A 72,089-nucleotide genomic window follows, 5' to 3' on the forward strand; every position below is an offset into this window, starting at 1 on the left:
ATTTCACCCCTCAAGTTAGGGGTGAAATATATCCAGGATATGTTTTATAGTTTGATTGTGTAGCATAGGGAGATTTATATACATTGAAGAGGGACATTGGACAGATTTAATTACTATAGCCAAGCAAGATTCATGGTGTTTGTAGCAGAAGTTTACATAGGAAATTGGAGATTGGGAATTCATTTGGCTGTAATGATTCAGGAAGTAATTATTTTCAAACAGGATTTTTATGCAAAAAGGTCATGTGGAAATAACTCTGGAGAGTGAGCTCTGGTATAAAAAATTGAAATGGAAATGAGAGTTTGTAGCATTGAGAAAGTCATAAAAATTTAAATATTTCTGGAGGTATTCAGAGTAATAACTGTCACCTGGTTTTCAACTATATATATATATATATATATATATATATATATATGTATGTATAAAGAGAGAGAGAGAGAGGGAGAGAGAGAGAGAAAGAGAGATCGAGAGAGAGAGAGAGACTAAAGATTCCTTATGCTTTTCTTATATAGTCAAGCCATGGCAAAGGTACAGGAATTTTTCACCCCCACATCACTCATTTATATAATTTTTGTTATTTATTTATTTATTTATTCCATTCACACTATGTGTGAGTGCTGTAATTTATTGAATTCATAGGAAGTTTTATACAAAGATCAATGAGACAAAAGAAAAACTACTAGTAGTGTAGAAGAAAAAGAAGTCATTTCCTTGGAGTACTGTACAAATAAAATGTATTAATAACATCAACTCATAGTCAACATAGTCTTCCAGTAAGAAAACAAGATTTGAATAGGGTTTGTTCCTTTTTAGAGTTGTGAGAATAATCATTTTTATGTCTCTGTCTTCTATTTATGTCAGCAACTGATGGTTTCCTGCCATTGCTAGATATTCTCTGAGACGAGTTCATTATCTCAGTCCCTTCCATCATCTTCATGTGGCAAACTACCTTTGTATATGTGTTACATGATTTTGAAATAGGAATACTCAGTACTCCTCTATGACATTCTTGTTATTATTTATACTCAATTGTTCTATTTTTTCCCCTCTGTCGTGGGGCCTGAACTCTGGGCCTGGTCTCTTCAACTCAAGGCAAGCACTCTACTGCTTGAGCCATAGCACCACTTCTGGTTTTCTAGTGGTTTATTGGAGATAAGAGTCTCACAGACTTTCCTGCCCAGGCTGGCTTTGAATCGTGACCCTCAGATCTCAGCCTCCTGAATAGGTAGGATTACAGGCCTGAGCCACTGGCGCCCAGCTCAATTATTCTATTTCTGAATGAAAGTCATATTCTCTAAAAATAAATATTAGTATGCTAGTATGTGGTGTGTGTGTGTGTGTGTGTGTGTGTGTGTGTGTGTGTGTGTGTGTGTGTTGTTACTAGGACTTAAACTCAGGACCAGGCAGAGCTCCTTAGTAAAAAAAATCACTTAAGGGTATTATTCTATCACTTAAGCCATACTTCCACTTCTATCTTTTTGGTCGATATATATATATATATATATATATATATATATATATATATATATATACATATATGTATATATATATATATATATATATATATATATATATATATATATATATATATATATATATGAGTCTCAAGGACTATGCCACCCAGACTGGCTTTGAACTATGATTCTCAAATATCAGCCTCTTGAATAACTACAATTAGAGGAATGAGTCGCTGGTGACCACTCAATATATAAATTTTTGAGAGATAATTCAGTCCATGATAAAAGCTGATAATATCACATTATTATCATAATAACAACAAAATTTCTATGTTTTGGTAGCACAGGAAAAGGATAAAATAACTGTTAAGCAAAATAAGAAAGGCCACCCAGAAAAGAAATAATTAAGGAGGCACCAAAGCATGAATGTGCAATTGCCAAGCTGCTGAGAAAGATCACAAGAATTCCAGGTGGTAGGAACAGCATGTGAACTTATATAGAGGTGTTAAAAAGACACCTCTTCATGAATCAATGACAAATTTAGAACCCTTGGGAACAAAACTGGGTGAACACAGAATGGAAAAGAAAAACAGGTAAATCACAATGAGTGTAATTATGGGGTACAATAGTGGCTATATTTGGAAGCATGCAGATTGGCACTAAAATGAAAATGTTGATTGAGAACTCTTGGATGTCCCTCTTCGTTTATTTATTCATTCACATATCATATATATGTTTTTTTGGACTCTAAAACAAATTCAAGATTCTTCACTGAAATAAGTGCAGAAAATACTGATTTCAGTTGAATAGTGCTAAAATAAACAAAATAAACACAAGAAACTATGAATTGATATTATACGATCAGGTTTATTGAACTGTTTATAGCTACATCAAGAGGTGGAAAAGATAAATATGGTACATATTGCATTTCTGTGTGTTGTATTTATTTTTATTTTACTATTAAGTGTTTGTACAAAGAGCTTATAATTCTGTATGTCAGGATTCTGTAAGTCAAGTTATGAGTTCAGTACATCTTGATTAATATCACTTTTTTCACTAGATAAATTTAGAATCCTTAATACAAGATGGAATTTTCAAAACAATATGAATATGAAACAGTCTGTAGCTGTTTACCACACAAAGGAAAAACCAATGCAAAGGCTTGCACATTTTTGCATGGTAAACAAGAAAGCAAATAAGCTTATGGTAGACTTTTATGGACATTTAGGCAGTAAACTGGAAACTATAGGAATAATCCAGATTACAAAGTCTTTGGCCAGTTATTCCAATGGGGTCGCACCAATGCGATCAAATTCTCTACTGTAGTGGATATGCGTTAAGTAGATAGAGACATTCGTGGATGGAGCAAGCATTTGATGTGGAAAACAAATAAATCAGGACCTGGTATCCATTGGGATTCATTTCTCTAAAGGCTGTTGGTCATACCAGGCTACAGATTTTGTCTCACAAGGTCTTTTTAGTTACATGGGTGAGTTCTAAGGAACCCTGCAATGGTCTCTGTGGTGCCAGCAGTGATAAATACTACCACATTTTCTACTTCACCAATCCCAGGAGCACTGGCTCTTACAAGTTCTTCATTCAAATGAAACAACCCAAGAAAATATAAGGACTCTATTGCTAGGCTTCTTTCTCAAAATCTAGCTCGTTTATATTCAACAAATAAGGGCAATAAATAATTCATGAAAAGAAAGGTAGCAAGGAGGAGAAATAATTGGCAGAAGTTTTTCTTCCTTTCCCCCTAAAAAGGGAACCCCCTCCAGCATTTTTCATGTGTATGGCCTGTTCAGAATGTCTTACATGATTACAACACTAGATGCCTTTTCAAGTTAGCTAATACATCTTCTGTGTTTTTTCCATTATTTTACTCTGATCACTCTTAATTGCCTTCCATGGTTCCTGAGGATTATAACTTCAATTAAAGCATCAGCATGTGAATTATTCAACAGATTATTTTTTTTCTTGAGGAATCAAAATTAAGACATGAATTATCACATCCTTTCCATTAGCATTGACAGTTTACATGTAAGAGTATTACTATAATATATTATATATTGCTTAAATATTATTATAATACACCATATATTGCAAGCATATTAAATGTCTGATAATATAAATTATTTTAACCATATGTTGCCATATGTTGGTATTTGCTTCCATCTTAGAAGTAAATTAGGTAACATTTCATAGAAGAACAAAAGCAAAATCATTTACCCAATTTGATCGTAAAATATATGTAAATCTTGAAAAGTTATACTTTACTGGAGAATGCATACAAATATTAGATTATTTCCTTCTAAGAAAAAGCTATTTCCCTTTTGGATAATTTTCTTGCCTTTATAATCAACACAAAAGGACATTACTTATAATATATTCCGTAATTGGTTTCTAATTTATAAGAACTCTAATCCAAGCTTTCACTTGGCTGAAATAACTGGTGAAACTCTTTGAAATCATCCTCAAAATTTTGGGTCATTTTCCAAACGTTGAATAAAAATGTAAAGCAATACAGTGTTCTGCAGGCATGAAAACAGCTTTGCTCTAGAAGGTGGAACAAGCCTTCAAGGCTCAGAAACCAGGCATTTCTACTATGATTTAGGATATGAACTAATTCATAAAATGTAGCAAACTGTAAAGTAATAAACATTAATCTGCAGAAAGAACACACAAAGTACAGCAAAGTAAGAAGAAATATGTAATAGGATGATGTCTAAAAATTTTTAAACACAAACCATAGAGGTATATGGGCTTTTATATATTATTTTATGCAATTTCATCTTCAGAAATTCTAGTACAATAAATGTTAGCAATGAGTAATAAATATAACACATTTCTTAAAATACAAATTTCAAAAGGCATTAGATACATATTAAACATATAGTTCCTCTCAAAATGAAGGCTATAATGCCAGTATTTAGCAATATGATTCCTTTACTGCAGTTGTTTTATGTATGTATGAATTATAGATATTCCAGTGACTGAATGACATTAATCATTAAAGGACCTGTTGACAAGTTGATTGTATTCAATTTTCTAATATGAATATTATTAAGGCACAATATATTACTCTTAAAAACTCCAAATTCTTAGCTGAATCAGGCGACTTGTGCCTGTAATCCTACCTACTCAGTAGTCTGAGATCTGAAGATAGAAGTTTGAAATTAGCCCAAGAGCCAGAAACGGAGCTTTGGCTAAGTGATAAGACTGCTAGCCTTGAGCAAAAATGTAAATCAGCCATACAAATTTAGGGACCTGGAGGTCAGAAAGGAAAAACTGGGAGACTGTGAGGAAAGGAGTAAAAACCATTCAAAAAGAAATGTACTAATTACCAGAGTTACGTATCTATAACCCCTCTGTACATCACTTTTACAATAGTAACAATTAAAAAATAAGGAGAGTTAATATAGTATTTAAAAAGTGCTAATTTCAAGCTCCAGGACTAGCACACAAAAAAGGAAAAACTCCAAATTCTTTTTTTATGTAATAAAAATTACTTTATTCTTCAGTTTTTTTATTGTGAAAATACTGTACAGAGGGGTTACAATTACATGGTCAAGATAATGAGTACATTTCTTATCAAGCATTGTAGCCTCCTCCTTTGTTTCCCCTTTCCATCCCTTCCCATCCTCCCCCTGGCCCCCCACCCAATCCTCCTGGCTCCCCCTCCCCTGTTCTCCACCCCCCACCAAAGTTGTAAAGTTCATTTTCGACATAAAGACTGTCTAGTTGGATTGCAACAATGAAAAACTCCAAATTCTTAATATTTGACCATGAACTATATTTTTACTTCTATATTTCTAGGTAGCTGAGGTATACTGTCATGATTAGTAGTATATTTAGGTATTACTAAAAATTATGTATGATCAAAATTCCTCGTCATATTTGATTTACTAAAACCAGGGCTTTGGTTTTGCTTTTGAACTAGCATCTGTAACTTTCATGATGTGTGAGGATTTGTATTACTGAGGAAATTTATTCCATAGCATTTCAATAGGTAAACTTATTTATTTCTTTTTAAATTGCACAAGGACCACTTGGAATAAGGAATGCTATTACAAATTCTGATGGCTGGCTCAAGGAATGACAGCATATGATTGGCTGAAGAAAGCTCACACATTCTAAGCCAGTCCTGTTACAAAATAAAAACCTTGACTCAAAAATGAGGAAAACAAACAACAACATAAACATCTCTTCAAAACACAGCAATCAGCTATAAAATATAAGGTGTTAAAATATCATCTATGCCTCTTTCTTTATATCTATTTTGTCTATGAGTTTCTCTAACTCTGTCTTACACACACACACAATTGAAATTCTCCCAGCTCTTCACTTCTCTGCTTAAAGGTAACAAAACATACATTGATTTGTCCTTTCAGTCTCAGCTTCCATCCACCTGGAATAAGCAGTATGCTACAATTTCCTCAAACTTACTTTTTAGTAGTAAGAGCCATGTGACTCTCTTGAAACCCTCAGAAGCTAAATTCAGCATTTTTTTTAGTTGTTTGTACTTTATTATTTATTTTGAAAATGCTGTACAGAGGGGTTACAATTACATGAGCAAGGTAAATGAGTACATTTCTTATCAAGCATTGTTGCCTCCTCCTTTGTTTCCCCTTACCATTCCTTCCCATCTGCCCCTCACCCTGTGACCCGGTCCTCCCTGTCCCCTTCCCTCCCAGTCTCCTCCCCCCCCTTGCCCCCACCAAAGTTGAAAAGTTCGTTTTTCAACATAACATCTTGAACATCTCATTGTTGCAATGGGTCCTCCTGTATCCCTATTTAAACAAATATAGCATTTTTAATAAAAGACCTAATCATCTTCTTTTTTGAATAAGTAATTTTATTGTGAAAATACTGTACAGAGGGGTTACAGTTACAAGAGCAAGGTAATGAGTGCATTTCTTTTTGTTGTTGTTGTCGGTTGTGGGGCTTGCTTGAGTACATTTCTTATCAAGCATTTTTGCCTCCTCCTTTGTTTTTCCCCTACCATCCCTTCCCTCCCACCTCCACAACTACACTTCCCCCACACCCCCTACTCCCAATTTGTAAAGAGGGACACAAGTGTTTTTCTTCTTTCTTGCTATTGTTTCTAATGTATTTATAATGTACCATGTGATTTTTTGTTGCTTTGTATGTCCCTCCCCCAAGGTATAACTCCTGTTTTCACTCTATTTAATATTGGTATAATTTAAGGAGGGGAAGGGAAAAAACAAAATGTTTAAATAATGATACTGGTTGGCCCATTGCAGCAATGAGATGTAGAAGACACTATGTTGAAAAAATCATCATTTTATATCATCGTTTTATATTTGTGTAATCTCCAATTTGCTTATAAATGATATTTAAGTATAAGAATAGTGAAGCAAACTATTATTCCAGTTATAACAATGTAGTACTACTAGACAGGGACAATAGTTTTGTTCAGGCAAGAAACAGCCTTACTTACTTAAACGGGTTTATTTTGTGCCAAAATGTTTAATGACTGATATTCAGAATAGGTGAAATTTTAATCTACTCTCTTACATCTGCCTTCTCAAAAGTAAGATAAGGAGCTCATTCTTTTTACTTTTACATCTATCAAAAAGATAATCAGCATATTAAAATAATTTTAAAATCACGTGAAAATATCAGAAATAGGATAGAGAGAAAATGGTCAAACCTCCATAAAATTCTTCCTCCTTTGATCATAAGTTGAATTCTGTAAGAGTTAGTTTTGGTGTTTACATTTTAACTTTTAAAATACTACTCACACACAATAAACTGAATCTAATGTCTGTTTTTCATAAAGACACTCCCTTCCTACTTGCTGTTGTGGCATTGCTGGCTTTGCAAGATAATATAAAGTCAAATAGAGAGAATAAGCTGATGTGTGTGACTGTAGCCGCCATCAGAATACTTCTGCAACCTCAGAGAGAAAATTTGTCAGGAAATCCTACTGATTATACTATACTTACTATATTACTGATCTAAACAAAGGAGTTTCTCAGTCTAAAATATTCAGTTAGTTAACTAAAGTTATAAAGTCTGTGAATCATCACTAATGGCTATATCCAATGACACCCTTCTCTTATCTTTTTGGGGGGCTCCCAAATTTTAAATTACTGCACTCTTTTCTAGTGAACACTGACATTGCTTTCTGTAAGGCATCACAATTACCTAATTTTCTCTTTTTATCTGTTTCATTTATTTCAATGAGCCTTTCTCCACTGTCAAACAGGTAAATATTGTAGTATTCTTTCTTGGTGATTTGCAGATGACCAAGTTGGAATTAATACGTGAGTTCCAGCGTAACATAGCTGATAGTCAATTTATGCCAGTGGGTTGCTAAACAATCAGCTCAAATATTTTAGTTATAAAGTGGGCCTTTTCCCAGATTAATACCACTAGTTAAGTTCTCATTACTTCTTAATATTACAGTAAAAAGTCTGGGGCTGGGAAGGTTCAGAGTGCTTGCCTTGTAAGCACCACATAAGCAGAAAAAGCTGGAAGTGGGGCTGTGGCTCAAGTGGTAGAGAACTAGCCTTGAACTGAAGATCTTAGGGACAATGCCCAGGTCCAGAGTTCAGGCCCCATGACTGCCCCCCCCAAAAAAAGTAGCAACAAATGCCGCTCATTCTTTTTCCAATACATCTATCCAGTATGTAAATTCTGTTGTCTCAATCATCTAAAGCATATCTTGAATAATTAAAATTCTTACTCTTCTCAATATTGGTACCTTATTCAAGCAACCATTAATAGTCACCTCGACATAACGACTTGTACGTCTCATTGTTGCAATGGGTCCACCCGTATCCCTATGTGAACGATTTGTTTTTTCCCTTCCCCTCTACAAATTATAAACAACATCAAATACAGTGAGCAGGGGTTATACCATGGGGGAGAGACATACAAAGCAACAAAGAAATAATCTTACAACTTTGGTGGTGGGGGGAGGAGGGTTGGGTGGGGGGAGGCAGGGGAAGGATAGAATGGGAAGGGGAAACAAAGGAGGAGGCTACAATGCTTGATAAGAAATGTACTCACTATCTTGCCCATGTAATAGTAACCCCTCTGTACAGTATTTTCACAAAAAAAAGAATAGAAGAAAAAAAAGTCACCTCGACAAAGGATTGCAGGATGCTGTATAAATTCATTGTCACTTATGCCATGTACCTCAACTTTGCAAAATTACAGAAAACATTTATTTCACAGCTCAACTTTTAAAATCCTGTTTTTGCCTAATAGTATGAGTATTATTGGAGTGATCGTTTCCTGTATTATCCTATGTTAACTCAGTGACCCATTCTAAGGTTCACCCTATGTGAAGGATTTCTTTACTTCACAAATGACCAGAGACATTCTCCACCTTTCCAATTTCCATGTTGCTTATCGAAATTTTACCACACACCTGCCAGGTCTTTGCAGAGATGCTATCTTCTTGCTCCTAACTCAATTTTCAAGGAACCTTTCCTTGACCATCAAGCTAAACCAGACTTCAAACATTTTTCATCATATCAATCTATTTCAGTGAATTCAGAGGAATTATGACAAGTTTAAGGCATATTTTTAGGGCAATCTTAGATTCACAGTCACATTGATTAGACATTTCTTCTTTGCATCTCTGAATAAACTTAACCATTATCAATCTCCTTTTTCAGAGTTGTATGTCTATCACTTGATTAAAGAATTTGGACACATTACAAGACACCATTGTCCATAGTTTATGCAGGGTCTTTTTTTGGTGTTGTGCATTTTATAGTTGTGCCAAAAATACATTGACATATATAAATATAATATTATAAGGAATATTTTCACAGCTGTAAAAACCAGCTTTTGTTTTCCTATTGCAAATTTTTCCCTTATTGAAATGGAAAATATGGAGTGTTTTACCACTATTTTCTGGAAGAATAATGTATCTGCTGACTGAATGAATAGGAAAACCTTACTAGTATTAGAGTATTACAAATATGGTACTGTGTTTTCAGATGATTCTCACTATTTTTAACTTATTTAGTATACTTAAACCATGCATTGCTTATACTCTGTAGTCAAAATATTCCTAAACATCTGGTCCATAAGTCACTATGATCTCAGGATAGCAGTTGACCAATAAAAAGGAACATCTGGGGAAGACAATTTTTAGAACTCTCAAGACAAATCTGTGTACATTAAATTAACCTCAACCCAAATACATCTCTGATTCACAGGTTAGTCACAGGAAATTTCTGTTCAATGGTATTAAATTCTGAAAGAATAGCTACAAGTACATGATATCTTATTGCAAGTGTAAAATCTAGAATTGGACTTATTACTTTGATTAAAACACTAAAATAATTTTAGCCTAAAGACAAACAGAATGGCTGATTAACAATTGTGCTTTGTCCTGAAATTCATACAATCTGTAAAGTAGCAAGACTATAAATTTGTTTGGAATCTAGTAATCACTTTTTGCTCAATAAGTATTGAGCATTAAGTAATCATAAACATTGGGCATTATTAATCATCATAATTTGGACCAATCTTTAATGCTTAAGATGGAAAAGACAGTAAAATACAAGATCATAAAATTAGCCAACTATTTAAACATTTCACCTTTGACTTACTTTAATTTTTAGGTATCATAAAAGTGAATATTATAGTAAAAATAAATATGAGATAAAATTTACTTTATACACACACCCATATATTTAAAGGATTGCTAAATAGGTAGTCTTGAGTGAAAACTGAATATTTAAGGAAGATGTATATTCAAAGATCAATCATGACAAAAGAAGAGTAGTAATTAGAGCTGGTTTATACAAGTAGCAGCATATTGTATTTGAAATGAGATAATTTTCAATAACATTTGATTCTAGTAAAACATGTAACCTCTAGAATACTATAGGATATGGTCTTATAGTCTTAGAGCTTGATAGCCTGTACTTTCACTCTTGCATTCTTATAGCCTTATGCTTTTCAGTATTATCCTATTATTGACTTATAACCTAGGCTTGGAAACTTCAGTGATTAAATACACTAAATACACTTTAATCTCTTGGTTGCTCTATGATAACCTCACACAAAGTCTACAACCTCTTCTCCTCCAACACACTTGGTGGCAAAACCATAAGGCATATAATTCTGATTTTATTTTTAATTTGAACTCTGAACTTTATTGAAGTTTTTTAGACTTAGTTCTTATTCTTCTAAAGTGTTATATAACAAGGAATGGGAAATCTTTAAAATATGGCTCATATTCTTCAAAGACTGTTCAAAGTGTCTTAATATCTGAAATGTGTCCTAGGAAACATGGTCACTATTTGACATCAGAACTTAATCTTTGGATATGTTCTTGAAGGGGTGCAATGAGTATAACCCATGTGACTACATTTGAAAACACACGAAATGATATTCATTCAATGAACTGAGTTCTGATGAGTCCAAAAAAGACATAAAAAAAGAAAGAAAGAAAGAAAACCTTCTTGTGTGAAGCTGACTTCTGATTTCTATATAACTTCCATTTTTACTGGTTCTTAATAAGATTAGCAGCAGGATTTACTAGTAAAGGGCAAAGAAGGTTCAATAATATCCAACTGTTCACAGTGAATGTGAAATGGGCTAAGATTGAAAGATCTATTCTCATTTCTTACAAATACTTCTTCAGTGCAACAATGTTTATTCTTTCAGCTTTTAAAAAGATGGTGCTGAGTTAAAATAGCATAAGTTCTTAGGATATTTCTTGTTACATCTCTTTTCTCCTTTGATTTCTTTTTTAAAATGCCATAGTATTAAAAATAAAAAATGATACTAATTTTAACATTATATGAATTTTTTCTTCTCCCTACTTTCTATAAGCCCTCTAGGGTAAACCAGATTCAAGAAGGTAACTCAAGGAGAAAATTAATATCTGGAAATTTTTAACTCATTCTTTAGAACTATGTAAATGTTCAGTCAGCACTGAAAGTACTGCTTGCAGAAATCGTATTTTAATACTGACAGGCTGTGCTGGTAGAAATGGCTTTTTTTAAATCCAGATTTAAAATATTACTACTCAAGTGAGATAAATAAAGACATGTAAATTTAGCCTTTAGGCCATTAATTGATTTGGTACTGGAGAAATTAAGATAGTTCAAAGTGTATTTGTGTGTGTGTGTGTGTGTGTGTGTGTGTGTGTGTGTGTGTGTGTGTGTGTGTGTGTGTGTGTGTGTGTGTAAAGGCATACTTTTCAGAAGAAAAAATCATAGTTTTCCATGGATGAAGAGTTTTGAGAAAGTATCAGATTTCATTAAAAAGCTATCCTACTAATTAATACAAAGCACAATAATTACAAGGGAAGGTATCCATATTACTTGATTGTATCACAGTTAGAGAAATGAAGAGGACTATGAGGAACCTTGCAGAAAAATTTATAGTTCATAGAAAGTTAATGTTTTTAATCATTTTTCACTTCCTGTAGAAGTTCTGTATGTTATATTTTGGTAGCAAAGACCAAGTACGTTTTGTAACATATATAGTAGATGGAGTTAAGAAGAGAAATGAAAGAAAATGACAAACTATTTATTAGTACATCTAGGAAAGGTATATTTTACAATGTTAATATTTAATTATCTCAAAGAGTACACAAAAATATATTCGTTGTGAATTTTAACCAATCTTAACTCTACTAACCCAATAATAATTGACTCTGAAACTCCACTAGACTCTTGAGATTTGGAGATGATTTAGATAAGGATGGGTTCTCTCCTCTGGTAGCACCACATTTATGGGCAAGACAAATATTAAATAAACACAACTTAGCCAGGGGCCCATGGATCACACCTGTAATCTTAGTTATTTTGGAGGCTGAACCTGAAGATCATAGTTCGAAGCTGGCCCAGGCATGAAAGTCCATGAGACTCATCTCCAATTAACCACCAGAAATCCAGAAGTGGTGCTGTGGCATTGTGTTAGAGTGCTAGTTTGAGGGGTGGGTAGGGAAGGGATAGGAGGGGAAAAACAAAGGAGGGGGTAACAATGTATGATAGGAAATGTACTCGTTACCTTACTTATGTAACTGTAACCCCTCTGTATAGTATCTTTACAATAAAAAGAATTAAAAATAATTCAAGAACAATACCCAGGCCCTGAGTTAAAGCCTTGCTACCAATAAAAATAAAATAAAATAATTAACCCAATGTGTGGACGAAAGTGTAGTAAGTGGAGAGTGATATGAAAATACGGAATGAAATAAAATTTAGTTATGGCAGATTGCTAGTGAGAAGGTTTTGAGAAAAAGACATGAGGATGTAGTATTTAGAATGGGTGGAATTAATTTAAGTACTCTTGGGCTTGGGAAAATGCATTACAGAAAGATCTCCATTTAAGAAAACACACTGATATGGGGGAGTTATCCAAAGTTATCAGCAGAGCTCTTATCTGCTTGGGGTAGATCACTGAGAATCTAACAAGCGAGCTCTGGCAGGTTCACTTTGATTAGTCATGATAAACTCTTTGAGATCAGAAAGCAAAAACAGATAATATTGAGTTAAATATACCCAATAATGTCCAAAGCAACCAAGAACAAAAGGTAACAGTCAAGAAATATTCTGAAAATGAACAAAGTGGCCTATTGTTTTTATTTTACTCATAATCTAAAACAATAAAGAGTTGAACAATTGAAGCACTTTTTCACTGTACCCTGCCTAGAATTATTTGAATGTGACAATTATAACAATCACCAGAAATATAAACAGATCTATGTGTCAGCAGAATATTCCAGAATCTAATTAATATTAAATAAGTTAAATTCATATGTATATATAGGCCTGGGAGGTATAATAAACTGAAAAAATATTTTAGAACTGTATATACATAAAAACCTGGACCAGTATGCTATTTGACCTGAGAATCAAAATCAAATGAATAAAATTTATAGATGGTATAGTTGTTTCTATCAGTTTAATTAAGAAGTAGGTATCAATATTCTTCAAACTCAAACCTAATATTACAGTTTAGAGAATGAAAGAAATTTAAATTAGCAATGTATATATTAGAAAAAATTAAAACTCATGGCTATATATATAATTTTAAAACATGTATATTTTTGCCTATGAATTGTTTTCGTTACTGTAATTATACGGGTTTAGCACATAAAGATTTCTATATTTACTATTCTTTCTGAGCCACCTGAAGTTTTCTCAGTGTTATTTTTTTCCTTCTTAGTGAGAAAAGAACCTAGATATGCACTACTAAGATGCAGTTTTAAGTCTACCAAATGATAGTGCTATTTCTATCACAGTCTATCAGTAAACATACTTATGTATTATTTTGCTAATAATGATCTTCAAAATGGTATGGAAAAACAAGACTGGAAAAACAAAAATAAGACACAAGTCAAAATAAACACTAATATTGTATACATATATCCATCTATTAATAGTAAATCTTGCAGTACAATCTCATCTATGTTGAAATATCTCAAAAATATAAAGCTCTCAGCCAAGTGAGATTCTACAAGCGATTTACACTTGTAGTCTTATCTACTCAGAAGGGTGAAATCTGAGGATCACAGTTCAAAGCCAGCCTTGGCAGGAACATCTGTGAGATTCTTATGTCCAATTACCACCTGAAAATTAGATACGGAATTGTGACTTAAAGTATAGAGCACTATTCTTAACCAAAACACTCAGGAACAGTGCCAAGGCCTTGAGCTCAAACCCCACAATCAACAAAAAATAAAATATAAAATATAATGGTTTCTAAAACATAAAAATGCCCTAAATAGAAAATATTAAAATAATTTGATCTATTATAATAATAGGAGCCATCAGTAAGTGAAACAAACTTTAGCTTAATATGTTATTAGCTGGAATACTAATAATTCTGTTAATAGTTCATAAGGTTTAAGAAAACATTTTATGTATGTAATACAATCAACATTTATTAATTTTTAAACAGATGGTATACTATCAAGTTAATAAGCTAGAAACTTATATCAAGATCAAACATACCAGATCATATATACCTAGTGAAACAAATTCATCCAAATGTGTTCAACATACTATTTATCACAAATCTGTCATTTGGAATTAGACAAATTTTCACATTACCTAACCTCAGAAAGCAGAATAATTACATACTACTGGAAGCTAACTAAAGATTGATAAATCACTTATTAGGGTCAAAAGAAAAAGAAAAAAATGAAGAATTATAATGGGAAATCAGTGGGATATAAGTCTTTGAAATGTTTGTAGTTTCAGTGATAAAATATAATCATGTGTAGTATGTTCAGCTAGAAGCTTTGTTAAAGGCTATTAAAAGTTCTTCTGTGGGTTAAACAAGTGATCAAGATAATCTTAAAATACTTTAGAATTCCTTGCTAGCCATAAAAGAAATGCAAATCAAAACAACATTGAGATTCTACCTCACCCCAGTTAGAATGGCTATAATCAAGAACTCTAATAACAACAGATGCTGGAGGGAATGTGGCCAGAAGGGAACCCTACTTCATTGTTGGTGGGAGTGTAAACTTGTTCAACCACTTTGGAAAGCAGTAGGGAGGTTCCTTGAAAGACTCCACATAGAGCTTGCTTATATTTTGTTTTAAGAAAACAAATAAGGCCCTATCATATAAATCACAATTTTGCCTAAAATATGTGAAATATGTATAAGGCCATTCATATAATATGTAAAATATGTATATGACATTTAATACAATAATCTGTTGTATATACCATGATTAAAATAGTTACCATATTTTGTCTCATTTTCTTATAAACAGTGAGTTTATATCCACTATATCCAATAAGGATATTGAGGAGAGTGTAGTTAAATAACTAACTCAAGTCATCATTTAAAATGAGTATTATTAAGTATTATTCAAAGCTACTGGATAAATTATATATATATATTATATTCTCTATATTCTCTCTAAATATTAAAATAGAGCCATTAACATTATACTGCCAAATTAAAATCTAAAAATCACCTCATATTTGAATTTTAATATGCAAGACTCATCTTTGAATTTGTTTTAAGTGTACTCCCAAAATGAGCTTATTAATTAATATGTCCTCATCATCTCTATTCTTTCTTAGGAAACAAAACAAAATAAACACACAAAACTCTACAAGTTAAGGGTGGTAAGTTCAAACTAGATGAGAATAGTCTAGAAATGAGAAAATGTCAACCATATTAGTATGCTCTAATTCATACAATTTTTTCTCATAAAAATAGATCTCTTCGGTCAATGAACATTTTTTCCAGTGTTGAAATTATTCCATTTCTTTTCAATTTTTCTATAGGTGCATCTTAATCTTACATTTTCATATTTTAATACATGCATGGGAATTGCTTTGACTGTAGCCCCTATATTACATTCTATACCCTACTTTTAATATAATTTGGATTTTCATTATTCTATTTGCAAACATTTGTATATCATCTTCACCCTAATTTCTCCACCTACTTCCAGATGTCTAGTACTCAATCTTTATTTTACATTTTAATGATTTTTTTCTCATCATCATTGTTTAAAGTCTAGATTTGGCATATGGGAAAATAGGATTTTTCTTTCTCAACATGGTTTACATCACATAATAACAATCCACAGTTTTGTACATTCTCCTACAAATGATTAATCTCTTTCTTCTTTCTGGTTAAATAATAATAATCCTGCATTGCATTTTTATTCATTTTTGTTTGTTTTTCTTTTCTTATCATTAGTTTTTGGTCACTTACCCAGATTCCTTGGTCATTATAAAGAGTGATGCTACATACATTGTGTTCAGTTAGAATGTATTCAGTTATTTCATTTTCCTGATTGTCATTCTGCCTGGGGTGAGATAAAATACTTGTGTTTTATTTTTTGCATTTATTTTATACATAAGGATGCTTAAATTTTCTTCATATATTTTAAGATACAAGACATGGATTTCTCATTAACTTCATGGTCTGGATAGACTATCAATTGTTGAAAATGGGATCCTAAAATTATCTAATATTATTGTGCTGTGGGACTGTCTGATCTATGATGTCTAATAGTGTTTCATGTAAGAAACTGGGTGCACTGATGGTTGATACCTATTTCTTCACAGTTGTTAAATTTTTCTGATGAATTATTGTCTTTATCAATATGAATGAAACCTCACTGCTTATTCTGAGTGATTTTGATTTGCAGGCTTTTTGTCATAAATAAGCATAGCTATGTCTACTTATTACCCTGCTGCATTTGCTTTGAAACTATTTTGTCAATTGTTCATTTTAAACCATGTATTTTTTATAGGTGATTTAGAGGCAATAAATATTTTTATAGGCATAAAAATTTGGGTCAGTTTATTAATTGGGTCTTCCGAACTGTATTTTTAAAGAACTTAATTAGTATTCAAAAATATTTTTGAAAGTTACATAATATTTTCTGAAATTTTATTATTTTTATATTGTTTGATTTTTCCCCCTAGCCTTACTTATTAATTTATCTGCTGATTCTATCCCCTCTATTTTAATGTTTGGATTTCCCTATTTGGGTTAATATCTGTGTATGATCTTACGCAGTGATATTTATTGTCATAAACTTCTTTACTATGTGTTTAACACAGGGTTAGTTATCTTTTAATTATCGGTTATCTTTTAATTATCTTTTAGTTATCGGTTGGTTGGCAGTTATTTTCCTTCAGTATTTGACATATACCATTCCATGTTTTCCTTGCATTTCAAAATCTGTTGACAAATATGCTGTTATTTGTTAGTTTTCAAAGTTTTCAATACTCTTATTAGGTATGTTTATATTTTATCTACCACATGTAATGGAATTATTTTGTACTTGTGTGTTTGTAATTCTAAAAATTTATTTTTCTTCGACTATGCCTTTCTCAGGATTTTGAGAGTTTTTAGCTATTACTATAGATATCTAGTTTTTATTCAAACTTTGATATTTTATTTTTCCATTTGATCAAGTCTGAAAAGATTTTCAAGTGTTTTTTTCTTGAATATAAAGTTATGCATTTCTAGAATTTAAAGTTTACTTTTCTCCTGATTTCTGTATATGCATTGTATTCTATGTTTTGTATAATTTTCTTCCTTTTTTCATTCTAGTTTTTATTTTCAAGCCCTGAATTTATTTGGATATTTGCATTCCTCTGAATTAGTTGAGGATTTTATGCATTTTCTCTGATTTTGCTAATTCTTGTAGTCATACTAATTTTAAGTTAAATAGTTGAGAACACATCCACTTCAGGATCAGATTCCTTTTCAAGGTCTTAATTTTTTGAGGAACAATGTATTCAGTGTCCTGTTTCTCTACTGTTATAATCCCATTCTACAACAAGATGTACAGTGGAACTTTTAATCATCCAAAATCTTTAAGTAGAATTATTGTGTATTTTTTATCAGTATTGGAAATAGCATGGTTGATACATTGCTTCTTGATATTATTAGAGGATCATAATTTAATAATAACAATCCTGAAATTCAAAACCAAGTTAGACATATACATTAAGTTAGAAAGAAATAAAGACATTATCTGTACCCTTAATGATATCACATAAAAACAATTAGGTTCCCTTTATATTACACTAAGAATAAATAAATAAAATATATAGTATGCTTAGTAAAAAAAAAAAAGTACATGAATGAAGGAAAGAAGAACAGAAAAAGATATAAAGTATATGGGATAGAAGAATATAAATAAAAGTAAGAGCATATGTAGTTAAATCTCAAGAAAAACTATATTGAGGGATAGAAAAATTAAGTATAAAAAGACAACAAAGTAAATCAACTAAAATAGCATCAATACCATAAAATTTTAAAAATGAAAAAATAAATCTTTAAGAAAATATAATATGTTGAGGAGAGTGTTTGGACATTATCAGAAAAACGGACAACAAGTCTGATTCCTAGCCCTCCATATTCTGTCTATTGTTTTTATGTTGCTCTTGTTCAGATATTTTCCCTTCTGGATGCAGCCTGAGTAAAATGTTCCCTGTGGGTTAAGACTGTAGGCAAGTTTAAGAAGTGCCTGCCTTAAGATTATTATGGGTAATTCTGCAATTACCATGGGTACCAAGGTGCCTTTATTATATCCTGACTTATAATCTTTTGGATAAGCTCCCAAGAATGGTATCTATGAATCATAGGGAAGTTGTAATCTCAGTTTCTTGAGGAATCTTATAGTTACTTCCATAGTGGTGGCATTAATTTACATTCCTACCAATGTATTATTGACTTCTGTGCTTTTGTTTTTGTTTTTTGTTTTGCTTTGTTGTTTTCCTACATTCTTCTCGGCATTTGTTGTTTATGTGTTCTTGATGATGGCTGTTTTGAGTAGTGAGATGAACTTTAATGTTATTTTAATACCTGTTTTCTTCATGGCCAGACATGCTGAGCATCTATTTATTGGTGCATATATTTATTTGTTATTTTTACTTTTGAGAGGTGTTTATTTCATTCCTTTGATTATTGGTTAATTGAGTTATTGCTATAAGGGGCTCAAAATTACATTCCATACTTATTTGTTTATTTAGTTCCCACTTTGCATAAGGCAGAAAGGCTAGAGATTAGTATTTGTCTTCTGATAGGACAGGGAGTGTTTGGTAAAACATCACTTACTTAACAGTAATAAAATAACTGTTTTGTTTGGAGGCAATATTAGAACAGAATACTCTGGCCTTATGTCAAAAGAGCTCCAGTATCTCATATCCTAATCTCTAATGACAAGTGGCCTGCTTTATAATCCACAGAGATATTGGAAAATGCCTAGATTAAAGAATACACATTTGTCCCTTAAATGCTCTATTTCTTGGCAACAGGAAACCAGTCTCTCTATCAGCTGATGGTGCCAGTTTCTGATGCAGAAGATCTGTCTAAAGTTCAGCCAGAGGCTGATTTGCCAATCCCAATTGGCTTTCTAGAGAATTGATGAAGGTTTATTTTATGCGTATGCTGATCACAAAGGCTGGATCTTCGTGGGCCAGGACCTTGTAGTTCAGCTGAAGCCATAAATCCACTGAAATAAAGTGATTGTTGAATTTGGCAAGAATCAGACACTGTGAGTTTTTGCCATCTCACCGACAGAATACCAGCTGCTAGATATCTTTATTTTCACCAATTGATTGACACATACACCTGATCATCAAAAGATGTGTAATTTTTCAGAGAGATGGTGGCAAAGTGACAGGAGAAAAAGACTACACTGACACTCTTTGTGCCCTGTTACTCCTTAATTAAAGAGCAGTAAATCTCTACAAATGACACATCAATGCAAAAAAAACTTTAAAAATGTTAAGCTGTTCAGGATAAAGACTGGACTATTTTACAAAAATGTACATATTCAATAGAAATTTCATTCAAACATTTTAATGTTGATCATTTGTTAGGCAAGCCAATAAGCTGCACTGAGCCAAAGCCCCTAGGCAGACACACCTACAAGGGGGAAACAACTTTGTCTTCAGTATACAGTGATACTCAGCCATGATGCTGGGTTATATTTATTGAGTGCTTTATTTTAAGTATACATACATCCTTCCTTCCTTCCTTCCTTCCTTCCTTTCTTTCTTTCTTTCTTTCTTTCTTTCTTTCTTTCTTTCTTTCTTTCTTTCTTTCTTTCTTTCTTTCTTTCTTTCTTTTTTCTCGCTATCCCTTCCTCATTCTCTCCGTTCCCAGCCATTCCCCCCTCTGTCTTCCTTTCTTATTTCTTTCCTTTTTGTGGGAGTACTGGGAATGGAAACCAGGTGAGCCTTGCATATGTTATTTCACTTGAATTAGTCCTCCCATTTCATTGTGTATTGGAGATAGAATCTTGCTAATTTTACTCAGAGGACCCCAGAACTAGCAATCCTTTTACTTTCCCTCTCATAGGCATAGATCACCACACCATGCCTTAAAAATAAATTATTGACTCATGATACTTTGAACTTTTAGTGAATGATTATGATGTAAAATCACTGGAATAAATCAAGGAACATCTTGTTACATTAATGAATACATATGTAGACAAATGTTGATATGCAAATATCTAAGATGTATATTTATTTATATGTAACAAAATATTCATATTATATATAATAGTTTTTCTTTGTCGGTTATAACAAATTATCAATCACTGGATGACTGACATATAATAATTAAAATTATACTCCGATAAGATTTAGATGTAAACAGGGCCATGCTCCTGCAAGAGGTCCTGTAAGGTCCAAAGAAATCCACTTCTATTTCTTTCCAGCTTCAAATGATTACTGCCATGCTTTCATTTGTGACCACATCACTTAGTCACTGTCTTCAAAAATCACACTACCTTTTGCTCTTCCATGTGTTTATGCTTTTTTTTTTTTTTTTGCATTTAGAACACACCTGGATAGTACAGAACAACTTCATCTGCAGGTCCTTCACATAGTCACAATGTCAGAAATATTTTTCCTTAAAAATTAGTATGTTGTCCTGATATATTTGTATCTGAGCTGATAATTTACTACACAAATATCTCAAATTTATTAGTTGTTGAGTTCCTCCCACCCATGTTTCCAATTTACAACTTCTTCCAGAAGAAACCATTTTTTTCTCCTCTGTATTACATGGATATAAAGACCAGGAATGAGTCCACTAATATTCAAGTACAAAATGTAGTTCCATACAGGCAATAATTAACTGACAATTAATTACTTGAGTTTGAACTATAATTTATATGGTAATAAAACTTCCATTCAACTGATTTTTAAATGGATTGTGTACCAAGTATGACCAATGATAATGTAAACTTATTGTGCAGTCTCGTAATTTAAAAAAATAAAATTTCAATGTTTATGAGCACTTACAAATAAATATTAACAGAATAATGATCTCCTGAGTTCTTTCTTCTGCTATTATCACTGAGCACTTTAGACTATGTGATTTGTAAGCAATATTATAAAGACCTGTGTGTCTTATGGTCAGAAGTCATTTTGAGTTTAAGCATCCCTATGTGACAGTGTCCTTCTTGAGAGTAGAAACTCTCAGCACAGTCCCACAATGACTTAAGGCACCACAGGTCCTATAAATACATGCTCTCCACTTTGAATTTCTCTTACTCATTTTAGGTCACTAATAGGAAATGATGACATCTCACCCTAGTTGTCTCTAAAGGCCTTATTTCATACTAACATGAAGTTATCACTTTGGGGATGATGATCAAGAAAAGATATGTGGAAAATAACCAATTATCAGACCACTTCAGAAACATAGAAAAGCCCAGACCATAAACAAATCTTTTCAGAGTTTTTGTATCTCATATATTACCCAACATCATATCATCTGTATCCTGATTTTGTATATCCTTATTCCTAGATAAAGACCAACTTCATCTGCTCTGATAAGCTGATTGTGATTTCATACACATTTATTCTCTCTCACAGAGATGGTTAATTGCTGATAAATTCTTACAATCAAATATGTGTATGTCATAGGAATATAAAAATTGTTTCAGAGAAAGTAAAATGGCTTCATCCATTATTCTCATGTCAATTCAGGAAGAAAAAATGTATTTTAAAGTTGTTTGTATTACAATTACAGGTTTTCAACAGTGATCTCATATTCTCTCATTACTTTCTAATTACTACTGGGGAAGCAGATTGTGTTCATTGTGTTCGAAAGTAGCTTAAACTCTTTGGATTGCTTATCAATATAACCAGCTGTTCAATGGTAGATCCAGTGATGACGGCATTTTTAATTGCTTTTTTCGTTTGGTTAAGTAAGTTCAGATGGTCAATAATTAGCTCTGTCATGCCAAGATAGTTTTGTTATGAACAATGCAATCAGAGTTTCATTGCAAATTCTACTGTCCTAAGATCGACATGGCTTAATTATCCCCAGGAAGCCGTACACAGTTTCTTTACTTGCTATGGCTGTCATGAATAAAGTGACAGGAATTAAACAAAAGTGCAGTTTGAAAGTATGTTTCCATCAATGCACTTAATCTTTCCTTGATTTTGCCTACTTAGAATCAGTCAATTGAAATGAGTCATACAGACTTATTCTATATTAAGGCTGGTGCAATGTTGTGGGGCACCACAAATTATACTCTGTTATAAGATATTGAACTTAAAAGGTTTGAGTTTAACATTGCCTTTTAAATTTCGATGTAAAATTGCACATACTTGTTAAACTCCTTTTTACAGAGTATAATCCAATTGGGAAGTTAGAGATTTTCTCCAAATCCACAGAAGGCAATAGATATAAGGAAGATAATGGAACAAATATGAATTGGTATTGACATATTTTATATTTCTATGTAATGCTTCACTGTTCTTTACATATTTTCAGCAGAATTCACTGTCTTTATGCACAAAGATTAGACAGTTCAAAATACAAAAAAGAATCTTAATATACTATAAGCTTCAAGAAACATTTTTTCCTTATTGTATAGTCATTCCTCTTAGTAAAGACTCATTCTCACAGAAATAATCTATACAGGCAAATTCCTTTTTTGCATTTCAAATTATTGATACATAGCTTTCTGAAAGGGAGATAGGGGACATTTCTTATGTGGTTTGAATTTGTTCACAAATTTCTCTCTGATATGTTGAAGAACAATATCAACTATTTGTCAGTAAGAATAGCTCAGTTTTCAATTCCTCAGTAGAATAGAAATCTTACGTAAGAGCATTAGTAGGGAAGTTCATAGAAAGTTATACATGTTTGTGTTAAATGGGAAAAACATAGCATTCATTCTGAAGTCTAAGTAATGGACTAAGTTTTCCTTATTTAAAAATAGCTGGGCGTCAGTGGCTCACACCTGTCATCCTAGCTACTCAGGAGGCTTAGATCTGAGGATCATGGTTCAAGCAAGCCTTGGCAGGAAAGTCCTTGAGATTCTTATCTCCAATAAATCACCAGCAAACCAGAAGTGGCGCTGTGGGTCAAGTGGTAGAGTGCTATCCTTGAGCTGAAGAGCTCAGGGACAGTGCCCAGGCCAAGATTTCAAGCCCCATGAGTGAGGAAAAAAAAAAAAAAAGTAGTTTGAATTAAATATACGTATACCAAAATAAAATACATTGATTTCAATTTTCAGATTTTTAAAATTTTGACAATTAATGCCCATAAACTTTATTATTAATCTATGTTATGGATTTTTATCTGTAATACAATTGGAAATTTTTATTTATTTCCATGGAAATAAAATGGTTGCATATTACTGAAAATGTAAAAATACTTATTTTTATATTTCAAGTAAATTTAATTTTTTATGAACTTTAAATGCCATAGAAACACAAGAAATATAATATAAAAAGAAATGTAAATCTGTACCTGCAGCAGAGCAGCTAAAGTTGTTTAAATTAAACGTGATTTTGTGCTATACAGAGATTTTCTTCAGTTATTGCCCAATTCCTAAGCTTAGAAAATTCAGGACAATTGTTCAGTAACCATAGAAGGCAAATTTTGCTCCAGGCCTGGTAGATAAAATGAATTGCCACAAACCACACACTATGAGGAGCCTTGTTAATCTTAGCCCTCAAAATAGAAAGATGCTGTCAAAAACACTTTTTAATATGATTGGGGTGACATTTTCATCAATGTCCTTACAGATTTTTCCCCCAACTGTCCTTGGTTAAATGCCTCTTTATATTTTGTATTTCTTGGGTGGTTACATGCATGTGATTATTTGAGATAAAAATCTCACAGACTTTCCTGCCCTGGCTGGCTTTGAACTGCAATCCTCAGATCTCAGCCTCCTGAGTAGATAGGATGACAGGTGTGAGCCACTGGGGCTGCAGAGCTAAATATTTGTTTTTATTGAGAAAAAGTCCATTTTTTAAAACTCATAATCCAGGCTGTATATCAGATCTGAAAATTGCTTTCATGAAACAGTTTTCATTCTATTAAGATGGGAGATTTGGATTGTTTGACAACGTAAGGAAGGATCCAAAGCTATGCCTTTGGGAAAGTGGACGTACATGTGTTATTTTTGATACGTGAAATATATTTCCTTTCAATTTTGACAATATATGGTATGGCAATTAATATCCAGACAAAAAATAAAGTCCATAAGAATACTAGTTAACTACTTGGCAATAAAATAATTAGTGCCTTTCTCATGTCAAAGTATCCATTGCATGAATTAGATAATGCAAGCATGTTAAATTATGAAAGGAAGCAAGAGAGATATTTTGTGGACAAAGTTTTATTATGGTTAAACGATCAGAACTTTGTAATAATGTAAAAGCTTCCCTTTAGCTTTCTGCTGATCTATTGAAATGGAAAGATAAATGTCTCTGTGATTTAAAACACTGGGCATAGAAATTGAATAATATCTCAAGACACAGGAGCTGAATAAAACCTGTAAGTTTCATTTGCTGATGTTTTTCTACCTTCAGACAATGAAAAGTTACATTTTTACTTCCAACTTTTGGGTATTCTAATCAGAATAATAGAAATTAAGAACTTCTGAGCTGATTTCCCATGAGCTATTTTTCAGAGGTTAATGATCACATTGGTGACAAGCCAGTTCCCATATATTTTGAATGGAAGAAATGCCAAAACACCAATAAGTATAGTGAAAGATAATGCCAAAATGTGGTGAGAAGAAGAATTACAAGCCAAGCAACTTGGAATATTGGGACCAGGGTCTTGTAATATGACTGGCTGTGGATCTTGTTCCTTTGTTATAATTTAAAGACACTTTGAATATCTACAATGTACTAAATACTAACAAGAACAATTAAACCCAGCTCATGCTAACTTGGCATTCAAATGGATATTGCATTGGATACATTTATATTGGGTACATCAGAGAGGTCTCTTCAGAGTATTCAATGCAAACTCCATATTTAGAGAATTTTAGAAGGATGTTGGCAGGTTTAAACATTTCTGTAATATGCTTAAAATGGAACTGTCAAAAATCTAGTGATTTATTAAAAGTGTTATTATTACATGTTATTTACATTCACCTTAATATATAATTATATAATGTGAATAATAAGTATCTCTGTAGTTTATATGAACTACATAAAATGCTTGGAAAAGCAAACATGGAAGAGATTACACAGTGTGAAAAGCTGACTATGGAAAAAAGTCTAGCAATCAGAAACACTATGAGCATTACCCTGAAGATCTGAAATGCTTGAAAAGGTTTGCAGCATGATTTAGAATTCTGTGAACTTGATTGACTTTATAGGGTTCATATCTGTATTATTCAAATTTATTCAGAAGCAATAATCAGTTGTGTTTATATACATTCATAAGAAATATGTCTACTAGCCAGGGACCAGTCACTCACTCCTGTAATCAAATCTACTCGGGAGGCTGAGATCTGAGAATCCTGGTTCAAAGCCAGCCTGGGAAGGAAAGTCCATGAAACTATGGCTCAAGTGGTAGAGTACTTGCCTTGAGCTGAAGAGCTCAGGGACAGTGTCCAGGCCCAGAGTTCAAGCCACTTGACTGATGAAAAAAACAAAAAAAAACCAAAACCAAAACAAAACAAAACAAACAGAAATATCTCTACATAGGAAATAAATCATTAACTCATCATTCAGAAAGGAATAGATGGTCTGGTCAAGGTGAAATCGCCTTTAGAATGTTTACAATTTTATTTGGAGGGAGTATATTTAGATGAGGAAAAATGAGTCAGATTGCTACATTGAGAACCATGTTGGTAATAAAAAAGCTTTAAAATAATTATATGTTTTGTCTTAAGCCAGATGTATTTTTACAGCACAGTAAGACTTGACAATTGTCTGCAAGGTACTAGCTCTTGGAATATAGAATATTCATACACAGTTCAAGGTCAATAGAGACATTCCATCCTCTTGAGATATTAAACCTCCATGCTGTATCTTCCTGACCCCATGTAACAAACATGCCCAACAGAATTTTGAAAGTTGACCACACCCTATTAATGTACTTGTTCTGTCTGAAAGTGTTCTGTCTGTTTTTAATTCCCAAATGTGTTATTGCCTGCTCTTGCTACGAAGAACATTCTCTGACTTTATATTTCAAGCATATTATTTGGATCTTAAAATACTCACATCATGTAAGTTTTAACCATGAACAAAACAAATAAATCATCATAAGTACCTAGTATTTGCCACAAGTACTTCTTAACATCTGTTACTCCAATATTTTAGTAGGAAAATATACAGATATTGACTTAGTTGGCAAAACTACTTGAGCAGGAAGCAATCTATGCGATCATCAAAAGGGAGCACTCTTGCCCCATTTGTTAGGAAATGGAAAGACTTGGAAAAAATTATTTTAAGTGAAGTAAGCCAAGCCCAAAGAAACATAGGTCCCATGGTTTCCCTTATTTGCAATAACTAGTATATGTCTGAGATAAGCAGAAATGGTCAAATAAGTTGATGTTAGGTGAAATGACCCCCAAGATAAGGACTCAAATGTTTATTTTCTTTCTTGCTATTGTTTCTAACAATATTCATAAGATATTTCTTTGTTGCTTTGTATGTCCCTCCTCCACGGTATAGCCCCTGTTTTCACTGTATTTGATGTTGGTATATTTTGTGGAGCAGAAGGGAAAAAACAAATTGTTTAAATAGGGGTACAGGTGGACCCATTGCAACAATGAGACGTACAAGATGCTATGTCTAGAACTGAACTTTACAACTTTGGCCAGGATAGGCCGGGGTGGGGGTGTGGGTGATGAGGGAGGGTAGTCGTGGAGATGGGAGGGCCGGGACTGTAAGGGAAAAACAACGGTGGAGGCAAAAATGCTTGATACGAAATGTACTCAATACCTTGCTCATGTAATTGTAACCCCTCTGTACTGTATTTTCACAATAAAAAAGTCATTAATAATAATAACAATAAAAGGGAGCACTCTTAAAGAGGGCTAGGCTTGACCCCTGACCACATGAGTAGCTTCTGCAAAATCCTTTCTTAACAAAACTACTTTTATCTTTTTATTATTATAGTTAAGTATTTATATGAAGGAGTTAGTTGCCATTTAACAAGGCAGTTTATGACTGCGATGTTACCATGATCAATGCACCCATTTCATCCATCCCATCTTTACCCTTCCTTCCTCCAGTCTTTTTAATTGTGTAGGATATACATTGGACTCTTGACTCTATTTTCCCTCTCTTCTTCTATATTCAATCTCTTTCCCCATGCAGAAATTTTACCTATCATTATTTTTTTAATTTTTAATTTTAAATTGTTATTATAAAGGTGATGTACAGAGGGATTATTGTTCTTTAATTTAATTCTAATCATTGGCATATATTGATAGAGATGTGACAAAGATGTTTTGATTTATGTTTATATTAGTCACTGTTTTGTCATCATAAAACAGTCAACTCTAAAGAGAAAAAATGTATTTAGTTCATTGTTGGAGGCATCTGTTTAGTATATGTTTTCCCATTTTTTATGGCCTATGATGACTCAGCATGCCACCAATTATTATTAATCAAGCATGCATGTCTAGAAGTTTAGGGATGACAATTTACAAAAAATGGAAATATGCATCTCATTATTCTAGGGTGTGTAAAGTTCATAATGTAGCCATAAGAAGGTTCTTGCATCTGGTGTCTGACACATTCAGAGAGCAAGAATTCTGTTATTTTAGAGTAAGTAAAAGTGTTAAGCAACCAAATCTCAGGTGATTGAATCCTCTATCAATGAAGAGTCCTAAAACCATCCCCTAAGTATTATGCTTTAGGCAAAATTATTTCCTGAAGGGATTAAGATTTTAACATAAATTTTGGAGAGTAAAAGTCATTCAAACTATATATAACTGAAATCATTCAAACAGTATATAACTGAAATATATATATATATATACATATATATATATATATTACTGTCCTTTCAACATTCAACATATATTGGACTAGAGACTTTGTTTAGATGTGAGATTACCAGACACAAACACACTTTTACAACATTGAAGCCAGTATGCCACAAAAATTAGAATAACACATTTCTAATCTTGTGTCAAAAAATTTGACCTGCTTTAGAGTAAAGCCTTCCTTTAGAATGAAATAAAAAATTAAATGTTACTATTCTCAGGTGACTTATGGTTCCATTTTTCTACATGGTACTGGAATCATGTCTGGAAAATGTAACACTTCATTTATTTTGTTGATTTATTTTATTAGACTGTTTAAAACTGAGATGGGAATTTTACTCAATTCTATAGTTTGATTTGGAGCCTTTAAAATATAACCTTTATTTGAAGGTCTGCTATTAAAAACAGACAATCATCTAATATGCCATATAGTGTTTGTTTATAATTTGTAATAAAATTCAGTATCATTCATTCAGTGTCAAATAGGATTGTTTATTCTCGGACTCTACTTAAAAGGAAGTACTATTTTCTATCTACTTACTTGAAATTTTGATTCAAATACACATGTATATATTTAATTTTTAAAGGCAACAAAACATGTATGATCATTGGAACTCATTCACAGTAAAAGAGAAAGAACTTCACATTTCAAATATGAATGAAATATCTTCATTTAATTATGACTTCAGTGGTTTAGACAGACTTGGAAAATGAGTTAACTGATAGTAAATATTAGAAACATTTTGCTTGTATATTCTTTAAGTGGTCTAAAAGGAATGTATAGATATATTTAGAATATAATATAGAAGATAATTGAAAAGTAACACTAATAAAAAAATCCATCAAATAAAAATCTGAATCACAAGCCGGGTGCTGGTGGCTCACGCCTGTAATCCTAGCTACTCAGGAGGCTGAGATCTGAGGATCGCGGTTCAAAGCCAGCCCGGGCAAAAGAGACCGTGAGACTCCTATCTCCAATAAACCACCAGAGAACCGGAAGTGGCACTGTAGATCAAGTGGTAGAGCGCTTGCCTTGAGCTGAAGAGCTGAGGGACAGCGCCCAGGCCCAGAGTTCAAGCCCCACGACCGACCAAAAAAAAAAAAAAAAATCTGAATCACATAGTTCTTAAGTTTAAATCATAACGCACTTATCCATTTGTGGCACACCAATAAACACTAGATTTGTGAAAAAAGAGATAAAGACTTACAAACCTCAAACTATTTTTATGAGTAGTTCTAAAAACAAATATTTTGATACTTCTGATATTTGATATCAATAACCAATTATTTTTTTTCTCCATGAAAAGTATATGATCATGGATATACCCGTCATTAAAAAATCTTTACCAAAATAAAGCAAGTCAGAGCAAAATAAAACTAAGTGGATTTTAAAGAATGAGCTAAGGAAATTATTCCAGCCCTAAACACTTCTTCACAAATGGATATTATTTTATCCTCATTCTACAGTGATATACTGCATGACTAGCATCTAACTCCACTGCATTGTCTCACAGAAAGTAACTCAGAAATACTTACTGACACTTAGATGTATGGAGAAAGGAACATCTATTAGAAACATAAAAGAAATAAACATTAATGATGTGCACAAATTCCTCTTGCTTGGAACAAGTACTACATTTGGAATCTAAGGACTAAGTGAAGACTATTAAAAAAAATGTGCTTTCTGTATCTGATATGTTGTTCCAGTAATGTTACTTACCACATTAGGGAGTATCCTACTATGAGGTTGAAGATGGAAAACATCCAAATAAACAAAATTTCCATTCATGAGGTGTCCTTAGAAATACACTTCAAGAAATTTCTCCAAATTCACTAAAACCCTTCCTTGATATTTGCATGTCTTACAAACAAAAATCTATTAGCTTTTCTCTTCCAGCGTTGTCAGCACAAGCAAAATTATAGGTTCAACTGAATATAAATTACTTACTGAAATCTCTAATTATTCCTTAAATTAATATTATTATTCCTTTTGGATAGCATCTAGAAAAGAATTCACAAGTCTCTTTGAATTGCTTTACATTTTCTACCCCAGTGAATTCATGAAATACTTTGCTATTGTCTTCTCTATAGGGGAAAAATAATTTACAAAATAAAGTAAGCAAGTAAGTACTATTTTTTTCTCTTGCCATAGAGAATGTATGAGAGAAAATATTGCTGGTGTGTTTGTAAAATAATTACCCTTTTCTAAGATATTGTTCTCTCTGTTAAAGTTCTCTTGAACTTATAAGGAATATTTAAGTAAGTGGGCACTATATCTTCTTGAAACTTAGATGTCTGTATTTGTCAGAGGTGAGTGATGATTGTAATCAGATGGCCCTTCGGAGACTGTTGAAAACTCTATACTTCCATCTAATAAGATGAGTAACATTTTCCTATGAATAGTGTTAATGTGTTTAATTTCCCTAATAACAATTCAGTCAGTAAATTTTTTGTTAAAAATTAATGCCTTTTTGTAGCAAGATTCTGACTACACAGATTGATTTTCTCTTAAAGAGCCGTGCATAATATATTTATTTGTTCCATGGAAAAGAGTAAGAAACATCAGAACTTAAGTGAGAATAGTAAATAAAGCTAACAATGAGGTCACCATAGTCAGCTACTGCAGTTCAGTTTATTTAAGGGATGGTGTGATTTAAATTCACAGTAAAATTAGGAGTAGGAAGTGCTTTTTCCAACTTAGAAAAAATAATGGCTAGAACTATTTATCTTAATGCAATGAACGTTAATAAAATGGTCATTAAAATTTACTCATGACTTCATGAATTCACAATATTGACATTTGTGATAACTAATTGCAAAAGGAAATTAAGGAGAAAGGCTGCTTTATAGATCATACAAAAAATAGTGCTGGATAATTTAATAATTTTTCAGATCCCTGGCTCAGAATCTCATGAGTTGCTAAAGGTATTTTTCTTTGGTGATAGGAAAGGGCATTTATAATTATTTAGGCAAGAAGAAAATTAATCTCTCAATGATGTAATGGAGGAAATTAAAAACAAGAACTACCAGTTGTGATATACTTGACAATATTTCTAGTAGGTATTTACAGCTTCCATTGGAGAATGGTGAAGTCATTGTTAATAAGTATTCCAAACATAAAAATTCCTCCACTTAAAATCCTTACAGTAATAACAAATGTGATATAATTCCCTAGTTATATTATGTACATTGTATGCATCATTAATTAATTAACACCCGATAGAACAGTGTATAATATAAATTATTTTATCTATTCACCTGTGAAACAGCATTATAGTCAGTTTCAACTTTTTATTGTGATGAAGACTAGCATGAGTCTTAGTTTGCATGTTTTGTGTGAACACAAAAAATAAAACATCAGCCTAACTAGCACTTGTTTTTTCTTGTTATTGTCTTGGTTTTTGTTTATTCTTGGAGATGTATAATGGTATCTCATTATTTTAATTTGAAATTCCTTAATGCATATAATTTTGAGCATTGCTGTTGTTTGGTCCCCAACTTTTCCCTTGAGCCTCACATGTTAAAAACTTTGTTGCCATCTTATGTGTTGTTGAGAGTTGATAGAGCCTCCAGTTATAATATTAGTAGAAGAAACTTGACTGGGGCATTTGTACTTGAAATGGGTACCAGGATCCAAGATGTCTTTATCTCTCTCCTTTCTCCCATTCCTTCTCTTCCTTTCTTTCCCTTTCCCTCTGCTTCTCATTTGCTCACTCGCTGATATGATTCTATTCACCACAGGTCCCTAAAGCATTGGGGCTAGGTAACAATTGAAAGAGCCAAAATAAATTACTTTTTCCTTAAAAATTGTCTTTGAGGCATTTGTCATAACAATATAAATCTGATTAGCACAAGTATCTGCTCATATGCTTATTTGCCATCTGTGTACTTTCTTTGCTGAGAAAACTGATAATGTCTTTGCATATTAATCAGTTTGTTTTCTTATTGTTATGTGTTGAGCTACCTCATCCAATTTGATAGACATAAATATCAGTACTTTATCACAAACTATAATCATCCATTTATCAATTAAACTAGAACTGGAAGGACTTCCATAGAAATATATTTATAGAAATTTAATAAAATGTATCTCAGATACCTGCTGGTTATAAATCTTATTAATTATTTTCACATTACAATCACAAGTTACAGGTTGTATGAAATTTAAAATGTTTATTTTTGTTTTCTCAAAGCACAGAAGTGTATGTACCTATGTTGAATTCAATTATCAATTAATCACTTGAAAACACAAATTCTATGTCAGCATGTGGTTGTCTCATTCAATATCTTACAGAAAGTTCTTCATAATAATGTTAATTCTAACTCTAGTGGTAGAATTTAAGAACCAAAGCAGCAAGTTGGGAGCCAATTCCACGCAGGTTAACTAATGGCCTTATAACAATTTACATCTCATATATGGTAGTAGTAAGAATCTGAACTTGGCTTAGCAAGGGGGAAATCTCCAAGTAGAAAAATAACATGCATATAAATATATTTATATATATTTAATATTATATATTTAGATATTATATATAACCAAACACTAAAAAGAGTATTATAAATTCATGCATGTGCAGACGCAATGTAGCAATGTCCTGTTATATAGAAATAAAACATAGCCATGTCTCTCTGAATTATTTTTATATAATCACAGATAGCCCCTAACACTTTGTCGTTTTGTTCTCCTCTAAATTCTGCTTTTGAATTATCCGGAGAGTTCTGCCCGATAGTGATGTGGAAGTGTCTGGAAATAGGGCAAGTCGATTGTGTAGAGGAAAATTATTTCCCTGTAGGATTGGTAGTTTCTATGAATATTTGCATCTGTTCTGCTGCATCATCATTTTAAAGGTATTTGATCACTCAGCAATCATGCCAGATTCGGTTATCTGTGCTTATCTCCCTGAACAAGGTGACACACTGACTTACAAAGCAAAAACTTTATCGGTATCCATTGCATTACACTCAAACTTATGTCTGGGGCTTGAGCATCTTCCAAATCTTGTGGCAAACAGATGACCTCAGCACAACCAGAAACCTTCCAGATAGATTATTTTTAAATTTAAACCCATGAAATCAACCTAGGCTTATCATCTTCTCTATTTTTCTTTCCTCTGACACAGTATTAAGAAGCTTGTAACAAGCCGGGTGCTGGTGGCTCATGCCTGTAATCCTAGCTACTCACGAGGCTGAGATCTGAGGATCATGGTTCAAAGCCAGCCCGGGCAGAAGATACTGTGAGACTCCTATCCTCAATAAACCACCAGAAAACCGGAAGTGGCACTGTAGTTCAAGTGGTAGAGCTCTCACCTTGAGCTGAAGAGCTGAGGGACAGCATCCAGGCCCAGAGTTCAAGCCCCATGACCGACCAAAAAAAAAAAAAAAGTTTGTAACATTATCCAATTTCTTGCTTTTTACAAGAATCTTACTTAGCTGCTTTATAATGGCTTTGTACCATGGACAAACTTTACAGAAAAAAATAATAAACTCTTAATCCATGATTAATATATGCTTTCTTTGCTTTTGTATAGCAAGAGAGAACAAAAAATGTGGCAGAGCTTTTAATTTATATCTTATTGCAAAGTCTGTGGAGTCCTAATGAGAGGGATAAAGACATGCACAGTTTAAACTATACACCACATGACTTGCATAATAGTTGTCACTGATCTCCATATGGAAAGCTATACTATTACATTTTTTTTAAAGTAAATGAAATAAAACTGTAAACCCAAGTTCATGTGTGTAAATTGCTGGAAAATATCTGGAAGAACCAGTTAATGCTTTGATATTTCTAATCACTGGTCATAATGAAACACAGTGCCTATTTTTTTTACCCTGAGAAGTCAATGCGCATATTTGGGAAGAAGGACCAAAAGCTACACTTTCCCTAGATCTTCTTCATTCACCATCACTGATAAGGATGGGCTGTGTAGTATAATACACAATGACCCACAGAAATTTCAAATCTCCATAAAGACAATGGCCTAAGCACTCAATTGCTGAGACCATTTGTCCCAAACCTTGAAATCACAGAACTAAAGGTGAGAGAAGAAAATCAAAGGATTCTTTGTTATTCACAGCAACCCCACAATCCTTCTATACCTATATAACGAACTTGTAAACTCATGATTCCTTTTGATATCATCTGTCAAGGCAAGAATCCTCCATTTCTCATTTATAATACCTTGACCCTTATTCTTAAATAATTTTCTATAATCATTTGTCCCATCAGGTTCCAACTTCACAAGCTCTTTTAGGAGATTATTTCAATTTATCAGTCATTATCAGAATAATCCCCATATACTGATCTTTTTCTTGGCACTTTATCTTCATAATGTTGTTCTAATTAAAACTAGCTTAACTTTGCAAGCTTTGTTTTCCATTTTTCTTTCTTAAAATATGGCTTCCCCCATTCTCCACTTATCATAACCTGGCCTCTGGAGCTATGGTACATCATAGGTTATTCACTGTGTTCCTTTTAGACAATTCCATTATTTCTTTACCTTCAATATTTCAGACCTTAATCAAATATCTTCTAGTTCTATCCAATGCTTTTCCTGAATGCTCTTACAATCTGAAGACTCCTTCCTCACATCCCATCATGTGAAGTTGGTTGCAATATCTGAATGAATACTGGTTATTCTTTTGTTTTTCTTTTTCTTTTTCTCACATTTTTTTTATTGTGAAAATACCATAGGTTACAATTAGATGAGTAAGGTAATGAGTACATTTCTTATCAAGCATTGTACCCTAGTCCTTTGTTTCCCCTTGCCATCCCTTCCCATCTTCCCCCACATACACCAGTTATTACATTACATCCGCATGATGTCTCTATTATTCACACACATATGCAAAGTACATTTTCAATAGCTTGAATTTGTTTGTTCAAACTCATTTTAGACTATTAGCTTATCTCACAACTTACATACATATTCATTTTAATGATTAAGATGAAGACAGTTTTGTTATCAGTGCGTGATATGTATGCACTGTTTTGGCAAACTGGCTTGCTGGAAAGGAGAATCCTTGTATTTGTGAAATACAAGGCTTGTTTTTATGATGTAGGATCTCTAAACAGTCACTACCTTGGCAATCTCCTATTTAATTTCCCTTTGCTTATCAAGGGCACACATTTCTCCAAGCAAATAATTTTGTTCCCAATTTAATGTTACTGTCCTACTGCCTCCATCTGACACATGGCAGTAGCTAAATTACTGATTTCAGTTCAAAGCAAAGAAATCTGTCTTAATGTATAGACTGAAAGATACCATTCATTCATGTCTTACATCTATTTCATCATGATAGTATGCTAACTTTGCTCTCAAAATATTTTTATGGACATTAATCTTGCCGCAGATCTCATGTAACAATTCACTAATTAGATTGTAGTTTCTCCTCTTTATATACCACCTCATCAATCACATATGTTCATCAAATGAATAAACAAAATTGTCTTTTGAACAATTTTAAAAGTGATACATCCAATTTTCCCAAAGAAGCAAAGTTATAATCTTACCATAATTTCTTCTTACCATGGCTTTCTTTTACAAAAAAAAGTAACAACTACAAAACACAGAATATTCAATCATCTCTTAAAAGGAAAGAATAGCTATTTCTATGACTTTTCATGACTGTTATTTGGGAATAATTTTCATTCTCAATTCTCTTCAAAACTCAGGAAAATTTACACCATTCACCATCTATCCTTCTGACTTTGCCCTATGTTGCTGAGTTTAGTTTTTTATATCCTTTTGGCCTATTGATATTTCTGTTTTTTATTTTTTTTACTTTTTTTAACTTTAAATTATTAACTTAAAAAGTGTTCTTACAAAGGTCATGTACACATGGATTAGTTTTCATAAGTCAGGTAATGAATACATTTCAGGCATTTTGCTCTCCCAGTTTCTCCCTCCTAGCACATGGTTAGTTTTAAAGAACATTTTTCTAATTAAAACTGTAACTTTATCTAATTTCCTATCATTCTTCTTTTTATTAATAAGTTTTCTTTTATTGTGAAAATATGGTAAAGAGGGGATTACAGTTACATGAGCAAGGAAATGAGTAAATTTCTTATCAAGCATTGTTGCCTGTCCTTTGTTTCCCCTTACCATCCCTGCCCTCCCATTTCCCCACCAAAATTGAAAAGTTTGCTTTTCAACATAACATCTTGTACATCTCATTGTTGCAATGGGTCCACCTGTACCCCTATTTAAACAATTTGATTTTTTTCCCTTCTGCTCCACAAATTAGACTAACATCAAAGACAGTGAAAACAGGGGTTGTACTGTGGGGGAGGGACATACAAAGCAACAAAGAAATATCTTATGAATATTGTTAGAAACAATAGCAAGAAAGAAAATAAACATTTGAGTCCTTATCTAGGGGGTCATTTCACCTAATAGCAACTTATCTGACGGTTTCTGCTTGTCTCAGACATATACTAGTTATTGCAAATAAGGGAAACCATGGGACCTATGTTTCTTTGGGCTTGGCTTACTTCACTTAATATAACTTTTCCAAAGTCTTTCCATTTCCTAACAAATGAAGGCTCTGGAAAAACTAGGAATCCATGGAACATTCCTCAATACAATAAAGGCTGTGTATGACAAAGCTATAACCAGTATTATACTTAATGGTGAAAAATTAAAACCATTTCCTCTTAACTCAGGAACAAGACAAGGATGTTCACTCTCTCCACTTCTCTTCAATTTAGTATTAGAATGCCTAGCTACAGCAATAAGACAAGATGCAATCATTAAAAGGGATCCAAATGGGGAAAGATGAAGTAAAACTCTCCCTCTTTGCAGATGACATGATCTTGTATTTAAAGAATCTCACGGGGGCTGGGAAGGTGGCTCAGTGGTAGAGCTCTTGCCTTGCATGCATGAGGCGCTGGGTTCGATTCCTTAGCACCACATAATTAAAAAGAAAAAAGCTGGAAGTGGCGCTGCGGCTCAAGTGGTAGAGCTCTAGCCTTGAGCTGAAGAGCTGAGGGACAGCACCAAGGCCCAGGGTTCAAGCCCAACGACCGGAACCGCCCCCCCAACCCCCACCAAAAAAAAAAGAATCCCACGGACTCCACTCTCAAATTACTCAAGCTGATTCAAAACTTTGGCAAAGTAGCAGGGTAGAAAATTAATCCTCAAAAATCAATGGCATTTCTGTATGCCAACAATGTGTAAAGCGTGGCTGTAATCAGGAAAGCAACTCCATTTGTAATACCCCCCCCCAAAAAAATAAATACCTAGGAATTATCTCAACCAAAAAAGTGAAGGATCTCTATGATGAAAACTTTAAAAACCTAAAAAAAGAAATCAAAACAGAACTTAGAAAGTTGAAAAACTTCCCATGTTCCTGGTTTGGAAGGATCTACATCGTGAAAATGGCAATACTTCCCAAGGCTATGTACAAATTCAGTGCAATGCCTATCAATATTCCAACCTCAGTCTTCAAGGAAATAGAAGAAACAATCCAAAAATTCATATGGAACAATAAAAGACCCCGAATAGTAAAAAAGATCCTTAACAGAAAGAACAGTGCTGGAGGTATATCAATACCAAATTTCAAACTCTACTACAAAGCCACACTAATCAAAACAGTTTGGTAATGACAAAAGGACAGACCTCAGGACCAATGCAATAGAATCCAAAACCAAGAAATGAACCCACAGACCTATAGCCATCTAATCTTCGATAAGGGAGCTAAAAAAATAGAATGGAAGAAAGACAGTCTCTTTAGTAAATGGTGCTGGCAAATTGGTTAACTACTTGCAGAAAACTAAAGCTAGATCCTTATATATCACCTTGCACCAGAATCAACTCCAAATGGATCAAAGACCTTGAACTCAAAGCAGACACTCTGAAAAAATTACAGGATGGAAAGGTGAAAACCAAGGTCTCCTTGGCTCAGGCCGAAATTTTCTTAATAGAGACCCAGAAACACAACAAATCATAGAAAGGTTGGACAAATGGGATTGCATGAAATTGCAGAGCTTCTGCATGGCAAAGGACATAGCTAGCAAGATCAATAGAAAGCCCACAGATTGGGAGAAGATCTTCATTAGCCATACAACAGACAAGGTTCTCATATCTAAAATATACCTGGAACTCAAAAAATTGAATCCCCCAACAACAAATCCTCAAAGAAACAACTGCCCAATAAATAAGTGGGTTAAAGACTTACAGAGAAACTTCTCTGAAGAAGAAAGAAGAATGGCCAATAGACACATGAAGAAATGCTCAACCTCTCTAGCCATAAAAGAAATGCAAATCAAAACAACTTAAGATACCACCTCACCCCAGTTAGAATCGCTATCATCAAGAACTCTACAGATGTTGGCAGGGATGTGGCCAGAAGGGAACCCTACTGCATTGTTGGTGGGAGTGTAAACTTGTTCAACCACTTTGGAAAGTAGTATGGAGGTTCCTCAAAAGACTCCACATAGAGCTCCCCTATGACCCAGAAATCCCACTTTGGGCTTTTACCCAACTGATCACAATAAGACCATACTAAGGCTACCAACATAACTATGTTTATTGCAGCATTATTTACCATAGGTAAGATATGGAACCAACCCAAATGTCCCTCAGTAGATGAAAGGATTAAGAAAATGTGGTATATATACACAATGGAATTCTATGCCTCCATCAGAAAGAATGACATTTCTGTTTTTAATTAACCACTGTATTACAAATTCAATTATATTATCCTGACATTTTTCCTATTACACTTTTCTATAATATATATTTCCTTTTAGGAGCCTATCCTCAAATTAGAATATAAAACTTTCAATGGCTCTGATATATAGGTAATGAAAATGTTTCCTAATACATTACTTATTTATTTTGAGATTATAAGTCAGAATCAATCCTCAAAAAAACAGTACAATATGAGACTCCCTCAATAATACATAAGTAGAAACACAGGGGCATCAGCAAAACAATGAAAACTGTATAAAATCTACTAACTCTCTAATGCTAATCCATAAGTACAAAGACATAATGAGAAGTAATTGAAGCTTTGTAAGCACATTAAAGGAGATGGAATAGATGTTTATAACAGACAAGACTTAAGAAGGCCCTGGGATTTCGGGAAGACCACATATCTGCTGCAATATCAGCATCTATTCTCCTTGCATTTATTTCTTTTCAATTATTGCTATATCATTTCCTCTTCTTTCCCATAAACTATCAATGAACATTTGTCAGATTAAGGCAAACTCTTCTAAATACAAGTTGATTATTACTTATGATAATAAAGATGTAGAACGAACAAAATTCATTTCTATCTCAAAAAATGATTTAACAATTTTTATTGGAAGCATTCAAAAGTGGCTGAGTTATATTATTTTCCCCACAGAATTAATCTTCTATGTCAGAATTTTAGTGTAAAACATATCACTCCAGAGTATACACTAGAGATTTATTAAAGGCTGTCCTACTCCTGAAATATATGGAGAATGAATTATTTATGGATCCCTATTGGAGATATGCCATTATCTATTTCATACTCTTATTTTGAGCTACAAAAGTGTTTTGAAGTTCTTATGGTGGTTATTGTTCTTCATTCATTGAAATGGAAATTTAAGAATTTTAAAATTAATAACAATTTCAACAATAAGTGCCAACTTTTAGAAGAATTTAGCCCATCCATACATTAATATTTATATCAGGACAAAAAAGCATTCATGTTGTAAAAAATTGGATAAGCCATTTTCAGATGATCTTTTGTGTGTTTCTTGGGTTATTTTTTGAATTGTTCTACACTTTGTTTTGGCTTGTATGGTTTTTATTTATAACATCATTTTTAATGACACCAGCATATTAAGATGTGTACCTTTTTATTTAATTTTACCCCATTGTCTTTTGCATTTGACACATCTATCTCTTTGCTGTGTTTGACAGTATTTAAGATATACTTTCAATTGTGTAGTATAAAATGATGATCTGCCCTCACTGTATTGTATAATAACACCTCAGAAATTTATTTCTTATGTAACAACCATATAACTTTAATGTGAGACCTACTGACCAATTTTCCTTTTAATCCTTGTTTCCTTCTTACTCTCCAAATCCTTTGATAATACAGAATTCTATTCAACATTAATGAGATCATGAAGCATTGGTCTTTGTATGTGGGACTGATTTTACTTCTGTCTCCTTGTCACAAATAACAGCATGTCACTGTTCTAAGGCTGAAGGGATAGCATTCTTTTTTTTTGGTCCGGTTGTGGGACCTGAACTCTGGGCCTGGGCGCTGTCCCTCAGCTCTTCAGCTCAAGGCTAGAGCTCTACCACTTGAGCCACAGCGCTACTTCCAGCTTTTTTCTTTTTGCTTATGGGTGCTGAGGAATCGAACCCAGGGCATCATACCACTGAGCCACCTTCCCAGCCCTCTATCATTTTCCTATACCACATTTTTATATGCCTTTCTAATGTATCTGTAGTTCTACCTTTGAAGATTTGTAGAACCTTCAGAGAGTGGGGCTCATGGTCTTTTGTCTCTACATGCATACCAGGACTTTTTGGTTTAATCTTGACAATAGTTGTTCTTATTAAATTGAAGAGGCAGCTACTTTTTGACTTTACTTGGATTTCTGATCATTGAATCATTTACATGGCTTCTTTTGAAACATGTTAAATCTACTTCCTGTTTTGAACTAATATGTTATTTATTTCTTTTTGTCTTTGACAAAAAATAGACTTGCACATAATAAATATACAGGACTCTAGACATTCACACAGTGAGACCAAAGTATGATAGTCATAGGAGAGAACCATAAAGGCTCAATAGCTTTGGACATATAATCATATAAAATAATGTTTATCAAATGAACTCCAAGAAATGAAAGCAAAAGTGTTTATGTTTTTATGTTATTTTGCTTCTTTTCTTTTCTCCTTTGTCTCTGTTTTTGACTTTTGTCCTTCTTGTCTTCTATGTAAATGTATCTATTTGGGGGATGGTAAGTGGAGAGTACAGAAATGGTGGGACAAAGTGTGAACAAAAGCAGCCATAATACTCTCTAGACACTATGTTGAAAATGAACTATAAAACTTGTGAATCATGGTGGAGGGAGGTTAGAAGGGAAAAAATGGGAGAAAAAAGATTGAAAATATAATACTGTTAAAAAAAGAAATACACTCATTACCTGACTTATGCAACTGTAACCCCTCTGTATATCACCTTGACAATAACAATTTAAAAACCTGTTACTTATTGATTGATAAATAAGAGATGAGTAGAATCACAGAAAAATAAAAATCCAGTGGAGTTATTTATGTTCCATGTAAGTAAGCATAAGTCTAACATGGCTCATTATATTAGAAAAATAAATAATACACTTTAAATATTAACAAGCTCTTCTCTATACTATTAATTATTGATTTAATGCTTTTCTATGTCCAATTATTTTTTCTGAAAATAAGTTTCATAAAACATTGCTGATATAACTTTTGACCCTCTGTCTTCTTTCTCTCTCCTAAAATTCTTATAATTGCAAAGTAGAAAAACAACTTCTATTCAATAAGAAAATCTTATTGATATCTTTAGTTTTTAAGAATATATTTACTAAAGTGTAAATCTACAAAATACTATCATTTGAAAATGGCAATGGTTCTACCATATTCTTTACCTACATTGGTGACTCATCCACAAAATCATTGAAGTACAGTTGTAGAAATCATCCTGTATCCTTATTTCTTATGCTAAAATTTTGCTGCCAATTTTCTTCTCCTAATAACATAATCATATTCAAACAATGTAAAATATTTAAATATGTTCATCCTTTAGTCCCACTCCTAATGGCACAATATAGAAATACCTTTCACTTTCAGTTGTCATCTAATAAATCAAACAACTGTAAGAAACAAGGAAATATTTAAATTAAATAAAATAATCTAACACAGATTCCAACAAAATAGACATAATGAATTGTTGTAATTTTGTGTAGTTACTGATATATTTACATGTAATTAAATATATCAGAGTCAACAAAAATCATTGTTATTCAAGTTACAAGATGGCATATTAAATTTTAAAATAAAAATCTAAATCTTTTGTCTGTGATCTATTTAAAAGGCATGTTGCTTATGCTGAAATGTCCTTTGTTGTACTTTCATAAAATGAAATATATGTTATATATAATTTACTAATATATATACATTTCATACATATTTCTTTTTAAAAGATGTTAGTCTTTTGGCATGAACTAAATTCATTAATGCAAGACCTCATTAAACTAGCTTGAATGTGATCAGATCTATTGAAGAAAATTCTTTGGAAAAGGAAGAATACCCAAATGCCATCAAATCTAATATTATCACGAAAATTGCTCAAAAAATGTCTTTCTATCTTTATAAAATTCTGTGGACAGTTTTAAATCTACTATCAAGTATACAATTGGCAGGGTCATATACAACTTTAAGAATCATCAGAAAAGATTATATCTAATGTCAATCAAAACTATTTTGACAGTCTCATGCTTTGAATTTGATTACTTAGGTAGAATTTTCATCGGTGGTTATATAAAGAATATTTTAAAGAAACTGCATTGGTTAAACATCAAAATACTTCCTGGTTTTGGAAGCTTGAAGGATTATGGACGTATTATCTCTGATAGGAAACATCAGAGAAAGAGCTAGATTGTGAGGAGAGATGATATATTTTGACATGTTTATTTTGAGTTGGCTTGTACGTTAAAAAGAAATCATTGTCTAAGAGACATTAGTGAAATATTTTTGCAGTAACTTTTGATGTTTAAATATAAAACCAGCCAAATACTAATCAAAGCTCTAAGAATTGTAGCATTTTCAAGATAGGCAGTTTTATTTTTAAAAGACTCATTTTAAAATTTCTTATATCTCAAGCCTTTATTGCTTTTATTTTTAATTCCAAAATAAAATATCAAACTGGTGATATGTTACTGTCCTTTTCTTCTAGTTATATCCATGAACTTTCTTTTGTCCTCATAGCTATATTCTTCTTTAAAATAACCTTTGAATTTTGGGGGGGAAGTTAATAATAGATTTGGAGGAATAATGATTTTAAATATAAATGTAAATACAAAATAATGAACATCTTTACATGTTAACCTGTTTTTTTTCTATTTTATCAACTCTACAATCTACCTTTTTACTAAAACTTGAGTTTAGTGTCAAGTTCCATTATTTTTAATACTACACAAATATACACACATATATTTACTTGGTGAAAGTTAGAAATTATGTATTTTGTCCAATTGAGATGTGATAAATGATGAACAAGATGACATTGATCAAAATTCATTGTACTTATAAACTGACACATCGATTTAAAACATCATAGAACTATTTAATAATAACATAGTCAAGAAAATATTTCACATATAATTGCAGTAATACTATTATTTGTGTGTGTGTGTGTGTGTGTGTGTGTGTGTGTGTGTGTGTGTGTGAGTGTGTGTCCATACAACAGTAGTGGGGCTAGAAATCTGGGCCTGGACACCATCTCTGAGCTCTTTTACTGAAGGCTAGGCCACTGCCATTTGAACCACAGATCTATTTCCAGTTTTTATTTGGTAATTGTGGAGGTAAGTCTCATGGACTATTTCTATCTAGTCTGGCTTCAAACCCCACTCCGTAGTAGGGTTTGTATCAAGCTATGCTTGATACAATAGAGATGACAATGTCAACTATGTTTACCTCCTAAGAAATATGTAGTTTTGGGAATAGCAAGATTTTAATAAAATATTAAGACTTTTTTTTCATTTTTCAAAAGGATATTTTGAAAAGAATGCTAACCGATGCTAATTTGGAAAGAACGTGAAATGTGAAATACATAAAGTACAAATAGAATAGTAGAATGATCAGCATTTATAAGACATTCTGGAACAAGGAATGTTGTTTGTTTAGAAAGAAAATGAGGCACTGGGAGAATAATGAAATTGAGTTTATTTTTCATGAAAATGAATTGATAGAGAATCAATAAGAAAAATGAAGAATATAATTACATACAAAGGACATTAGGCAAAGAGCTAGGGAATCACCAATGGAAAAGACCTGGGGAAAGATAATCATCATGATAGGACAGAGAACTGAAAAAATAGTAATATTTAGAGACAAATACATAGGAGTTTCAGAAATTCGGAGAACTTTTTGATAGTTGGTTGTTTTCCCTTAGATATAATAGCAAATGTGGTTGTTGTTTTCCTTGACAAGTTTACATTTATCTTCTCTCTTAGAATAACACATTTTATAAGCTTGAATCTTTTGAGTCTCTAACTTTGCAATTCTGTATTACGACAAAATGCAACTGTTTGCCAACCTATTTTTAAAGACAGACTTTAAAATATCTTTCACATGTACTGACATTCAAATGATTTGAGCTCTTTGATTTCTAAGGTACCTAAATGTCAGTAGAATTGGAAAGTCTGTCAGTCCTATTTATATTCCATCAACTCTTGGACAATTTGTCAGTGTCAGAATTGGTACACTATATTCACAGATGTCTCTGGGCCATCATGTTTTTAAAGATTACATTATGTTACAGTGTATTCAGTTCCCTCAAGCAAGAAATAGGATGGCTTCCTATAGGTAAAAATATTTATTTCAGCATTCAAACTGATCTTTTCTGCCTTCTATCCTTGCTTTTTCCCGGTTTCAATTGTATATGTGGTGTTAAAGGATGAATCAGAATTTTAAGCTTGCACACAAAATAGAATGTGGACTCAAATAGAGTTTGCTGAAACTTCATTGTTGAGTACTGCCATCAAATAGACTTTTATGACTTTTACACTGATTGTCAATGGCAATGTTAGGTTATACTCACAGAAAGCAAATTCTTAGGCAAGAAAAAAGAATTCAGATAATGATTTTAACAACTTTGAATAATACTTGTACAATAATACAAGAAAGGAGACAAATAAAAAACTTTCCGTATGTAAAATTCATTCTTATATGGGAATAATTATTCAAAGGTTGCAAGAAAGATGGAGCCACTCTCAAGTAATACCTTGTGTGTAATCACATCACCATGCTGTCAGAGAAGACTGTAAATAGAAAGAGGAAACTCGGGAGATCAAATTTTCTGCAGATATTTTAACAGAAAATATCATTCTATAATGCAAATATTTTAATTGCAAGAAAATAGTAGTCATGACCTCTCCAGCCAATTATTTATTCATCCACCTACCATTTTACATGAAAGTAATTAAAACTGATTATTGAAATAAATACATAAAAATAAAAAGAAGCTTAGAAAGTACTAAAAATTAAAAAGAATGTTCTATCAAATCCTTATAAATTTATTTTACAATGATTAGTATTTCATCATCCAAATGAATGAGAGGGGGAGGGAGAGAGGGAGAGGATGTGGTAGGGAGGGAGGGAAGGAGAGAGAGAGAGAGAGAGAGGAGAATCAGTAGGGACTAGGGTTCCCAAGGCACCCTGGAACCGGTGATTTTTGCTCATGGCTGCCTGTTATTTGTGCCTTGCTTCTCATCTGGCTTTTTTTTTTTTGGTTCATTGGAGATGATGTATCATAGAAATTTCTGCCTCAACTGGCTTCATCTTGTGATTCTCATGGTCTAAGTCTCTTGAATACCTAGGATTGCAGAAATGAGCTACCAGTGCTTGGGGGAAATTTTTATGTCTTAATATAAATAAGAGAATTCCAGAAAAAGCTCCTCTCTGAATTTAGGGTTATCAGAAATCTGACAGAAGGGCCTGGAATCTGTAGCAGCTTGCAAAGACTCCTTTCTTTGTCTACACACCCATTTTTTGGATATTTATTCTAATTTGTAAAGAGCAACTGAGTAGATAAATAATGATTCCTATCATATAACAGACTATCTCTTAGAAATAAAATTGCCATTTATTGAAAGACTTGGACAACTTAGTTGATAAAAGCACTCCAAGAGAGAATATTAAAGACAAGAGAGACAAAGTAACAGAATTATTAACTCAATTTATATATTATACCTTCTTAGTAGTATTAGTAAGAGTATTTATAGAATTCTAAAAACTAGTGAGATTAATATATATATGTATATATATTAGAAAGTATATGAAAACACTTGTAGGAAAGAAATAAAAGATTCATTCTTCCTTGGTGACAGAATAATTGTTTATGAAAGTAACCTACAAAAAACACTAACAGGAGAATAAAAAAATATGATATACATGTGTCAGGGAGAGCTCTATCAGATATGGCATTTGAAAATATATCAGATGATTCAATTGTGCTTCCATAGTACTCTGAAGTAAAGGAAAGAATATTGGTTGGGGATTTCTGAGGAAATGCAAATAAGGGTTGCCTTCTGATTGAGATACACTCTCTCTCAAGTAATAAGTTATCTGTGAACAGCCCAAGGAAGGCTGGGACCATGATAAAGTCTGTCTGGCCAGAATGGTGGAAATGTTTCTTTTGTGACATGCTTACTTTTCCCTGATAACAATATTCTTAAGAAAGGAGGAGGCCATCATAGTCCTGTTTTTGCACATAAAGATAAGCACATGAAAAAAGCTCCTTCCTGCACTCTGTATTCCTCAAATGAGGTCCAAAGAAGTTGACATTTACTGATTCTCTTCCATCAAAAATTCACACATGTACATAAGGATATGCATGTTCATTTTCAAGATCTAATGGACAGAGTCTAATCCAAAGGAGCAGGAGTAGGTGATAACCCAGAAAGTCATTTCAGACATGTTATAAAACCTAAAAGAGTTTACTCCTATTCTCAAACTTTTCTATAAAATAGTGAGGAAAGTAACTCTACCAAATCCATTCTAGGAAGCCAATGCAACATTCATATGAAACTAGGCAGATATGCAAGAAAAAGGAATTTAGCACTAGTATATATTCACCCACACAATACATACATGTTGAAAGACAGGCATGAAATCTTTTCTTAAAAGATAGTGAATTTACTTCTCATCCATTCAATCACTCTTAATGTTACAAGATTTTACAGTCATACCATTGTTTTCTGGGTTTCTAAATTCCATGCTTCTTCCTCTATTTACCCTATATTTATTAAATATTGAGTGGGTACTGGCCAAGGGTCAGGAGTTATTCTATCTCTGGAAATGGAATAATATTTTAGAAATGTAAAATACTGTGACTTATGCACTGACCAGCGAAGGTAATCAAAAGTGATTTGCTATTTTTTTTCTTTTTAGTGCATTTTACATTAAGTAAATTTTGAAAGATAAAGCACCCATTGTCTTCTGATTCTTCTAAATCATCTAAGTTGAAGTTTTTTTTCCTGTTTCAAGAATTACTTGAAAGAATGTGTTGGAAAGATACATACTGGAAACGTTAAACTATTTCCATAGCAATAATGTTCACTGTAACAAACATTCAGATGATGTCCTCAACTTGTTAATGGCTACTTGAAGAGAATGTATAAGTCCTTTTCTGGTTTGTAGGTAATGTTTTCAAGAGCTCATCTGCTGCTTCACTCAAAGTAAATTACAATATGGGAAACACATCCACACATCCACATGCATGCACACCCACACCCACACCCACACAAACCTCTTCAAGTTGGGAACTGAGAATGAGAGAATGGGGTGAGAGTGTGTGTGTGTGTGTGTGTGTGTGTGTGTGTGTGTGTGTGTGTGTGTGTGTGTGTGTGTGTGTGTGTGTTCTATTGCTGGTTCTATCATTTGTTACAGGTCTATAAGGCAATTTCAAAAACTTTTCAATCAGTTTTTAGCAACCTAAAATAAGTCTGGTTTAATAATTGATTCATGCGCTTGTGGACAGAAAAAAAAAGTTGAGATTTATACATATTTATGGACAATGGTATTTAGAAGAGTATTATGTAACAAATGGACAATAAAAATCGAAAAAAAAGGCATTAAATTGTGAACCCAACAATAATATAGCATACAGGAGAGACAGGGAAACAACATAAAAGAACATTTAAGAACAGAAGGGGTAAAAAAGACACATTTTCTATTATATTTTTATTTTTAAAAGGAGAAATAAGTCTTAGATTTTCAATAATATCAGATTAACAATAAAGAAATACTTTAAATATTGTTCTCTTTATATACATAATTTTGTTGGGGTTATCAACATTCTTCTATAAATCACTTGTACTTTAAAATAAATGGTTAACATGAAAATGTTGCATTAATACCCATGGGTATTAATGCTAATGCTATACTAAAGTTTATCACAGAAAATTTATCCAAATTTTATCAGGCTAGGAAAATCCTGTCATAATAAAATTCACTACAAGATACTGATATTAAATATATTCTCTTCTGCTTGTTCATTTTACCCATTAAAGGTGAAAATAACCCTTTCTTAAATTTAAAGTTGTGTGTTTTCTCCCTCCTATCTTTGGTTATTTTCTCATTTGTAGACAATTCTCAATTTCGGTTCAAAATCAATTTGCAATACTTGCTAGAAACTTGGCTAAACTAATGCTCTTCCCTAATGAGACTAAATTGTATTTTCACAAATCCAGGAGAACTTTGTCCAACTTCAGAAAATAGAATTGCATGAGAAAACAAGCTTAATTGATTAGCTACTACTTTACTGCAGAAGGATAAATAACAAGTTTACTTCCTTTGAAATATTCTAAGAACATAGCTCACTGTATATATACATTTATAGTCAATGAAAGTTGCACCTCTGAATTTCTTAAACCAAAATTACAAGGAAAAATCTAAATTTATTGGGGTTAAATTAAACCTGTAAACTTGAATCCTGATTGGAATTAATTTCTAATTAAATCTATTTCAGATTAATAATGTTTATGTTTCCCTCAAGTTTTAGGAAAATGTTTTGTTGTTGCTCTTTGCACTTTACAATACTTTATTATATTTATTGGTTTATATGTTTTAGTCATCTGATTTCCTAAGATTTCTCAAGCATGCAGACTATATTTCCTTAGTGCTTACATGTTTTGCATTCCTACCCCCTGAAACTCACAGGGTTTGATTTCAAAGAATGAACCGATAGCCAATGGAAATTTAATTGTTGATGAAAAATGAAAAATATATTCTACATTTGTAAGTATTTTGGGGGGTGTTTTCAAAAGTATGTTTTTAAAACAAGATTTTCTTTACATAAAATCAAAAATATGAAAACAATATATCACTTCTATGGATACATAAAGCATGAATTTTGGTAAACTTTATTTGAGATCTGCTTTTAGTGTTAATGAAAGACATGCCTTATATAATTATAAAATTGTACTGTTTGGTTTTGTAATATACTTTCTGATATTCAGGAACAGTTTAAATAAAGAAATAGAATTCTCTAGTCGTGTTTAAGCACTAAAAATATTAGAAACTTAAAGCTGCCACAGTTTGAGAAAAATTATGTTTTGGTTTCCTAATTTAAAATTTGTTGTAAGTGAAGCTGTGGCTTAGGTGCTAGAATGCCAGTCTTGAACAATAAAGCAAAGGACAATGAATTCAAGACCCAGTAATAACACAGACACAAAATTTTTAAAATGTATTTTTTATTATTGATAAGTTTTTTTATTGTGAAAATACCATATAGAGGGGTTACAATTACGTGAGCAAGGTAATGAGCACATTTCGTATAAACTGTTGTTGACTCCTCCTTGTATTTTTGTAGCAAATTTTAAGTATATTATTGAGCTGTACTTGGTATGCCAGAACAGTTTAAATCATCTGTTCAACACATGCTTATTTATTTGTCTGCAAAACACTAAATACTTATACACAGAATATATAGTCAGAAAATTTTAGATAATCATCTGGGTGCTGGTAGCTCACATCTATAAGCCTAACTACTCAAGAGGCTGAGATCTAAGGACAATGGTTCAAAGCCAGTCCAGACTGGAAAATCTATGAGACTCTTATCTCCAATTAACCACCAGAAAACCAGAGTGGTGCTGTAGCTCAAGTTGATAGAGTGCTAGCCTTGAGCTAAAAAGTACAGGGACAGCGCCCAGGCCCAGAATTCAAGATCCATGACCAATAAAAAAAAGAGAAACTTTTAGACAAGTTCGAAGGCCATAAAAAAGACAGAAGATACCAACATTAAATACAATGAAAACAGGGGTTATAATTTGTGGAGGGGAAGGGGAAAAACAAATCGTTTAAATAGGGATACAGGTGGACCCATTGCAACAATGAGATGTACAAGTCGTTATGTCGAAAAATGAACTTTACAACTTTGGCGTGGGGCATGGGGATGGGGAAGGGGAGGGAAATGGGAAGTGATGGGAAGGAGAAACAAAGGAGAAGGCAACAATGCTTGATAAGAAATGAACTGCAATCCTAGCTACTCAGGAGGCTGAGATCTGAGGATCTCCGTTCAAAACCAGCCGGGGCAGGAAAGTCCATGAGACTCTGATCTCCAATAAACCACTCGAAAACCAGAAGGGGCTCTGTGGCTCAAGGGGTAGAGCACTCGCTTTGAGCAGAAGAGCGCAGGGACAGCGCCCAGGCCCAGAGTTCAAGCCCCACAACCGGCAAAAAAAAAAAAAGAATTCTACTCATTATCTTGCCCATGTAATTGCAACCCCTCTGTACGGTATTTTCACAATAAAAAAATAGTAAAATAAAAAAAATAAAAAAAGAAGAGCATTGATATACAATACTATTTTGAGAAAATTGTATTAAGAAATTAATTTGTGAAAGATGAATGGAAATTGTATCATTGACAATTTAAAGAGAATATATGTTAAACAGCATTAGCTAATATTCTTGACAACAGATCAGATAGATAGTACTAGGCAACACAACCAAATTGTTTAGTATGAAATATAAAAAAAGTGAACTATAGGGAATGCAATTATATAAAATACTGAGGAAGTCAAGCAAAGTGAATCATTCACTGAAACAAAGGAACAAAGTAAACACGGTGATTTTGGAAACTTGAAATGCATTTCCTTCAACCAATAGACTCTCATCTAGTATCACTGACAATAGATCAGAATTAAGTTTTAATATCAAAATCATGATTTGAGAAATTCTAGTGTCTCCCAAATACCAAGTCTTTCAAAATCAAAGTATGTCTCCATGTGATCATAGTGTGTAGTCCTACCCAATTTAAATCTAGCAAGCGATGACCTTTGAAATTACAGTTATTCTATAGCCATAGCTGGGCACTGGTAGTTCATATAAGCAAGCCTACATATTTGGCAAGCTGATAATAGGTGGATTATATTTTAAAACAATCTCTGGGCAGCAAAGCAGAAAAATCCACAAGATACCAACTCTTTAGAAGGGAGTTAGACACACTTGTGGACTCTTGTGATCCAAGAATCAATGGGCAGTCTAAAGCAAACCCAACATAACTCAATTGCATGTCTGAGTGGGAAGTGAAACTGAATCCTAAAATAAAAATATATATGATAAATATGTATAATGTAATATGTACAATATTATATAGCTATCAACTGAAAAGAGTACACCAGAGTGCATCAGCCAACAAGTATGAGATTCTGTGTTTATATCCTCAGTACCATCTAAAAAATTATTCCACAGCCATATTGTTAATAACCTCAAAGAATTATTCACATTTTATTTACCAAATATTTATCAAGGGTGTATGTTGTGCTAGTCATTTCCCTGTTCAAAGAAAACATATACCCTAGTGCCCCGACGTCAATGAGAAGAATGGATAAACAAATATATGTGTCAGAGTTTGTAAATACCAAGGACAAAACAAGCAGAGTAGAAGAAGCTGCTCTTTATACTCTCTGGAAGATTTATTGATGGGTTCCAAATTAAGAAATGTTTGGGAGAATGTGAGTAAATTTCCCTTCTAGGAAAAAAATATCTTAAACAGATCATGCTTAAAAGATTAGAGATTTTTACATTACCCATTGCTTTCCATCATATGGTAGGCTGTGGATTCATGGTATTACAGAAACTTAAGGGAATATGATGATTAAGGAAGGAAGCACCTATTGGGGATTGACAGTAGATCATGGTAGATGGCACCAGATCCACAGGCAGAAGAGAAATACCCTACCTGATCACTGCTTTCAATGTTTTCCAAACTCCAGCTACCTCAGTAGCTTCTACTTCATAGATCCAGTTTCCATCTTACTTCAGTTGTAATGGATGCTCCTCTACTAGTTCCCACAGGTCTTCCTACTGACTGCTGTAAGAAGCAGTACCTCATACATCAGTGTCTCTTTTTGGCTTGTTCAGAATTATGCTGAAATAGTTTATTCATTAATATATTTTTGGATGTCATTCAGGAACTGTAACTTTAAAGGTTTTTTTTTTGTTTTCTTTTTTTCCTAATATTGGGAACATCAAGTCATGTATGCATATTTTCCATGACCTCAATTAAAATTACTTTTTCTGATGATTATATTGGTTTACTAATCATTAGGAGATGCATAATATCAGCATTCAAATACTATTTTATCTTTTAATGAGTCATGGAGTTCTTTTTTCTCTCTGGAATGCAGCATTTTGTGCTATGTTTTTTTTTTCTTTTTCTTTTATTTTAACTGAGGATTGTTCATTTCTTCCAGGTGCCAATATGAAAACCAATGTGAGTATCAAAGCAGGAACCTATATACTCAGAGAAAAGACAAACAACTCCAGAACCTAAAGAGATAAACGTAACAGACACATACTTCTTGTAGTATCTATCCATCTAACTACAGAGTCCTTGTTAAACATGGCTGGTTTAAAATTCCCTTTAGAGAAAAGAGGGATCTGTGTGGGTCAGCTTTAATCATTTGGTTTAATGTGGCACAGGAAATTCGGCTCTTAATCCCACCAACATACTCAGCAGTCAGGAAGCACACTTACTTTCTACTGCGTAGACATTTCTTAACCTGAGCCAAATTCAGAGTTAATGACCTTAGTTCACATTCTTTTGGATTTTTACATTTTTTTCTTTTAGTTTTTATATATCCAACTTAACAAAGGTTACATTATTTCAAAGATTTTTGTGAATACTTCTACCTGCTTTTTTATATTCTTTTTTTTTATTTTTGTGGCATCAGGGTTTGAACTCAAAGCTTTGCATTTGAACTCACTCAGACTGTATTTGCACAACTGGTGAGATATCACTTGAGGCATGTTCCTGGTCCAGCATTTTGCTGGTTAATTGGAGAATTGGAGAGTTTTCAAAAGTATGCTGTTCCAGCTGACTTCAAACTGGGTTCCTCCAGCTCTCAGCTTTCTGAATGCTACTATTGTAAGCATGAGTCTCTGGCTGTAAGCATGAGTCTCTGGACAGCGAACAGACCTCGCCCAGTACCTGCATTACCTAGGCAACTGGGACACCTGGAAGAGGTCACATGCACATCCGCTGAGGTCACATCTTAACCTGATGTGGCCACACCTTTCTCCCACCTGATCCCACTTCCCTTTACCTGGACAAACCCTTCCCTGCCCCCTACCCTATATAAGGCCTAACTCGGGGCCAGAAGGCCTCTTTTACCAGCCGCGTGGAGTACCAACCTTGCCTGGTCCCAGCAGGTCTACCACCCCTTACCTGAATATTCACGTGCTGTTCTTACTCGGCTACCTCTTTTTAAAAACCTAACATAAATGGTGCCGTGACTCGGATAAAGGGCTTAAAGTCAGGATAGCTGGGATTCCTCTCTGTTTTTTTCCCCTCTTTTTTCTTTTTTTTGTTTGTTTTTCCCTTTTTGCTCTGAGGAATACCCTCAGTTCTGACGGCCTTTTGCGAACCCGTCTATCTGCTGCGGACACAGTGCATCAATTCTATTGCTGGCCTCTGCATCTTCCTCCACACTTCTACATTTTGGTGAGTGAACTACTCTACATTTGGGTTCTGCTGACCACACCCATCGCAGTCAAGCTCAAGGGACAGCCACAGTGGATTACCTGTCAAGAATAAAAAGGGCTCCTGCTCCTGCCCCTTCTATACCAACACTGACTAAAAAGTACACCTGTTCCCCCCTTGGGCCTACCAAGGTAAGGCTATCTCACATCCCTGAAGATCCGGGTGAGTAATACTGAGCTAACTGCTCTCTTCTCCAAACACCTCACTACCTCATCCCTTAGGTCACCTCCAAGCCATGGACATCCAATCTTTTCAGTAATATATTTCCTTTTCATCTTTGTCCAGCCCCCTGCCTGAGAAGACTTCCTCCAGATTTCATCTAAGAGACTCGCTTCTTGCAGACATCATGGAACTGGCAAACCTGGAAGCAGTCACCTTCTCCTACTAGGTTACCCCTCTTCCTCCCCCGCTTTCCTTTTTCAGCCATGCTTCTCCACCATGCTGGGTTGGGGGCAGCAGTTCAAATTAACTTCTTTTCCTGCCTGAATAGCACTTGGTGTTCTTTTCATCAGCTACCCAATAAAATCTAGAATTTCCTAACCACCCCTTTTTTGTGAACCGAACTGCCTTGACACCATGCGAGATTTTTCACCAATACCATTTCTGGCCTTCACATCCACGTCCACACCACTTCTCTACTCGGTGAGTGAAACTACTCTCTATGGCTCTCTGTTGCTCAGTCTCTGTCCAGATGTGGTGCCACGCCAGAGAGCTCCTACGGCCTTTAGCTGAAAGGCGGTCACCTCCGAAGCTGAGGACGCTTGGTTTTGGGGGCTTGGCCATTTCTCTCTAGAGGGCTCTGGGGAAAGTCGGGATGCCGCTTCTGCCTGGTCAGCTCTCCTTTACTCACCAGACTGACTCTACAACTTTTTGGCTTGTGCCCTGAAGAGTGCAACGCAGGCTGGGTCCCGGGGACCCCCCTCTAGGTTCTCTCTCAAAGGCTAGCCAATGTAGGCTTGATCTATTTGTTCAGGCTTTCTTTGCATTTTTTCAGAACAATTTTTCTGCCATTCTCAGTTTTTGCCACTGCAATGGTAAATGGTCAGAAGTCTGTTTACTTTCAGGTTCTCTTTGCTCTCTCTCTGCCACTCATGTCCAACTTTCCCTATCTCTCCCTGTCGCTTGTCTACATTTTGTCTTGTGCCCTGAAGAGTGCGATGCAGGCTGGGTCCCAGGAACCCCCCTCTAGATTCCCTCTCAAAGGCTAGCCATTCTAGGTTTAAAAATTGTCAGAGTTTCCATTTGTTCAGGTTTCCGTCAATGCCTCATGAAACTTCTCCAGACTTTGTCCAAGAGAATTGCCTCCTCCAGACTTCATTGAAGGACTCAACACCCAAGTGACAGCTGCAGCCTGCTGCCTTCTCCCAGCGTGGACCACATCTCAGCCTTTTACCCCTATGACGCCCCTTGCCAGCAGGAAGTAGCCAGAGAGAATCTTCACCCTTTTTCATAATTATCAAAAGGCTGGAATGTAAAGTCCATTCCTGGACAGCTAACAGACCCCGCCCAGTACCTGCGTTACCTAGGCAACTGGGACACCTGGAAGAGGTCACATCCCCATCCGCTGAGGTCACATCTTAACCTGATGTGGCCACACCTTTCTCTCACCTGATCCCTCTTCCCTTTACCTGGACACACCCTTCCCTGCCCCCTACCCTATATAAGGCTTAACTTGGGGCCAGAAGGCCTCTTTTGCCAGCCGCATGGAGTACCAACCTTGCCTGGTCCCAGCAGATCTACTGAATAAACCCACCCCTTACCTGAATACCATGTGCATGGTGCTGTTCTTACTGGGCTACCTCTTTTTAAAAACCTAACACTGGCCAACAATAACAATCAACATTCGTTCTATGAAAAATAGTGTACCTTTGTTTTAAACTAGATAATATAGAGTTATTTAAACACCAAATGATTCTGCCATGTAGGAAATAAATTTATGACCTTTATGACAGCTGTTAGACTTACTTAATGGATAATTATCATGATAAATAAGTACGTTTCCAAGTAACAGGGACATAATTATCACTGGTGGTTGAAAGAGTATGAAGTTAATAAATGTTCAATAAAAAGCAAACCAAATATAAGTATATTAGTTTTCTATTGCCATGTGAACATTTATCACAAACAATATACATCAAGTTACAGTTGTGCAAGTCAGAAGTGCAGGAGGCTGTGTCTAAGTGCTTGTACTTAGCACTGGTCTGAAATCAAGCAAGCAGGTTAAATTCTTGTCCAAATGTTCTGGAGAATATTCATCCTTCTAGTTAGAATTCAATTCCTCGAAGAAGTACGTGGTCCTGGTTTTCTTGCTGAAATGTCATGTAATGTCGCTCTCCATTCTCCAAGCTCTGTACTTCCTGTGTCACACACAATACTCTTCAAGCCACCATTAACATTGAAAATCACTGCTGTGCTTTGACTCTTCTTACAGAACTCCACTTTTTACTACTAGTCCTAGATTTAAAGCAATTACATGCTTAGATCAGATTTACTCAATTTCTGTATTGTAGGATCAATCTCTTAGGTCATTAATTGATTATGTTTTAAAATTGTACATGCCACTGAAAGAACTGTCTTAATCTGTTCAAAATTATTTCAACTGTTCACTGCAATGAAATGCATAGACTAGGTGGATAAAGTTGACATATTTTTTGTTTTTGTTCTTTTTTCCTTCTTCTCATTGTTCTGGATCTAGAAAGTTCAATATCGAGCTGACAGTAGATAAGATATCAGGAGAAGTATTGCTTACTGGTTCATTCCTGGCTCTCATGACATAAATGTCACTGTGATGCTAATACCAGCTCATTTGGAGTCTGATTTCAGTTTATGCATCCTGGGATGAGAAAAAAAACATAAATTTCATAGAATAACTTAATCTAATTAATTATACCATATTTCACTGGTTTCATTCATAGGAAAAGAAGGGGTTATCAAAGGATGTGTTTTACTTTTGAGTCATCTTCCTTATGTTATACAACTGTTATATAACTAATAAATTAATCAGGCATGCATATGCCTATAATCTCAGATTTCAGAAAGCTGAAGCCAGCTCTGAACTATACCAGGAACTGTATGAGCAATAAGAATGTAAGTAAAAACAAATTACTTTTAGGTTATTCTTATAAATAAAATAAATATAGAATGTATATGAAATGATGTTTGAAATTTCAGTACTTGACTTTTATGTAATAGACTATTGTCTTTGGGAATAAAATTCTACATAATTAGGACTCAGCTTTAAGAAAAATATGAGCTATTATGAAGAAGAGTGCACAAAGTAAGACTTCTGAAACAAAACTTAACCACAGATTGGCATATTTATGAGAAAAGACATTCAAATCAAAGCTAAAAGTCCATGCATTGTCAAAATGAATAAAAAAGATTAGAGTCCATTGGCTTATTAATTAATCAAAGTCAATTGTGTCTGAAAAAGATTAAAATTGAATTGTGCTCTAGGAGGAATCATGAGAGCCCTTTTCTATGACTAGATTTTAAGACAAAGCTGGTTCTAAAAGAAAATGTCTGGAATGCTGATTGGATCAAGAGGGGGCCTCAGGGTAAATTGAATGCTCCCATCTGCATTTCTCTTCCTGTGCCCAGATGATGCTTAACAATGACAGGGTGAATCTAGGACAGAACAAAGGAAATTAAAGATATCAGTGTCACCATTTTGTGGTTTCAAGAGGCCAATCTAAGCCTTTATAAATCATTAGTGTGAGATTGAATTGCTGTTCTGGGAAATATCATAGGTCAAAATTGCATAGTGTAGATCCTATAAATACTCTCTGATTACTTATCTCTCTATTGTTTGTGAACTCATTTTTACCCTCATTGGGGAAATAGCATGCCCTTACATCAGATACCTTCCTGAGTGGCCGGAAGCTCCATCCCTGTGCACACTAACCACAAAAAGCAAACATCCCCATTAACCACTCCATCTGATTTTTAACCTCTAAAAATAAACACAGGTTGGAAAGTTGATTTCCTCCTAAGAAAGGGAAAAAGAAATCAATAATGACTTAAATTCTATGTGAAGTAAAATGCTCAAGCTGATGAATAAAATGTGTCACAAACAATATAATGGTGGTAAAAATAAAACCTGTTAGAAGGAGTTGCAAAAAAGAACAGAAATTGCATTTGATGGAGTCTGGCATTCTTGAGAGGACAATGAATGTTATCAACAAGAACCAAAAAATAAACTAAACTCAACTAAATTAAAATAAAATAGCAGAAAAAGGAAGAAATATTTGTTGAATACATATTGAGTATAATCATAAACTTTAATGTTTTAATGTATTTATTCATATGATGAAATCCAGACTTAACATTTACTGGTACAGACTCTATCAATCAGAACTAGGCATTAGTTCATGCTCTTCAAGTACCTATTTGGACAAATAAAACATACTCTATCTAGAAATTAAAAATAATAATACCTACTTTATAGAATTATCATTATGCTAAAGAAGACAATGCACATAAAACACATACAAAAGAATTCACCTTGGGCTGGGAATGTGGCTTAGTGGTAAAGGGCTTGTCTAGTATGCATGAAGCCCTGGGTTCAATTCCTCAGTACCAGAAAAACAAAAAGCCAGAAGTTGCACTGTGGCTCAAGTGGTAGAGTGCTAGCCTTGAGCAAAAAGAAATCCAGGGACAGTGCCCAGGCCCTGAGTTCAAGCTTTGGGACTGGCAAAAATAATATAGATAGATAGATAGATAGATAGATAGATAGATAGATAGATAGATAGATAGATAGAAATAAGAACTAACCTTGTAAGTTTGTGTATCTGTCATTAAAGGTTTTATTATTGATTTTGTTCCTATCAAATATTTTACCTTCAAAAACATATGCTATTTCACTGTCTCTTCCTGTAAAAGCACTTAGAAATGGTTTCACATCCATGTATAACACGTGTAATATCAACATCATGTCATTTACTTCATTCAAGAGCAAGCTTCTTTGCTGGGAAGATTTGGGATAAGGACTTTGCCTTGTGACTTACGGGATTGATTGGAATGCCTGGAATTATAATTGCCATTTTGTAATCAGTAACTGCTAGCTCTGCTTTTGGAACTTGCGTCTTTGCCAATTTTGAAACTACCACTGAGAGTGGAGCCTCCCCTCCTCCATCTATCTTGCCTTTAAATACCCTGAGCAATTTGACTTCACTGTCTTGTTATATACAGTGAGGGGCAGCCTCTGGGGCCATAAAGACTCCTAGCCTAATTGACCAAGTGTTAGGATATCTTGTTGGGAAATCAGGGTACTGCAATCAACCCAAAAAAGTACTAAAACACATCCTGAGAAATTTTTACTTTTGTGCAGATCTCAAGAGTTAATGATATTCTGTAAAACCATCTCCATTTCTGCATGAAAACAAAATAACCTTAATGCATGAGATGTAAGGGAGAACCACTATCACTGCCACCTACAATGTAAAACTTATTACAGGTGTGTGTGTGTGTGTGTGTGTGTGTGTGTGTGTGTGTGTGTGTGTGTGTGTGTAATTTGGTGGCTCATGTTTATAATCTTAACTACACAAAATTGAGTTGCTGACAATTGAGAATTGAGGTGAGCGTTGGCAAACAAATCAACAAGATTCTTGTCTAATCCTAAAAACTAGAAGTGGAGAAATGGCTTAAGTTGTTGAGAGCCAACATGAATATATATATATATATATATATTTTAAAGTGTAAGACCAAGAGTTTAAACCCCAGTGCCAGAAAAATAAAAGTTCTACATGCATAGAAAGGTCTAGGTTTAGATGTAGAACATATGTTGGGATTATCTTAAGGTAAATTGATAATAATTAAGATTAATATTTTAAAGAATTTAGCAAAGTGGCAAATCACTCATGAAGTTCAGATTTTAAATTTCAGCAGAAATGTCATTCAAAATAGTTATTGATTTCATACAATGAATAAGAAGACAAATTTACCTTCATAATGTTTCCTAGAGAAAGTAGAGAGAAAGTAGAAGACTCTAGATATTCTCTATTCTTCCATTCCAACACAACTGACTACAATTATCATTTGCCTTATATTACCTTGATCTGTCTGGCCCAAATTCTTCTGCTATGATTTTAATGGCTACTATACTTATTCTTAGGTTATAATTTGTTTTAGCATTAAGCTAGGATACAATTCTCTTATATGGAGGATGCTTGGGACCAAACTTGCTAGACTTGACATAGGCTAAAATATTTTAGTTCAATGAAAATAAAATGTAAAAAAGAAAAAAGGAAACACACACACACACACATATACACATTAAGAAAAGTAACAGCTACAAGTAAGATATACAGAAACAAAGAAAAGAAGGAACACAACATTATTGGAGGCAGAATTTCATGAAGTTATTCTAAAATATGTATAACTGAAATTCCCAATAAACAAAAATGATAGTAAGAATAATTTGAAAAATGGTGATCCAGTGTTTATGTCAGACACCAGCAGGCTCAAGGATTTCCAAATAACAGAATGTAAACCAAAAAAAAAAAAAAAAGGGTTTCTGGAAATATTTAAGTTCCTGAATGTGAAACTAAATTTTACAATTTTGAAAGCACCAATGAGAAGGAAAAACATTCCATAAACAATAACAAAGATAAAAACTGCCAATGATAAACTGATAATTTGTTAGAAATCCCATGAAACAAAAGGCAATTGAATGACATCTTTTGTATTAAAAGAAAGAAAAACAAACCCTTTCACACCACAATTCTTTATCTTGAAAGAAGAGTTAAACATATAATTCTGCAAGTAATTATAGCCTAGGAAATAAAGTTCAACTTGGAGTTAAAAAATATGAAGTTCTAACAGCCTTGGACTACAAATAGAAAATAGTAATGTGCTATAAAAAAGTAAAACAGTAAAGCAGGATGAGCAAATGGAATGTTTTCCAATGGGAAGTGATACAATACTAATTGAAATATTACCTAACTATATTGTAAGTTTATAGATCACAAGAGTTTAAAAACTGTAGAATGATATACAAGTATGTAGGGCTGGGAAGGTGGCCCAGTGGTAGAGTGCTTGCCTCGCATGCATGAGGCCCTGGGTTCGATTCCTTAACACCACATAAGCAGAAAAGCCAGAAGTGGCACTATGGCTCAAGTGTTAAGAGTACTGGGCTTGAGCTGAAGAGCTCTGGGACAGCACCCAGGCCCAGAGTTCAAGCCTGGTGACTGCAAAAACAAAAAACAAAAAAACAAAAACAAGTATGTAAAGATTTTTAAGTATTGACTGAATGAAAATACATAGCCACCCTTGTGTTGGTAAGTAAACACCAGAAACAAATCTAACGTCTTTAAGTAAGGGGATAAACTGAAGTATAGTGCTGCAGTAAAACATATGAAATAATATTTAATGATAAAAGTTTCCATTTAATATACTGGTATTTCTTTCTGTATTGAAATTATTTCTTCCCAAAAAGGGTTCATTTGATAGAGATCTGCTATCTGTCTGTTCTTATTCTGATTCCTATTATTAACTTGGTTAAGGTGAAGAAACCAAGTAGAGAGAATTTTTAAGATAATAAAATCCCTTAAAATCTCCATAAATCCTTAAGAAAATCAAAGGTGATCAAACACAATTACTTTATGTAGCCACAGGGATGTGAAGTTATCTGTATGATTTCAGATGGATCACCAGGATCCAAACCTTTTGATCTGAAATCAATTTAATATTATTTTGCATTCCCTTGGGAGGCACGATATACGTAGAGCTAATTCACTCATGGATGCCAGGCTCAGAATTTAAAATTCTGAACTTTCCTGGAGACATATCAGTAAATTCCTTTTAAATGATGAATTTTCTTTCATATTGTTTTTTGCATGACATATTTAAATTCCCTCTATTCCTGTGACTAGAATTGCAATAACTCTTCTAATAACTGAATAATTACAACTCCCTAATAATTGTATACCTATACTTCATAAAAAAATGATTGTTTTAAACTAATATGAGTAACCATTGACATTGATAATAGGTGGGCATTCAGACTTCCTTCTACTTAGAAGCTTCTTGGAGGTAGTTTTCAGTAGTTATATTTCTTCTAAAGATTCTTGGAAGACTTCACATATATTAATTACAGCAATCCAGACTCAAAAAGCCTAGTATTTTACAACTTTGCATGGAGCCTCTGGGTACAGAATATCTTCCAATTCAGTGGAGAAGTTAAATCCACTTACCCATCCTTTAGTTTGGCAGCATCATCTTTTGTACTCCCATAGTCTACAAATCTAAAAAGAAACAAAATGCAAAAGAGAAAAGAAAATGTTCAATTTGTTCTTATATGAGGAGAAACACAATCCAACACAACTCTCCCATTTTATTCTATTCTTTTGGTTTACGGAACTTTATACAACAATTTCTAGATTGAAAAGAAACTAAGCATTAATGCTACCAAGACACACTATAGTTTTTTTTTATTGTGAAAATACTGTACAGAGGGGTTACAATTACATGGGCAAGATAATGAGTACATTTCTTATCAAGCATTGTAGCCTCCTCCTTTGTTTCCCCTTCCCATCCCTTCCCATCCTCCCCCTGACATAGATTTTTAAAAAACACCTAAAAACACACACACATACAAATAGAATAAAGCATGCTCTATGTGTCAAGGGCTTTTTCAACTTCATTGTTCACTTTCAAGTGGAAACATAAAACAAAATTGAACAGCAAAAACAAGAACAAAAATAAAAATAATGTAAAACCAGCCCATGAAGTTGTTGAGAGTGAGATATGATAGGACTGTATAAAAATTAAAGAATTATTTACAAATTAAAGCAACCAATCAGAAAAATCATCTACTTTATCTACAACAAATATCCCTGGAAATTAATCTGGTAAGTCATTCCTGCTATCTCTTGTAACATTACACAGCTAAAATGTAACTTCTGTTAAAATCGGAACCACATATAGATTAATAACTAACAGCTTCTTAACTTTTTTGTTTCTGCTTTGAAGTTAGGATTCAGTACACATGTATACATGTATATATTTTATCTTCATAAATATATACATCTGCACATACATAATTTAGTTTATTGAAATATATGAATATATCATATATTTACTGAATTATATTATTCAATGGATACATATTTATTATTGGAAAATTTTATTCTATCTTCTTTCTGTTTTTATTATTTAAAATTCATATAAATATTACACAATAATAATCATTACATTTTTATTTAAGTAATACTTTAAATATCATTAATATTTAACAAAAGGTTATGAATTTTCATGCTGTATCAACACATTTTTAGCCCTGTCTCAAATATACTGCAAAGAAGGTTATATTTTCAATATATTACTCCTGTTTTATATACAAATACCTGGAATCCTGACCTAAGTTTTTGAACCACCGTCATTTATGACATTTTGTTGCAACAAAAACTAATCCAGAGATTGAGTTTATACATAGATAGATAGATGGATAGATAGATCTGTGTCTATATATATGTAATGTTTCCTATAATGCATCTATGAATAATATATTTCTATTATATAAGTGGTCTCACTTCCATTTGCAGATCTGACATTACAGATTGAACCAATTGAAAATCACAAATTACCAGAATGTCAGTGCTGTGGCTCCCACCCAGAATTCTAGCCATGCAGCAAGTTAAGCCCTGGAGGAAGACCATCCGAAGCCAGAGTAGGTAGAAAAATCTGTGAGATTCTATATCTATTGAAACAGTAAAATGTCATCCTAGAAGAATGGATCAAGCGCTATTCCATCACCTATGCATAAGCATACGAGGCAGATGTTAGTAGAGAAAAGTAACATTAATCAGAAAAACAATGTGTCTATACTTAGCAGTTCAGATATATTCAGAGATTATTTCACAAACAATAAACTATGATAACAATTATTTATGCAGTATTTGCATTGTATTAGATGTTACAATCTACAGATGATGATGATTTTCTCCCTTTAAGATACTCTATCTAGGTAATATATAAAAAATAAAAGCCTGGCGCCAATGTATCATGCCTGTAACCCTAGCTACTCAGGAGGCTGAGATCTGAGGATCACAGTTCAAAGCCAGTGTGGGCAGGAAAAGTCTTTGAGACTTTGTGTGTGTGTGTGTGTGTGTGTGTGTGTGTGTGTGTGTGTGTGTGTGTGTGTGTGTGTGTGTGTGTGTGTGTGTGAAATACTCTGTACAGAGGGGTTACAATTACATGGGCAAGATAATGAGTACATTTCTTATCAAGCATTGTAGCCTCCTCCTTTGTTTCCCCTTCCCATCCCTTCCCATCCTCCCCCGCCCCCCCTACCCAATCCTCCTCCCCCCACCAAACTTGTAAAGTTTGTTTTCGACATAACAACTTGTACATCTCATTGTTACAATGGGTCCACCTGTATCCCCATTTAAACGATTTGTTTTTTCCCTCCCCCTCCAAAAATTATACTGACATCAAATGCAGTGAAAGAAGGGGTTATACCGTGGGGGAGGGACATACAAAACAACAAAGAAATAATCTTATAAATGTGTTAGAAACAATCACATGAAAGAAGAAAAAACATTTGAATACATATCTTAGGGTTCATTTCCCTAACATAAACTTATCTGACTTTTTCTGCTTGACTCAGACATATACTAGTTATTGCAAATAAGGGAAACCATGGGACCTATGTTTCTTTGAGACTTTAATCTCCAGAAAACTGGAAGGGGTAAAACATTTGAATACATATCTTAGGGTTCATTTCCCTAACATAAACTTATCTGACTTTTTCTGCTTGACTCAGACATATACTAGTTATTGCAAATAAGGGAAACCATGGGACCTATGTTTCTTTGAGACTTTAATCTCCAGAAAACTGGAAGGGGTGCTGTAGCTCAAGTAGTAGAGTGCCAGCCTGGAGCTGAAGAGCTGAGGGACAGCAACCAGGCCTAGAGTTCAAGCCCCACTATGGACATTAAAAAAATAAAAAATAAAAAGAAATGTATATCAGAAACACGAGCATTCATGAACTTTGGTAGCAAGAGTAGACACATAGATGTGGGCGGGAATGACTGAATTTCCTAACGATTTTGACATCGTTATTTCAGAAGGTAGGTGGAGCTTAATGTAAAATGGTATATTTTAATCCTTTGCCACTAAGAGCCTTTTTACACCCTAGCACTGAGACTAGTTTCAGCTTTACCAGAACAATTATTCTGACTTCAAAGGTTATATTTTGTTGGGTTTAGGGTGTATGATTTAGTTCCCTTCTCTTTCAATTTACACCTCTGTCAAGTAAGACTGCACATTTTACAAAAGAAAAGCTTGAATGCAAGATTTTTGTGAGAAAAATGCAGATAAGTAATTACTAGAGCACTGCGTCTTGCTTTGCTAGTGCTACCTATGTGCCAAGCAAATACTCTCCTCAAAACCAGTCCTCAAGCCCGGACTTTGGTCTGCCTGAGAAGCCTGAAGAAACTTCTTCCTATGGTGTTTCTTTAAGCCTGGTAGCCTAGGTGCTCTTTGCTACTGGACTGTCTCAGTTCATCGTTGTTCTGCACATAGTGAAGTTGAGACTGAATGAGTCAGATTCCTAGGGAATGTGGCTTTCTTTCCACAATCTCCTTTTGCAGAAGCACTGGAGTTTTGTGAATGTCTACCCCACCCCCAAATCTCCAATAAGGTAGCTTCACCTGTAGTCTGTTCCTTGACTAGGACCTCACTCTTGCTGCTCCTGTTATGTCTCCCAACATACTGCCTTTGATAAGCCAGCCTTACCTCTGAAGGAAAGAGATGGCACAAAATAACACTGTCATTCCTCTTGAATGCTTTGTGACATTCCACAAATTGTGTTGGCTAGGACAAAAGAGAGAAGACCAAAAGAGGGCAGACAAAAGAACCTCACTTCCCAGGCACAATAAGTTATGGCTTCAAAAAAATAAAACAAAAAAGAAAGAAAAAAGAAAAAAATGTAGAGGAGTTGAAAGTATAAGGAAAACAACGGTGGCTATAGGACTCACCTTGCCCAAGGCATGCTGAAAGCTGGAGTATTTTTGATCAAAGGCAGGCAGGATGAAGCAAACCTGTGAGAGTGAGCACCAAACTGCACTAGTCTGAGCAAAGAGTTGCTATCTCTGAAAACTAAGTCTTTGTGTGAACACTATTTGGAAAAGATTGTACGAAAAAGAAAGGTCTAATAGTCCACAGCTAAACCCTCCAATTACTGTCACCACAGGGAATATATCCTGAGGCAAATATTACTGAAAATCTTTGCCCATGACCTGGATGAAATGGTTTGTTAGAGCCGTTCCATTGATATAGGAAATAATGTATTAGGGATGTATTTTATGAGATCGGATTTTAATTAATTATAATTCTGTATCAATTAACCTGTTCCCTCCCCAAGAATGGTGAAAGAGGAATAAAAACCACAACTTCATGAGAAGTTTGTAATGGCTATGATGACTAAGGAGAAAAGTAGTGAATACACTCACACACAGTTGGGAGAATAAACACAAAAGACTCTCGTGTAGCTGTTGTTCCTTTAATAATGTAGCGCTCCTTTTATTTCTTATTTTGAATTTTCCTGAAAGTTATTTTGTTATGGTTTCTGTGCTTATTGTCTCTAATGATATACATTTTTGACATTCTATCACTGTTAGTCCTCTTTAAACACTTAGAATGATGCAGAGATATAGAGGGAATATTAAGTATCATAGCAATGGTAGAACAGATTGGGGAACTTATTTAAAAGTATCTTTTATATTATCATAAACACAAATAAAGAAGTGTATACCCAATGATACATGATCACTTAGTGAAAAGAACCAAGTGCTAGCCTTCAGACTGAGAAATGGAAAATTTGAAGTCTTATAGGCCTTGTTAGTTTCACTCCTAGTTGTGTCAGCCCAGATAACCAAGATATAGTATGGTTGTACTGTAGCCAAGATTGTTGATAGATTTCTTCATTTCTCATTCTTTACATAAGTGAAATAACCTTGAAACCTATTGTGACTATCATTTCCTGTTGAAAAGAACCTTTGTGAAATGCATCCATTTTTGAGTATACTAACTTTTGATTTTTCTAACGTTATAATAGTGCAACAGGAGCTCTTCTGACCACTTTTCTTTTTATATTTCAGTTTAGTAATTATTAAATCATGAGATATTTAATATTTTGTTATTAAGTATGATTTATGGTAGATCATTTTGCCCAACTACAGGCTACGTGCAGTTGTGATCTTTTATGTAGGTTAGAATAAGTAATAGGTAATGACATTGATGGATTATGTAAATTAAATTAATTTTATATTTGTGACATTTTCAACTTACAATGAGTTTAGAAGATGTCACTTCCTGGTTGATCAAAAGCATTGATACTGGCTAATTAATTCTCAATGTTACAATTTTTTAAAGAATATAACAAGGGTAGGAACTAACATGACATAAATGTATGTGGATATTTAGTTTTGGGGATAAAATTGTTACACCCATATCTACATATATATCTCTCTCTCTATCTGTGTATCTATCTATTGTTCTATTATTCTATTGTTCTATCTATCATTCTAACCATCTACCTGTGTGAGGATGAGCAATGAGCAATATATGAAACAACAATCCATTATATATATTTGAGGATTTTTTTCCTTTGTTTTAGTGCTTGGAACTTAATCACCTAACTATATACATATCAAGCATATCCTGTGCTGCTATTATGTCCTAGAAAATAGTGGGGTTTTATTCAAAATACACCTGAAAGTCCACTTCAGATTTCATATGCTAATTTAAACATTATATCATGAACATCTAAATACCAGATCAATAGGGGAGCCAGACACAAATTTGACTTTTCTGGGTACTCTTTTCATCAATGTTAAGAAACTTGGATACATATTTTTCTTTTTTTATTTAAATTTAAATATTATTGTCAAGGTGATGTACAGAGGGGTTATAGTTACATAAGTAAATAGTGAGTATACTCTTGGGCGAACTTGTTACAACCTCCCTCATTTTTCTCCTATTATCCCTCCCCGCCAACCCCCTAAGCTGTAAAAGTCATTTCCAGCATTTTGACTTGTATGCTGTTGCATTGGTTCCCCCTTTGTCCTTTGTCTCATAATTTTTTGTTCCCCTTCCCTTCTCCAATGCAGATAAACATATATATAATACCCAAGGTGACAACAGGGGATAAACCATAGGGGGAATAAAAACACAAAAGAAAAAAGAAATTACTTAGTACATTAAAAACAACAACAACAAAGAAAAACATCTGTGTCCATGTCTTGTGATTCATTTCACTTGGCATCATCTTATATGTTCATATGTACATAGGTATAGAGCTGTTCTGCTCATCTGCTAAGATTATCTTAGATGTATACTATTTACTGCAAATAAGGGAAACGATGGGACCTATGTTTCTTTGGGTCTGACTTAATTCACTTAATAAGACTTTTTCCAAGTCCTTCTATTTCCTTACAAATGGGGCAGTGTCATTCTTTCTGATGCAAACATTTTCTTGATCCACATTTTCTTGATCCATTCATCTACTGAGGGGCATCTGCTCCTGATTTTCTTAGTCCATTGATCCCTTGTTGCTTGTTGTTGAGCTAGACTGTATCTGTACTCATATTGATTGTGTCAAAGTGGCTCATCCAGTTATCCTTTTGGTTCAGATTGATTGAAACCTCATGGCAGATTGGTTCACTGGTAACTACTGCATAGAATTCCTATTCCTGAATCACAATACACTCCCCCTCCCCATCAAAGAAAAGCAGAGATAGATAGGGGGATGCCTATCTATGATTGTGAACCTCTAAAATTCATCCAAATACACATCCTGGTGTTTGGTTTTGTCTTAAAATTGCTCTGAACTGGTATCAGTCCTACTTATATATCCAAAAGAAGATAGATAGAGTGAAAATACCTATCTTTGTGAATCTCCAAAGTCTGTGCACTACAGGGCTCTGTTGCTTGTCTTAACATTTATTTTCATGTTTCACTTAACTAGGATAAAGTTTGGAAAAATACATTGACTACTTATCTCTTGAAAGAGTCTAAGGACAGTTTTTCCTTCCTGTCCTGCAGAAAGGAGCATAACTGTAATTTTCTTAATTATGTGAGGTGTCACAGTAAAAGGTAACAGCATCAGCTCAGCTCCCCGGTGGGAACATCAGCATCTGTGAAAGTTTGCAGAGCTCTGGAATTAGTAAGCTTCTCCACAGGAAGTGAGGATGGAGCTGTGCTTCTTATTCTATTTTAGAGCAGAGAGAATGTTTCAGATTTACTAGCACCATTCTGAAAATACCTTACCAATCACCTTAGCATTGTTGTATAATTTTAAGATGCCTGAGAGGATGTCTCCATCATAGACTGAGGATAACAGATTTGACAATGGAATTCAAATTAGAAGAATTCAAATGTTCTTGTTTTTCTTCTTGGAGCTTCACAGTTCTAACAGGTGTTTATAAAAGGAGGTATGTGATTAACTCTATACATAGTATTTAGAAATACATTGTGCTGGATGCACATATTTATTTTTTTTTATTGTGAAAATACCATACAGATGGGTTACAATTACATGGGCAAGATAATGAGTGCATTTCTTATCAAGCATTGTTGCCTCCTCTTTTATTTCTCCTTCCCATCCTTCTCATCCTCCCCTTCTCTCTCTCCCCCAGCAAAGTTGCATTTTTTTTTACATAACTACTTGTACATTTCATTGTTGCAATGGGTCCACCTGTATCCCTGTTTAAACGGTTTGTTTTTGCCCTTCCCCTCCACAAATTATACCAACATCAAATACAGTGAAAACAGGGGTTATACTGTGGGGGGGGCATACAAAGCAACAAAGAAATCATCTTATAAATATGTTAGAATCAATCGCAAGAAAGAAAAAAAAACATTTGAATCCTTATCTTGGGGTTCATTTCACCTAACAACATGTAGTAATTAAAAGAAAGAAAAAATATGTTTTTTTTCTTGTAAACGGATCAGCTTATTACTATGTTGAGTTTAAAACTGAAGGGTGAAAGTATAGAAATTTGGATAAACCCATCTTCACTTCAAGTGAAAAAAAATTTATAATAATAAAAAATTCAGGCATTTATCTATCCATTCATTATCAGTCTGCAAGAAATTAAGAATTCTGTTTTAAATGTTAAGTAATATTCAGGTAGAAAAGTATATGTAAGTTCGATATACAGCCCTAAGCAACAACAGGCTTTGGTTTGATAGTTGACATTGTTGGGGATAGAAAAAGACAGGCATTTTATGAGTTGGGGAAAGTGAGTCTAAAGGAGGAAATTGTGTAATTAGGTGAAACTAGATAGGTAACATACTTTTAGAGAGAAAGAAAGTACACATTGGTTGATATTTTTTATAAAAAAAAGCATGTTTTTTGTGAGTAAAGAAAATAGAAATTTGTTATTCTTTTTTAAAATGCATTTTTAAGGTAGTTATATGAAGGGATTACAGTGCAATAGAGCAGTTCATGAATACAGTGCCTCTTGATCCATGTCACCTCTATAAACATTCTCACCCACCCCTCCTACTCCAACCCTTACCTCATTTTCCTTAAATTAGGTTAAATATTGAATGTTTTACCATTTTACAAAGGAATTTATGTATTCAGTACATCTTGATCTTTGAAACCCTTTCAAAATACCCCTTTCTACCCATCTCTTCCATTATTTTTTCTTAGTTCTGTGGCATATAAAATGTATTATTGCCTGCATTCAACTAGAAAGTTATTCTTGAACAACAAGAATTCATTAAGTACATTTCACCTGCTTTTGACTGCGTCTTTAATGAAAAGTTCAAAGTCCTTCCCTCAAGGCAGCAAGATGTCTGCTGATCTGTTGGCATTGTGTTGACATTGAAAGCTGAAAGAGGAGGCAGCCACATTTGTATCCTGGCTGTTTTATTCCAGAAATGCAATAAACCTTCCCAGACATTTTTCTATCAGACTTCAAATTAAGTGATACTGATCAGCACTGGTCAAATGTCCACATATCTCTTGAACAGAAGGGCTAATAAATGTGGCAAAATGGGTAGTAAAGTTTCACTTTGATATTAGAAAAAACATATATGTACGCATAAAGATACATATATATATAATAGTAGGAGAAAAACAAAGGATAGGGTAACAATGCCTGAAAAGAAATTTACTCATTCCCTTACTCATGTAAAACTGTAACCCCTCTGTACAGCATCTTTACAGTGAATTAAAAATTTAAAGAATCCATTAAAATATATTTATTATATACTAGAGTTCACATTCAAAGCAAAGTATTCTGGATCCCTAGCACTATTACTTATGTAAATGGAGTATCTTTTTTTGTTGTTGTTGTTCTTGGGGCTTGAACTCTGGGCTTGGGCACTGTCCCTGTGCTCTTCAGCTCAAGGCGAGCACTCTACCACTTAAGCAACAGTGCCACTTCCGGTTTTCTAGTGGTTTATTGGAGATAAGAGTCTCAAGGACTTTCTTGCCCCAGCTGGCTTTGAATGGTGATTCTCAGATCTCACCCTCCTGAGTAGCTAGGATTACAGCCGTGAGCCAATGGCGCCCGGCATTGTAATGGAGTTTCTGTGTAGCCACTTTGAGTTACTGAGTCAGAATAAATTTTAACAAAAGCTATAGTAAATTCATCTGCACAGTGATGGTTGAGAATCCTTGGTCTACTATATACCAAAACACCTTTATCTCATCTTCTTCCAGTCAATATATCTGAGACCTCTAGCTACTTGACCCATTACAGAAAGATTAATTCTCTAATAACTCCTCAGAGCTTGCAACATATAATTGAAAATGTTACACCTGATTTTGAGGCTTTCCACAATCATTATTCCCAATGTTTTTTAATAAAGTAATTTCGGTTTTAAATTTTTTTATTTTTATTTTGTTGTTGTTTTTCATGGAGCCTGAACTTTGGGCCTGGGCGCTGTCCCTCAGCTCTTCAGCTCAAGGCTAATGCTGGACCACTTGAGCCACAGTGCCACTTCCAGCTGTTTCTGCTTATGTGGTGCTGAGGAATCAAACCCAGAGCCTCATGCATGCAAGGCAAACACTCTACCACTGAGCCACCTTCCCAGTCCTATCAAGTAATTTCTTAAATGCCTCATTAAAAATCTCTACATTCCAGTCAAATACTAGTGATTAGTACAGCCTTGTGCTATTGTTTCCAATTGAAATGATATCTTCAACTGAA

The sequence above is a fragment of the Dipodomys merriami genome, unplaced genomic scaffold, assembly GCF_024711535.1.
Source record: "Dipodomys merriami isolate MVZ:Mamm:240054 unplaced genomic scaffold, mDipMer1.0.p SCAF_9, whole genome shotgun sequence".
Taxonomy (NCBI): domain Eukaryota; kingdom Metazoa; phylum Chordata; class Mammalia; order Rodentia; family Heteromyidae; genus Dipodomys; species Dipodomys merriami.